Here is a 72089-nt window from a genome sequence, read left to right as displayed (position 1 = left end):
AGGTATTACTTGGATGACCCAGTACACTTGCTGGTAAAGTTGAACGGAGTTGTGTCCACACATAGCCAATAGCCATTAAATAAATCTCATGCAAATACAAAGAGGGTCACAAATTCGTCCACCAAGTTATTGGCGCCGTTGCCGGGGATTGTTCGAGTTTGGACAACTGACAGTTCATCTTGTTGCTCAGATTAGGTAATTTTCTTTTCAAAAACTTTTCAAAAAAAATCTTTTTCGAAATTTTTCTTTTCTTTTTCGTTTTTCCAACTTTGTTTTCGAAAAAAAAAATTAATAAAAATCCAAAAAAAATTTATAAAATCATAAAAATCAAAAATATTTTGTGTTTCTTATTTGAGTCTTGAGTCAATTTTTAAGTTTGGTGTCAATTGCATACTTTTAAAATTTTTTTCTTGCATTTTTTCGAAATTCATGCATTCATGGTGTTCTTCATGATCTTCAAGTTATTCTTGGTAAGTCTTCTTGTTTGAACTTGATGATTTATTGTTTTGTGTCTTTTGTTGTTTTTCATATGCATCTTTGCATTCATATTTTCCAAGCATTAAAAATTTCAAAGTTTGGTGTCTTGCATGTTTTCTTTGCATCAAAAATTTTTCAAAAATTATGTTCTTGATGTTCATCATGATCTTCATAGTGTTCTTGGTGTTCATCTTGACATTCATAGTGTTCTTGCATGCATTAAGTGTTTTGATCCAAAATTTTCATGTTTTGGGTCATAATTGTGTTTTTCTCTCATAATTAAAATATTCAAAAATAAAAAAATATGTTTTCCTTATTTTTCTCATAATTTTCGAAAATTTGAGTTGACTTAGTCAAAAATTTTCAAAATTAGTTGTTTCTTACAAGTCAAGTCAATTTTTCAAAATTAAAAAAAATCTTATCTTTTCAAAATCTTTTTCAAAAATCATATCTTTTCCAATTTTTCCTATTTTTCGAAAATTTCAAAAATCTTTTTCAAAATATTTTCAAAATCTTTTTCTTATCTTTATATCATATTTTTTGAAAATTCACTAACAATTAATGTGATTGATTCAAAAATTTGAAGTTTGTTACTTTCTTGTTAAGAAAGGTTCAATCTTTAAGTTCTAGAATCTTATCTTGTAGTTTCTTGTTAGTGAAGTAAAGTAATTTTAAATTTAAAAATTAAAATCTTTTTTATCTTTTCTATCTTATCTTTTTATCTTATATTTTTATCTTTTTCAAAAATTTGATTTCAAAAGATCTTATCTATCTTCTTATCATCTTATCTTTTCAAATTTGATTTTAAATATCTTTTTCAACTAACTATTTAACTTTTTGTTTGTTTCTTATATTTTTCAAAACCACCTAACTATTTTTCCCTCTCTAATTTTCGAAAATATCTCATCTCTTTTTCAAAAATTCTTTTTGTTTTAAATTTTAATTTTAATTATATCTTATCTTTAATTTTCGAAAATCACTAACCTCTTTTTCAAAATTATTTTCGAAATTCTCCCTCTCTTTTCTTATTCTATTTAATTATTTATCTACTAACACTTTTCTTCACCTCTCTTCATCTAAAAATCCGAACCCTCTCTTCTTCACTCTTCTCTCCTTTCTTTTTCTACTAACATAAAGGAATCTCTATACTGTGACATAGAGGATTCCTCTTTCTTTTCTTGTTTTCTTCTCTTTCATATGAGCAGGAACAAGGACAAAAGCACTCTTGTTGAAGCTGATCCTGAACCTGAAAGGACTTTGAAGAGGAAACTAAGAGAAGCTAAATTACAACAATCCAGAAGTAACCTTTCAGAAATTTTCGAACAAGAGAAGGAGATGGCAGCCGAACCCAATAATGATAATGCAAGGAGGATGCTTGGTGATTTTACCAAACCCACGTCCAAATTTGATGGAAGAAGCATCTCCATTCCTGTCATTGGAGCCAATAATTTTGAGCTTAAGCCTCAACTAGTTGCTTTAATGCAACAGAACTGCAAGTTTTATGGACTTCCATCTGAAGATCCTTACCAGTTTTTAACTGAGTTCTTGCAGATTTGTGAGACTGTTAAGACGAATGGAGTTGATCCTGAAGTCTACAGACTCATGCTTTTCCCTTTTGCTGTAAGAGACAGAGCTAGAATATGGTTGGATTCACAACCTAAGGATAGCCTGGACTCCTGGGATAAGCTGGTCACGGATTTCTTGGATAAATTCTTTCCTCCTCAAAAGCTGAGCAAGCTTAGAGTAGATGCTCAGACCTTCAAACAAAAAGATGGTGAATCCCTCTATGAAGCTTGGGAAAGATACAAGCAGTTGACCAAAAGGTGTCCATCTGACATGTTTTCAGAATGGACCATATTAGATATATTCTATTATGGTCTATCTGAGTTTTCGAAAATGTCATTGGACCATTCTGCAGGTGGATCCATTCACCTAAAGAAAACACCTGCAGAAGCTCAAGAACTCATTGACATGGTTGCAAATAACCAATTCATGTACACTTCTGAGAGGAATTCTGTGAATAATGGGACGCATCAGAGGAAGGGAGTTCTTGAAATTGATGCTCTGAATGTCATATTGGCTCAGAACAAAGTGTTGACTCAGCAAGTCAACATGATCTCTCAAAGTCTGAATGGATGGCAAAATGCATCCAACAGTACTAAAGAGGCAGCTTCTGAAGAAGCTTATGATCCTGAGAACCCTGCAATGGCAGAGGTTAATTACATGGGTGAACCTTATGGAAACACCTATAATTCATCATGGAGAAATCATCCAAATTTCTCATGGAAGGATCAACAAAAGCCTCAACAAGGCTTTAACAATGGTGGACGCAATAGGCTGAGCAATAGCAAGCCTTTTCCATCATCTTCTCAGTAATAGACAGAGAATTTTGAACAAAACACTTCTAATTTAGCCAATCTAGTCTCTGATCTGTCAAAAGCTACTTTCAGTTTCATGAGTGAAACAAGATCCTCCATCAGAAATTTGGAGGCACAAGTGGGCCAGCTGTGTAAGAAAGTCATTGAAACTCCTCCCAGTATTCTCCCAAGCAATACAGAAGAGAATCCAAAAGGAGAGTGCAAGGCCATTGATGTGATCAATATGGCCGAATGCACAAGGTAGGAGAAGGACGAAAATCCTAGTGAGGAAGACCTCCTGGGACGTCTCTCAAGCAAGAAGGAGTTTCCTATTAAGGATCCAAAGGAATCTGAGGCTCATATAGAGACCATAGAGATTCCATTAAATCTCCTTCTGCCATTCATGAGCTCTGAAGACTATTCTTCCTATGAAGAGGATGAAGATGTAACTGGAGAGCAAGTTGCTCAATATTTAGGAGCTATCATGAAGCTGAATGCCAAGTTGTTTGGTAATGAGACTTGGGAAAGTGAACCTCCCTTGCTCATTGGTGAACTAGACACCTGGATTCAGAAAATTTTACCTCAAAAGAGACAAGATCCTGGCAAGTTCTTAATACCTTGTACCATAGGCACCATGACCTTTGAAAAAGCTCTATGTGATCTGGGGTCAGGGATAAATCTTATGCCACTCTCTGTAATGGAGAAGCTGGGGATCATTGAGGTACAACCTGCCTTGTTCTCATTACAATTGGCAGACAAGTCATTGAGACAAGCTTATGGAATAGTAGAGGACGTGTTAGTAAAGGTTGAAGGCCTTTACATCCCTGCTGATTTCATAATCTTAGACACTAGGAAGGAAGAGGATGAATGCATCATCCTTGGAAGACCTTTCCTAGCTACAGCAGGAGCTGTGATAGATGTCAACAGAGGTGAATTAGTCCTTCAATTGAATGGGGACTACCTTGTGTTTAAGGCACATGGCCATCCCTCTGTGACAAAAGAGAGTAAGCATGAAGAGCTTCTCTCAGTTCAGAGTCAAGAAGAGCCCCCACAGTCAAACTCTAAGTTTGGTGTTGGGAGGCCACAACCAAACTCTAAGTTTGGTGTTAAGACCCCATATCCAAACTCTAAGTTTGGTGTTGGGACTATACAACATTGACCTGATCACCTTGTGGCTCCATGAGAGTCCACTGTCAAGCTATTGACATTAAAGAAGCGCTTGTTGGGAGGCAACCCAATTTTTATTTATCTAATTTTAATTTTATTTTATTGTTATTTTGTGTTTTATTAGGTACATGATCATGTGGAGTCACGAACAAAAATATAAAAATTAAAAACAGAATCAAAAACAGCAGAAGAAAAATTACACCCTGGAGGAAGGACAGACTGGCGTTCAACGCCAGTAAGGAGCATCTGGCTGGCGTTCAACGCCAGAACAGAGCATGAATCTGGCACTGAACGCCAGAAACAAGCAACATTCTGGCGTTTGAACGCCAGGAATGTGCCTTAAGAAAAGCTGGCGCTGAACGCCAGTAACAAGCATGGAACTGGCGTTCAACGCCAGAAACATGCTACATATGGGCGTTAAACGCCCAGAACATGCTTCACATGGGCGTTGAACGCCCAGAACATGCATCACCTCGGCGTTTAAATGCTAGAATGGTATGCAAAGGCATTTTACATGCCTATTTGGTGCAGGGATGGAATTCTTTGACACCTCAGGATCTGTGGACCCCACAGGATCACCTCAGGATCTGTGGACCCCACAGGATTCCCACCTAACATATTCCCACCTTACCTCCTAATCCTATAACACTCTTCCCCATGTCACACTTCCCAACAACTTCAATCTCTGAATCTCTCCTCCCAATAAACACTCTTTCCCAAAACCCTTCACCAATCACTTCAATCTCTCTTCCCCATCACCTCTTCACCGCTCACATCCATCCACTCTTCCCCATAAACCCCACCTACCTTCAAAATTCAAAAACACATTCCCACCCAAACCCACCCTAAAATGGCCGAACCTACCCTCTTCCATTTCCCTATATAAACCCCTCCATTCCACTTCATTTTCACACAACACAATCCCTCTTCTATACCTTGGCCGAAACCCACACTCCCCCTTCTCCTCAATATTTTCTTCTTCTTCTTCTTCTCTTCTTTCTTTTCTTGCTCGAGGGCGAGCAATATTTTAAGTTTGGTGTAGTAAAAGCATAAGCTTTTTTGTTTTTCCATTACCATCAATAGCACCTAAGGCCGGAGAATCCTCTAGAAAAGGAAAAGGGAAGACAAAAGCTTCCACCTCCGAGTCATGGGAGATGGAAAGATTCATCTCCAAAAGCCATCAAGACCACTTCTATGATGTTGTGGTAAAGAAGAAGGTGATCCCTGAGGTCCCTTTCAAGCTCAAGAAAAATGAGTATCCGGAGATCCGACATGAGATCCGAATGAGAGGTTGGGAAGTCCTAACCAACCCCATGCAACAAGTCGGAATCTTAATGGTTCAAGAGTTCTATGCCAATGCATGGATCACTAGGAACCATGATCAAAGTATGAACCCGAGTCCAAAGAATTATCTTACAATGGTTCGGGGGAAATACTTAGATTTTAGTCCAGAAAATGTGAGGTTGGCGTTCCACTTGCCCATGATGCAAGGAGATGTATGCCCTTACACTAGAAGGGTCAACTTTAATCAAAGGTTGGACCAAGTCCTAATGGACATATGTGTGGAAAGAGCTCAATGGAAAAGAGACTCCAAAGGCAAGCCAGTTCAACTAAGAAGACTGGACCTCAAGCCTGTGGCTAGAGGATGGTTGGAGTTCATTCAATGCTCCATCATTCCCACTAGCAACCGATCTGAAGTTACTGTGGATCGGGCCATCATGATTCATAGCATCATGATTGGAGAGGAAGTATAAGTTCATGAAGTCATCTCCAATGAATTCTACAAAATAGCCGAAAAGCCCTCCACCATGGCAAGACTAGCTTTTCCTCACCTTATTTGCCATCTATGTTACTCAGCTGGAGTTATCATAGAAGGAGACATCTCCATTGAAGAGGATAAGCCCATCACCAAGAAGAGGATGGAGCAAGCAAGAGAGACCCTCTACGGATCTCAAGAGATGCATGAGGAAGCTCATCATCAAGAAATCCCTGAGATGCCTCAAGGGATGCACTTTCCTCCCAACAACTATTGGGAACAACTCAACACTTCCTGAGAAGATTTGAGCCACAATGTGGAACAATTAAGGGTGGAACATCATGAGCACTCCATCATTCTCCATGAAATAAGAGAAGATCAAAGAGCAATGAATGAGGAGCAACAAAGGCAAGGAAGGGACATAGAAGAGCTTAAGGACATTGTTGATCCTTCAAGAAGAAGATGCCACTAAGGTGGATTCATTCCTTGTTCTTATTTCTTTCTGTTTTTCGGTTTCTATGTTATGTTTATCTATATTTTGTGTCTCTACTTCATGATCATTAGTATGTAGTAACTATGTCTTAAAGCTATGAATAAATTCCATGAATCCTTCACCTCTCTTAAATGAAAAATGTTTTAATTCAAAAGAACAAGAAGTACATGAATTTCGAATTTCTCCTTGAATTTAGTTTAATTATATTGATGTGGTGACAATACTTTTTGTTTTCTGAATGAATGCTTAACAGTGCATATTTTTTATCTTGTTGTTTATGAATGTTAAAACTGTTGGCTCTTGAAAGAATGATGAACAAAGAGAAATGTTATTGATGATCTGAAAAATCATAAAATTGATTCTTGAAGCAAGAAAAAGCAGTGAAATAGCAAAAGCTTCCAAAAAAAAGGCGAAAAAAATTTAGAAAGAAAAAGAAAAAAGCAAGCAGAAAAAGCCAATAGCCCTTAAAACCAAAAGGCAAGGGTAAAAAGGATCCAAGGCTTTAAGCATCAATGGATAGGAAGGCCCAAGAAAATAAAATCCAGGCCTAAGCGGCTAAATCAAGCTGTCCCTAACCATGTGCTTATCTCATGCAGGTCCAAGTGAAAAGCTTGAGACTGAGTGGTTAAATTCGTGATCCAAAGCAAAAGAGTATGCTTAAGAGCTCTGGACACCACTAACTGGGGACTCTAGCGAAGCTGAGTCACAATCTGAAAAGGTTCACCCAGTTATGTGTCTGTGGCATTTATATATCCGGTGGTAATACTGGAAAACAAAGTGCTTAGGGCCACGGCCAAGACTCATAAGTAGCTGTGTTCAAGAATCAACATGCTTAACTAGGAAAATCAATAACACTATCCGAAATTCTAAGCTCCTAGAGAAGCCAATCATTCTAAACTTCAAAGGAAAAAGTGAGATGCCAAAACTGTTCAGAAGCAAACAGCTACAAGTCCCCGCTCATCTAATTATAATTAATATTCATTGATATTCTAGAATTTATAGTACATTCTCTTCTTTTTATCCTAATTGATTTTCAGTTGCTTGGGGACAAGCAACAATTTAAGTTTGGTGTTGTGATGAGCGGATAATTTATACGCTTTTTGGCATTGTTTTTAGGTAGTTTTTAGTAAGTTCAAGCTACTTTTAGGGATATTTTCATTAGTTTCTATGTTAAATTCACATTTCTGGACTTTACTATGAGTTTGTGTGTTTTTCTGTAATTTCAGGTAATTTCTGGCTGAAATTGAGGGACTTGAGCAAAACTCTGAAAAAGGCTGACAAAAGGACTGCTGATGCTGTTGGATTCTGACCTCCCTGCACTCCAAATGGATTTTCTGGAACTACAGAACTTCAAATGGCGCGCTCTCAACGGCGTTGGAAAGTAGACATCCAGAGCTTTCCAGTAATATATAATAGTCCATACTTTATTCGGGAATTGATGACGTAAAGTGGCGCTCAACGCCAAGTACATGCTGCTATCTGGAGTTAAACGCCAGAAACACGTCATAACCCGGAGTTGAACGCCAGAAACACGCTATAACTCGGCGTTCAACTCCAAGAGAAGCCTCAGCTCGTGGATAGATCAAGCTCAGCCCAAATATACACCAAGTGGGCCCCGGAAGTGGATTTATGCATCAATTACTTACTCATGTAAACCCTAGTAGCTAGTCTAGTATAAATAGGATAAGTTACTATTGTATTAGACATCTTTGGTCTCAGTTTTGTTTTATTCTTCATCTTAAGAGGCTATTGTTCACATTTTAGGGGGCTGGCCATTCGGTCATGCCTGAACCTTTCACTTATGTATTTTCAACGGTAGAGTTTCTGCACACCATAGATTAAGGGTGTGGAGCTCTGCTGTACTTCAAGTTTCAATACAATTACCATTACTTTCTATTCAATTCTCTTTTATTCTTATTCCAAGATATACATTGCACTTCAAACTTGATGAATGTGATGATCCGTGACACTCATCATCATTCTCACCTATGAACGCACGTGACCGACAACCACTTCCATTCTACTTTAGGCCGGGCGCATATCTCTTAGATTCCCCAATAGAATCTTCGTGGTATAAGCTAGATAGATGGCGGCATTCATGGGAATCCGGAAAGTCTAACCTTGTCTGTGGTATTCTGAGTAGGATTCCGGGAATCCGGAAAGTCTAACCTTGTCTGTGGTATTCCGAGTAGGATTCCGGTATTGAATGACTGTGACGAGCTTCAAACTCCTGAAGGCTGGGCGTTAGTGACAGACGCAAAAGAATCAAGGGATTCTATTCCAACCTGATTGAGAACCGACAGATGATTAGCCGTGCTGTGACAGAGCATTTGGACCGTTTTCACTGAGAGGATGGGATGTAGCCATCGACAAGGGTGATGCCTCCAGACGATTAGCCATGCAGTGACAGCGCATAGGACCATTTTCCCGAGAGGATGAAAAGTAGCCATTGACGACGGTGATGCCCTACATACAGCTTGCCATGGAAAGGAGTAAGAAGGATTGGATGAATGTAATAAGAAAGTAGAAATACAAGAGGAGCACAGCATCTCCATACGCCTATCTGAAATTCCCACTATTGATTTACATAAGTATTTCTATCCCTTCTTTTTATTTTATTTATCTTTATCCAATCTAATCACATTTGACTTTATGAATCCACTTAACTGGGATTTACAAGGTGACCATAGCTTGCTTCATACCAACAATCTCTGTGGGATCGACCCTTACTCACGTAAGGTATTACTTGGTTGACCCAGTACACTTGCTGGTTAAGTTGAACGGAGTTGTGTCCACACATAGCCAATAGCCATTAAATAAATCTCATGCAAATACAAAGAGGGTCACAATTTCGTCCACCATCTATCATGGTCCATTCTGAAAACATGTCAGAAGGACACTTTTTGGTCATCTGCTTGTATCTTTCCCAAGCTTCATAGAGGGATTCACCATCTTTTTGCTTGAAGGTCTGAACATCCACTCTAAACTTGCTCAGTTTTTGAGGAGGAAAGAACTTAGCCAAGAAGGCCGTGACCAGCTTATCCCAGGAGTCCAGGTTATCCTTAGGTTGTGAATCCAACCATGTTCTAGCTCTGTCTCTTACAGCAAAAGGGAAAAGCATGAGCCTGTAGACTTCAGGATCTACTCCATTAGTCTTAACAGTCTCACAGATCTGCAAGAACTCAGTCAAAAATTGATAGAGATCTTCTGATGAAAGTCCATGAAATTAGCAGTTCTGTTGCATTAGAGCAACTAGTTGAGGTTTCAGCTCAAAATTGTTTGCTCCAATGGCAGGGATTGAGATGCTTCTTCCATCAAACTTGGAAGTAGGTGTAGTATAATCACCAAGCATCCTTCTTGCATTATTGTTGTTGGGTTCGGCTGCCATCTCCTTTTCTTGTTCGAAAATTTCAGTAAGGTTGTCTTTGGATTGTTGTAATTTAGCTTCTCTTAGTCTTCTCTTCAGAGTCCTTTCAGGTTCTAGATCAACTTCAACAAGAATGCCTTTTTCCTTGTTCCTGCTCATATGAAAGAGAAGAGAACAGAAAAAGAAGAGGAATCCTCTATGTCACAGTAAAGAGGTTCCTTATTGTTAGTAGAAGAAGAAAGGGAATAAGAGTGAAGAAGAATGAATAATCCAAACACAAGGGTGATGATAGAGGCAGTGATTTGAGATGAAGAGAGGTAAAGAGAAGTGTTAGTAAATGAATAAATAAATATAATAAGATGAGAGAGGGAGAAATTTTCGAAAATAAATTTTGAAAAAGAGTTAATGATTTTCAAAAATTAAAGGGGAGATAAAATTAAAGTTAAAATTCAAAACAATTAATTAATTAAGAAAATTTTGAAAAAGAGGGAAGTGATTTTCGAAAATTAGAGAGGGAAAAGTAGTTAGTTGGTTTTGAAAAAGATAAGAAACAAACAAAAAGTTAGTTAGTTAATTGAAAAAGATTTGAAAATCAATTTTGAAAAGATAAGAAGATAAGAAGTTGGAAAAGATATTTTAAAATCAAATTTTTGAAAAAGATAAAATTTTTGAAAAAGATATGATATAAAAGATATGATAAAAAGATATGATTAAAAAGATAATTTTTTTTAAAATTAAAATTGATTACTTGACTAACAAGAAACTAAAAGATATGATTCTAGAATTTAAAGATTGAACATTTCTTAACAAGAAAGTAACAAACTTCAAATTTTTGAATCAATCACATTACTTGTTAGCTAAGTTTTCGAAAATAAAGATAAAGAAAAGATTTTGAAAATAATTTTTTTGAAATTTTCGAAAATCATAAAAGAAAAATGAAAAAGATTTGATTTTTGAAAAAGTTTTAATAAGATAAGATTTTTAAAATTTGAAAATTTGACTTGACTTACAAGAAACAACTAATTTTAAAAATTTTTGACTAAGTCAACCCAAATTTTCAAAATTTTGAGAGAAAAAAGGAAAAGATATTTTTTATTTTTGAATGTTTAATTATGAGAAAGAAAAACATAAAAAAATGACTCACAACATGAAAATTATTAATCAAAACACATGATGCATGCAAGAACACTATGAATGTCAAGATGAACACCAAGAACACTTTGAAGATCATGATGAATATCAAGAACATGATTTTGAAAAAAAAATTATGCAAAGAAAACATGCAAGACACCAAACTTAGAAATCTTTAATGCTTAGACACTATGAATGCGAAAATGCATATGAAAAATAACAAAAGACACAAAACAAGAAAACATCAAGATCAAACAAGAAGACTTACCAAGAACAACTTGAAGATCATGAAGAACACTATGAATGCATGAATTTTCGAAAAATACATAAATTTTTAGAAAAATGCAATTGACACCAAACTTAAAAATTGACTCAAGACTCAAACAAGAAACAATAAATATTTTTGAATTTTATGATTTTATAATTTTTTTGGATTTTATTTTATATTTTTTGAAAAAAAAATATATAGGAAAAAGAAAATAAGAAATTCAAAATTTTTAAGAAGAATTCCAAGAATCTTTCAATGTTAGCCTAAATCTCCAATCCAGGGGTTGGGCATGGCTTAATAGCTAGCCAGCTTTAAGATATAAATTAGTCATACAACAGCTGATATTTCAATTAACTTGCCTATATGCTGATGATTGGAAGCCTCAGTCCAAAAGAATTAAACATGGCTTTACAGCCAGCCAGGCTTCAACATGCTTCATGAAACACTAGAATTCATTCTTAAAAATTTAGAATAATTTTTGAAAACATATGAGAATTTTCTTTTGAAAGATTTTTGAAAATTTTTGAAAATAAAACAAAAAGAAAATTACCTAATCTGAGCAACAAGATGAACCGTCAGTTGTCCAAACTCGAACAATCCCCGACAACGGCGCCAAAAACTTGGTGGACGAAATTGTGATTCATACTTAAATTGTTGTTCGAAATTGATTCCCAGGTAATGGCTCCAAAAAACTTGGTGCTCAATACCATGGTCTAAACATAATTTCACAACTTCGCTCAACTAACCAGCAAGTGCACTGGGTCGTCCAAGTAATAAACCTTACGTGAGTAAGGGTCGATCCCACGGAGATTGTTGGTATGAAGCAAGCTATGGTCATCTTATAAATCTCATTCAGGCGGATAACAAATGGTTATGGAGTTTTCGAATAATAATAATAATAAATAAACAGAAAATAAAGATAGAAATACTTATGTAAATCATCGATGGGAATTTCAGATAGGAGTATGAAGATGTTGTGTGGTGCACGAAATTGTGATTCATATATTATTGCATTTTGTAAAATTCATTGCTTTTTCTTTCCCTGGCAATGGCGCCAAAAACTTGGTGTCAATGCCATGGTTCACAACTTCGCACAACTAACCAGCAAGTGCACTAGGTCGTCCAAGTAATACCTTACGTGAGTAAGGGTCGATCCCACGGAGATTGTTGGTATGAAGCAAGCTATGGTCATCTTGTAAATCTCAGTCAGGCTTATCCATGTGGTTATGGGAGATTAGATAATTAAAAGATAAATAAAATAGGATAGAAATACTTATGTAAATTAATGGTGGGAATTTCAGATAAGTGCATGGAGATGAATTGTCCCTTTTGGATCTCTGCTTTCCTACTGCCTTCCTTCAATCCTTCTTACTCCTTTCCATGGCAAGCTGTATGTAGGGCATCACCGTTGTCAATGGCTACATCCCATCCTCTCAGTGAAAAAGGTCCAAATGCTCTGTCACAGCACGGTTAATCATCTGTCGGTTCTCAATCAGGTTGGAATAGAATCCCTTGATTCTTTTGCGTCTGTCACTAACGCCCAGCCTTCAGGAGTTTGAAGCTCGTCACAGTCATTCAATCCCAGAATCCTACTTGGAATACCACAGACAAGGTTTAGACTTTCCGGATTCTCATGAATGCCGCCATCAATTCTAGCTTATACCACGAAGATTCTGATTAAGAAATCCAAGAGATATGCGCCCGGTCTAAGGTAGAACGGAAGTGGTTGTCAGTCACGCACGTTCATAGGTGAGAATGATGATGAGTGTCACGGATCATCACATTCATCAAGTTGAAGTGCAACGAATATCTTAGAATAGGAATAAAGAGAATTGAATAGAAAATAGTAGTAATTGCATTAAAATTTGAGGTACAACAGAGCTCCACACCCTTAATCTATGGTGTGTAGAAACTCCACCGTTGAAAATACATAAGTGATGAAGGTTCAGGCATGGCCGAATGGCCAGCCCCCTGAATGATCAAAAGACCGAATGGCCAAAAGATGACTAATACAGTTGTAAAAAGTCCTATTTATAATAAACTAGCTATTAGGGTTTACAGAAGTAAGTAATTGATGCATAAATCCACTTCCAGTGCCCACTTGGTGTATGTTTGGGCTGAGCTTGATCTATCCACGAGCTGAGGCTTCTTTTGGAGTTGAACGCCAAGTTGTAACGTGTTTTGGGCGTTCAACTCTGGGTCGTGACGTGTTTCTAGCGTTTGACTCCAGACAGCAACATGGAACTGGCGTTGAGCGCCAGTTTACATCATCAATTCCCAAATAAAGTATGGACTATTATATATTGCTGGAAATCTCTGGATGTCTATTTCCAACGCCATTGAGAGCGAACCATTTGGAGTTCTGTAGCTCCAAAAAATCCATTTCGAGTGCAGGGAGGTCAGAATCCAACAGCATCAGCAGTCCTTTGTCAGCCTTGCTTTCAGAGTTTTGCTCAGGTCCCTCAATTTCAGCCAGAATTTACCTGAAATCATAAAAAAACACACAAACTCCTAGTAAAGTCCAGAAATGTGAATTTAACATAAAAACTAATGAAAACAGCCCTAAAAGTAACTAGATCATACTAAAAACTACCTAAAAACAATGCCAAAAAGCGTATAAATTATCCGCTCATCACTGTGCTCCTTCTGAATCTCTGCTTTCCTACTGCCTTCATCCAATCCTTCTTACTCCTTTCCATGGCAAGCTGTATGTAGGGCATCACCGTTGTCAATGGCTACATCCCATCCTCTCAGTGAAAAAGGTCCAAATGCTCTGTCACGGCACGACTAATCATCTGTCGGTTCTCAATCATGTCAGAATAGAATCCCTTGATTCTTTTGTGTTTGTCATCACGCCCAACAATCGCGAGTTTGAAGCTCGTCACAGTCATTCAATCCCGGAATCCTACTCGGAATACCACAGACAAGGTTTAGACTTTCCGAATTCTCATGAATGCCGCCATCTATTCTAGCTTATACCACGAAGACTCTGATCTCATGGAATGGAAGACTCGGTTGTCAGGCGAGGGCAACCATGCATCGTGCATCAAGAATCCAAGAGATACACACTCTAGCTTTCACTTGTAGAACGGAAGTGGTTGTCAGGCACGCGTTCATAGGGACGGATGATGATGAGTGTCACGGATCATCACATCCATCAGGTTGAAGTACGAGTAATATCTTAGAATAGAAATAAGATTGAATTTGAATAAAAGATAGTAGTAATTGCATTAAAACTTGAGGTACAGCAGAGCTCCACACCCTTAATCTATGGTGTGTAGAAACTTCACCGTTGAAAATGCATAAGTGATGAAGGTTCAGGCATGGCCGAATGGCCAGCCCCCTGAATGATCAAAAGACCGAATGGCCAAAAGATGACTAATACACTTGTAAAAAGTCCAATTTATAATAAACTAGCTACTAGGGTTTACAGAAGTAAGTAATTGATGCATAAATTCACTTCCAGGGCCCACTTGGTGTATGTTTGGACTGAACTTGATCTGTCCACGAGCTGAGGCTTCTTTTGGAGTTGAACGCCAAGTTGTAACGTGTTTTGGGCGTTCAACTCTGGGTTGTGACGTGTTTCTGGCGTTTGACTCCAGACAGCAACATGGAACTGGAGTTGAGCGCCAGTTTACGTCGTCAATTCCGAAATAAAGTATGGACTATTATATATTGCTGGAAAGCTCTGGATGTCTACTTTTTAACGCTTATAAGAGCGCGCCATTTAGAGTTCTGTAGCTCCAAAAATTCCATTTCGAGTGCAGGGAGGTCAGAATCCAACAGCATCAGCAGTCCTTTGTCAGCCTTTCTTTCAGAGTTTTGCTCAGGTCCCTCAATTTCAGCCAGAATTTACCTGAAATCATAGAAAAACACACAAACTCCTAGTAAAGTCTAGAAATGTGAATTTAACATAAAAACTAATGAAAACATCCCTAAAAGTAACTAGATCATACTAAAAACTACCTAAAAGCAATGCCAAAAAGCGTATAAATTATCCGCTCATCACTGTGCTCCTTCTGAATCTCTGCTTTCCTACTGCCTTCATCCAATCCTTCTTACTCCTTTCCATGGCAAGCTGTATGTAGGGCATCACCGTTGTCAATGGCTACATCCCATCCTCTCAGTGAAAAAGGTCCAAATGCTCTGTCACGGCACGACTAATCATCTGTCGGTTCTCGATCATGTTGGAATAGAATCCCTTGATTCTTTTGTGTTTGTCATCACTCCCAACAATCGCGAGTTTGAAGCTCGTCACAGTCATTCAATCCCGGAATCCTACTCGGAATACCACAGACAAGGTTTAGACTTTTCGAATTCTCATGAATGCCGCCATCAATTCTAGCTTATACCACGAAGACTCTGATCTCATGGAATGGAAGACTCGGTTGTCAGGCGAGGGCAACCATGCGTCGTGCATCAAGAATCCAAGAGATACACACTCTAGCTTTCACTTGTAGAACGGAAGTTGTTGTCAGGCACGCGTTCATAGGGACGGATGATGATGAGTGTCACGGATCATTACATCCATCAGGTTGAAGTACGGGTAGTATCTTAGAATAGAAATAAGATTGAATTTGAATAAAAGATAGTAGTAATTGCATTAAAACTTGAGGTACAGCAGAGCTCCACACCCTTAATCTATGGTGTGTAGAAACTCCACCGTTGAAAATACATAAGTGATGAAGGTTCAGGCATGGCCGAATGGCCAGCCCCCTGAATGATCAAAAGACCGAATGGCCAAAAGATGACTAATACACTTGTAAAAAGTCCTATTTATAATAAACTAGCTACTAGGGTTTACAGAAGTAAGTAATTGATGCATAAATCCACTTCCAGTGCCCACTTCGTGTATGTTTGGGCTGAGCTTGATCTATCCACGAGCTGAGGCTTCTTTTGGTGTTGAACGCCAAGTTGTAACGTGTTTTGGGCGTTCAACTCTGGGTCGTGACGTGTTTCTGGCGTTTGACTCCAGACAGCAACATGGAACTGGCGTTGAGCGCCAGTTTACGTCGTCAATTCCCAAATAAAGTATGGACTATTATATATTGCTGGAAAGCTCTGGATGTCTACTTTTCAACGCCATTGAGAGCGCGCCATTTGGAGTTCTGTAGCTCCAGAAAATCTATTTCGAGTGCAGGGAGGTCAGAATACAACAGCATCAGCAGTCCTTTGTCAGCCTTGCTTTCAGAGTTTTGCTCAGGTCCCTCAATTTCAGCCAGAATTTACCTGAAATCATAGAAAAACACACAAACTCCTAGTAAAGTCCAGAAATGTGTATTTAACATAAAAAATAATTAAAACATCCCTAAAAGTAACTAGATCATACTAAAAACTACCTAAAAATAATGCCAAAAAGCGTATAAATTATCGCTCATCACTGGGCTCCTTCTGAATCTCTGCTTTCCTACTGCCTTCATCCAATCCTTCTTACTCCTTTCCATGGCAAGCTGTAAGTAGGGCATCACCGTTGTCAATGGCTACATCCCATCCTCTCAGTGAAAAAGGTCCAAATGCTCTGTCACGGCATGGCTAATCATCTGTCGGTTCTCGATCATGTTGGAATAGAATCTCTTGATTCTTTTGCGTTTGTCATCACGCCCAACAATCGCGAGTTTGAAGCTCGTCACAGTCATTCAATCCCGGAATCCTACTCGGAATACCACAGACAAGGTTTAGACTTTCCGAATTCTCATGAATGCCGCCATCAATTCTAGCTTATACCACGAAGACTCTGATCTCATGGAATGGAAGACTCGGTTGTTAGGCGAGGGCAACCATGCGTCGTGCATCAAGAATCCAAGAGATACACATTCTAGCTTTCACTTGTAGAACGGAAGTGGTTGTCAGGCACGCGTTTATAGGGACGGATGATGATGAGTGTCACGGATCATCACATCCATCAGGTTGAAGTACGAGTAGTATCTTAGAATAGAAATAAGATTGAATTTGAATAAAAGATAGTAGTAATTGCATTAAAACTTGAGGTACAGCAGAGCTCCACACCCTTAATATATGGTGTGTAGAAACTCCACCGTTGAAAATACATAAGTGATGAAGGTTCAGGCATGGCCGAATGGCCAGCCCCCAAAACGTGATCAGTAGTCTCCTAAGATGAATAATGGAATAAAATCGAGACCAAAGATGTAACGTGGTCAAAAGATCAAATGGTCAAAAGACATTGAATACAATAGTAAAATGTCCTATTTATACTATACTAGCTACTAGGGTTTACAAAAGTAAGTAATTGATGCAGAAATCCACTTCCGAGGCCCACTTGGTGTGTGCTTGGGCTGAGCTTGAGCGCCAGACAGCAACATGGAACTGGCGTTGAGCGCCAGTTTACGTCGTCAATTCCCAAATAAAGTATGAACTATTATATATTGCTGGAAAGATCTGAATGTCTAATTTTCAACGCCGTTGAGAACGCGCCATTTGGAGTTCTGTAGCTCCAGAAAATCCATTTCGAGTGCAGGGAGGTCAGAATCCAACAGCATCAGCAGTCCTTTGTCAGCCTTGCTTTCAGAGTTTTGCTCAGGTCCCTCAATTTCAGACAGAATTTACCTGAAATCATAGAAAAACACACAAACTCCTTGTAAAGTCTAGAAATGTGAATTTAACATAAAAACTAATGAAAACATCCCTAAAAGTAACTAGATCATACTAAAAACTACCTAAAAATAATGCCAAAAAGCGTATAAATTATCCGCTCATCACTGTGCTCCTTCTGAATCTCTGCTTTCCTACTACCTTCATCCAATCCTTCTTACTCCTTTCCATGGCAAGCTGTATGTAGGGCATCACCGTTGTCAATGGCTACATCCCATCCTCTCAGTGAAAAAGGTCCAAATGCTCTGTCACGGCACGACTAATCATCTGTCGGTTCTCGATAATGTCGGAATAGAATCCCTTGATTCTTTTGTGTTTGTCATCACGCTCAACAATCGCGAGTTTGAAGCTCGTCACAGTCATTCAATCCCGGAATCCTACTCGGAATACCACAGACAAGGTTTAGACTTTTCGAATTCTCATGAATGCCGCCATCTATTTTAGCTTATACCACGAAGACTCTGATCTCATGGAATGGAAGACTCGGTTGTCAGGCGAGGGCAACCATGCGTCGTGCATCAAGAATCCAAAAGATACACACTCTAGCTTTCACTTGTAGAACGGAAGTGGTTGTCAGGCACGCGTTCATAGGGACGGATGATGATGAGTGTCACGGATCATTACATCCATCAGGTTGAAGTACGGGTAGTATCTTAGAATAGAAATAAGATTGAATTTGAATAAAAGATAGTAGTAATTGCATTAAAACTTGAGGTACAGCAGAGCTCCACACCCTTAATCTATGGTGTGTAGAAACTCCACCGTTGAAAATACATAAGTGATGAAGGTTCAGGCATGGCCGAATGGCCAGCCCCCAAAACGTGATCAATAGTCTCCTAAGATGAATAATGGAATAAAATCGAGACCAAAGATGTAACGTGGTCAAAAGATCGAATGGTCAAAAGACACTGAATACAATAGTAAAATGTCCTATTTATACTATACTAGCTACTAGGGTTTACAGAAGTAAGTAATTGATGCAGAAATCCACTTCCGGGGCCCACTTGGTGTGTGCTTGGCTGAGCTTGAGCTTTACACATGCAGAGGCTTCTTTTGGAGTTGAACGCCAAGTTGTAACGTGTTTTGGGCGTTCAACTCTAGGTCGTGACGTGTTTCTGGCGTTTGACTCCAGACAGCAACATGGAACTGGAGTTGAGCGCCAGTTTACGTCGTCAATTCCCAAATAAAGTATGGACTATTATATATTGCTGGAAAGCTCTGAATGTCTACTTTCTAATGCCGTTGAGAGCGCATCATTTGGTGTTCTTTAGCTCCAGAAAATCCATTTTGAGTGCAGGGAGGTCAGAATCCAACAACATCAGCAATCCTTTGTCAGCCTTCTTATCAGAGTTTCGCTCAGGTCCCTCAATTTCAGCCAAAAAATACCTGAAATCACAGAAAAAGACACAAACTCATAGTAAAGTCCAGAAATATGAATTTAGCATAAAAACTAATGAAAACATCCCTAAAAGTAGCTAGATCCTACTAAAAATTACCTAAAAACAATGCCAAAAAGCGTATAAATTATCCGCTCATCAGAGGCCAAATAGTTAGTAGTAGTGCTAGAATATTTAGAATGTATCATCTATTATTTTAGTGTTTATTATGTTTATCCATCTTATAGATAGTTGATTTACAACAAAAACAGGATTAATTGCATCCTGGGGACATGATCGACCAAATACTTTTACATATGGACAATGGCAGGGTAGAACCACTTATTGTAATGATGGGGTACTTAAAGACACTATTATCAAACTCAGACTAGACCAGTCGATTCGACTAAAAAATTAATTGAACCAAACTCCAAACTGATTCGGTCTACTCCCAAAAACTTTTTTGCTATTGAACAAATCAAACCCGGTTAGACCCAATGAAAATCAGTCAAACCTAAATAGAATCAGACTAGAGAATCGAGTCCAGAAACCTAATCAAGTGCACAATACATGGACACTTCAATGGACACATGGAAGGAAAGCGAATCCACTGCTCCTTCCTTCACGTACTTGTTTCCATGTGCTCACCCTGTATCGATATAAATATTTGTGCATAAGGTTTTCAACACGATGTAGGATTAAAGGAACTAAGACTTTTGAACAATAAAATTAACTACAAATGAGTGATAGAAGAATTTGAATTTGGGTCTTTAAGTTTTATAATACTAGCCAAAAGGCCAAGTTGTCCCATATATATATATATATATATATATATATATATATATATATATATATAATTATTTATATTAATTTAATTTTAATTTTAATTTTGTACTTATTCTTTTTTAAATTAATCATAGTTTTTAACTTATAATTATAAATAACACTTAAAATAAATAATTTTATTAAATATTTATAAATTAAAAGGTGCCGATGATTATGAAAACATATTTTTTTGTATGATTATATAAGATTTTTTTAATAAATACTTGAAATATATTAGAGATATAAATTCATTAATAAATTATTGAAATCTAGAACAAATAATAAATTTAAGACAAATACAAAATTAAAAAACAATAATTATGGAAAAAGTATAATACAATTTTATATAAATATTTAGTTATAACTGAATCAACCGATTCAACTAGTAACCCAACAGTTAAATCAGTAACCCAATAATTCAGTACTCTGATCCAATCAATTACCGGTTTAATTATGATAATTATGCTTTAAGGCAACCAGGTGGAATGGTATGTTTATTTTATTTTATTTGTAATATTTATTCCCTAAGTTGATGTATGAACTTTGCAACTGCTTGTAATTGACATGATTAAAATAGTATATCGTTTGTAGGCAAAACATCACTCCAAAGCCATATTGATGTTTCCAAGATGCACATAAATGTAGAGCTAAAATAAGTGTTTAGTTTTAAGAAACAATTTGTCTACATTGTCATTATCATTATATATTGGTAATATTTAGAAATGACACTACTGTGGAGGAATAGTAGACATCTTACAAGATGAATTTTGTAGATTACTTAGTGGTGCACCGTCAAGTTCAATTTAAATTAGCCAAATGTCATCTCATGACGAATGGTCCGCTATGATGAAATCAAACAGGGCAATGTTGTGAAAAATATTGAGCAAGCACTGAATGCTATAGAGGTAAATATGTTTAGGTTTGAATACAATTTTACAATATAATTTATTGGATCTTAGCTGTATTTATGAACTGAGATTTTGATATTAGAATTATTGGCAGGAATGAAACCCATTAGGATTGCTGGGAGCATTGTCCTAAAAGTACAAATAATTACTAAAAGTGCAATGGAGTTTTTAATATTAGAGTCATGAAGTCTACATGGCTTGCTAAGGTCATCAAAAAGAAGGTGGAGAAGATCTCGAAAATAAAATTAAGTAGCATAAAAAGTAGGACTCAAAAAAAGTGGAATGTGCAGATTTCAAAGGCAAAAAAATATTTCGGGTGAAGCGAATTGCATTGGAAAGCATAAATAGTTCTTTCAAAGAATATTATAGAAGATTGTATAATTATTGCCATGATTTGCTGAGAACAAATCCCAGTTCTTCCATGAAGTTATAAGTTCAATTGCCTTTTGAAACACAACTTGAAACTTCTAATGAAGTTGTGAAACGAAATTCAAAATTTTAAAGGATTTATATCTGCCTTCAAGCTTTATAAGGAGAATTTCATGCAATATAAGCCAATGATTAGTTTAGACAGTTGTTTTTTGAAAATGCTCTATAGTGGCTAGCTATTGTATGCTATTGAGTGGGATCCAAATGATCAAATATTTCCAATTGCATACACAGTGGTGGAGGCAAAAAATAAGAATTCTTGGACGTGGTTTTGATCATATTAAAAGGATGACATAGGATATGAGAAGATATTGCGATGCACATTTATGACTAACCAACAAAATGTAATGCTTCTTAATTCTAATATATTGTTAGTTAGCTCATTATAAGTTTTTTTCTGATTTTTATTGGTTAATTAGCTCTATTTTTTTATGTCTAACTATTTTTTATGGTTAATTTCCTTATTATAAGTTGCTGCTGATTCTAATGGTACTTATGACTATGGATCATTGCTGGTGTTTGGTTATATTTATACATTGTTGTTGATTTACATTTAATAGTTATGTTGTTGTCCTATTGTTGAATCTCTATAAGTCATGAATTTTTGAGTTGCTATTAGAATGTTATAGTGTAAGGCTTGGTGCCAAAATTTGATGAGTTGCTCCTAGGACAATAGATGTTGCATAGGACACTTGTATGCTAAGTTAGAAAATTATTTTTAGTCTAAACCTTAAGAAGATGTGGTATGCATAGGAGTAACCTATCTTGCATCACGAGAGAAGAAATTGAGTGAAATAAAAAGATTAATGAAAGTGCTTATAAGCACTTGATTAAGATCCAGCCAAAATATTAGTCTAAATCCATGTTTGAATTTTATCACAAGTTTGATACAGTTATGAATAATGTGTGTGAAAGTTTCAACAATGCTATCATTGATTTAGGGATAAGCTGATAATTACAGTATTAGATGATATAGAGTATATCTCATGAAAAAAAATGAGCTAATAATAGAGAGAATATTCTAAAGTATAATGATAATATTCTTCGAATGAGTAAGCTAAAGTTGAGAAAAAATGATGCATCCAGATAGTGGTTCTCCATAGCAGCCGATAGGTAAATTTGAGAAGACGAAAGGTAAAGACAAATTTATAGTAGACTTGATCAAACAAGAATGTTCTTGAAGAAGTTTTCAGTTAATAAGCTTATCATGCGTATATGTCAATAGTGTCATTAATCGTGCAAAAAAGGATATCAACAAATATATTACAAACTATTTCAAGAGAGAAACTTATGTGGATTACTTGAACCAATAATTAATCCTTGCAATAGAGCAATGATGTCAGAGAAGATTGCACATCTAGATGTGTTGTTACACCATATAAAATCTCAATTGGGAGACCAAAGATGAAAAGAACACGATCAGAAGCTGAACATCCTCCTGGACCCAATTTGTCTAGTGTTGGGTTATAGCAAAAATGTTCCAATTGCTCCAAATTTAGTCATAACAAGAGAGGATGTCTGACAGACTTCCAAGTGTAGGTGGCTGCCTAAATTTTTTTTTTCTTAAAAAATGATGTTGGATATCATATGGAGTAACTCTCTTATTTATTGTAATTTTCACATTTGATTATAAGCGACCACTGCTATTACACCACAACCAAGTCATAATCAAATTGCTAAGAACAAGCAAGTAATATGCCTGAGAAAAGGAGGTTTGGATCAACAAAGATACATATTGTGAAGTCCACAAAAATAGCTATTATAAAGCCCACAAAGATAGCTGTACTAAAAACAAAAATCACAACTCTAAAATCTCCTAAAACAAATAAGGCAAAACCCATTATTTCATATGGACAATCATTCACACAACCAAGTCAACCTCCAAATTCTAGCATAATCTCTTAGATGAGAAGATTTTATATTTTTTTTTCTTGTTCAAAAAGTTAGTTTTGTATTGTTCAAAACCAACTATTATTGTATAGGCAAAAACTCCAATCCAATGCCTTTTTGTTTTGCATGCTACTTTATGTTGTGATGTGGTCTATTATGTTTATTAAGTTAAAATCAACTTCTGACAATTATTTTGTTGACTTTGTTATACTTATTATAAAAAAGACAAGTTATGCTTATTAATTTGTTTTGTTGCTACAATTTAAAATATTATTCAAAGATTTTATTGTATTAATTGCAAATAGTGTTGTATTTAAACCAACAAATTTATACTATTTATTTGGTTATATTGTTTTGCTATTTGTTTAACCAAAATTCAAACATTTTTTACAAATTGAATATATAGTTGACTTAATTATTAATAATGAAATAGTTATGATAATATTCAATTTTTTTTATAATTGTGATATACCTAATGATGAAATCATATATACAATTAGATTAAAAATATTTTTATGTTAAAGCATAATCACTACTAGAAAACTATTTATTACAGACGGATAATTTCGACAAATTTTATCCCACGAAAATATAGACAGATTTTGCGAAGGAATTTTTCTCGGAAATAAAAAATGAATTACCATGAATTACAAACAGAAAAGAGAATCTGTCGATAATTCTATCGGAAATTTTTTTCGTGAAAAATGGTTACCGACGAAAAATCTGTCTGTATTTAAATGAAAAAATGCTATATTTTATTACATTATTATAGAAAGAAAATATGTTTGTAAATTAAAATTTTTCATCGAAAACATTAAAATAAGGTTTTGTTATACACGTTCTCTCCCTCATTTCAGAACATTCCAAATCGGCGCCTCCTCACCCATCCCCTCCAAATCCTTCATCGGCGGCGCCTCTCACCCGAAGCTCTATCACACCCCTTCCCTAATCTCTTCGTCGCACTGGAACAGAAATGGCAAGTAACCTAATCTCTCCGTGGATATTTCATTGATGTTCTAGGTCTCACATTGTTACTGTTTCTGTTTTTATGTCACATGAATCTAATATTGTTCTTCTTATCGTTCTCCGATATGCATGTCAGATGAAAGCATTAAAAGAATGGAATGATTATTCTTTGAGTACGTTCTTCTTATCTTTCTTTGATGAGGATGTATGGAAAATTCTTGGAGAAATGAGTAGAAGCAAATCTAAATTCTTTAGAATTTTTATTTTAATTTGGTTACGTAACATCTTGTCTAGATTGCAGAACTTAGAATTGATTATAGAAGTGAAATTCTTTGGCTTTACATTAAATGAAATAGTGCACTTGGTGCATTTGCTTATATTAAAGGAGAGTCAATTTCATCTAAAAAATGCTGCTCTATTAATGCTTAGTGTGTGAATGCTTATTTATTCAATCAAGGGAGGCATAATATGATATGATATGTATTATTTTGTTGCAGAGGTTTATTTGTGAAGTTTATACTGAATTAAAATGTATTTAGTATGCGAACCCTTATTGTTAGAGATTTTGCTGCCATAATTTGTCTTCTCACTATTATTATTTCTTGCATCATCTTTAGCCTTTTCCTGAAACTAGTGACTTGTTATTAGTATATATTATATAAGATTTCTATTAAGCAATGTAATAGTTGTAATTAACAAAGTGAATGTTAAGATGCTTACTTCATGTGACTCAGAAAGTGGTGCTAGTGAGTGAAGTCTTTGATCTAAGGCCTTGCTATCAAATTGTATAGAGAATTCTTTTGCTAAATCACTCAATAACTGAATTTTCATTTCCTTTGAAGGAGGATCTTGCCTCAACTTTTTAACAAACTGATCAAATTAAATGTTCAAGTGAGTGGTAAAAACTAATTAAGACATTCTTAGTGGTTGTGAACAATAATTAATCAAAACTGGGATTTGAATGAATTATTTGCCAGGAGAAATTTTTTAAAGTAGCTGGTTTGCCAATAGTAAAAAACAGCATGGGAGGTTACAACAGCTGCATGTTTGTTTATGGCCAAGTGAGTCTTTAGTTTGTTCTATTCCAGTTAGTTGCAAGGTTATATGTCTTAGTATCTTATTTAATTCAAGATAAATATAGAGATGGAATAAAAATATTAAAATACTCTTAGTTATTAAAAAAATATTTTTAAAATTTCAGTTTCTATGTTCAAAAAATTTATTTTCTTTTGTTCCTATTTTTTAAAGATATCAAAGGAACCGAAATTTTGTATTACAAAACTTAAATTTTAGGTATCCTTAATCAATAAAGATAATACTAAATCTCAATTTTCTAATTTTAATTTTAATATCTGAAAATAAACACTACCTAAAAGATCATAGAATTGAAATAGAAGACAACTCAGGACATCGACATAGGTGGTAAAAGAATTCTACGTATATTTTCAATTCAATTTTATTGAAAAGTTCTATATTATAGTATATACATACTTTCATCATAATGATTTTCAGTCAATCAAAATTAAATTTGATTAATGATCATTATTACCTTAAAATCAAACCATCTCAAAGATATTTTTTCATTTCTAGACAACTAATTTTGTACATTTAATTATATTCTGTGTCAACTTCTCCTTCATTACTATTTTTGAATTTTAATGTGGCCTCCAGTTGAATACCTGAACTATTAGGCTACCTTTGGATTATTAATGATAAATAAGATATTAGAGTGGAATAGATTTTAAGGAAGTAGAATGGAGCCCAAACATAAATATAAAATAGAATATAGGGGAAACTAGAAGACATAGTGTCAACTGCGGGATGACACCAAGAATTTTTGAGAACTTATTTTCAAGGATCCAAAAGGTAATATTTATTGAAGGTTTAGATGTCATAGGCTAAACTTATGCTTCATCTGTAGGTTGGACGAATATCATGTGATGAATATTGTTTCTATGTTATGGCTATAGGGTTCTATTTGAAAGATAAATATTCTTGCTGAGATAGTCATCTTTTAAAAAATCTTCTTTTACATGTATATTTTTTTATCACCTTTTATTGAATTCTGTTATTTTTTTATCAAACAATTATGCAATAATCATTAAATCATCCACTTATTGTTGATCTTGTCAGTTCTATATTTGAACTTTTGATATTTTATTTGGATTGATTAAGGACATCCATATTTTTGAATGACTAATAAACAATATATTGATATAATTCTTATGTTGCAGTATGACCATTCATACATTTATGGTAGCAAGGATCTAATTTTAGTCTGTATTTCTCTAATGAACCAGGAAAAAAAGGTTTGGAGAGATGAAAAATTAAAATTTACGTGCAAAAATTCTTTCTTGGAGATTTACAATGAACAGATTCTTGATCTTTTGGACTCATCATCTAACAATCTACAAGTATTGCTAACCATTCATAAAGAAATAGCATCTCCTTAATTTTTAAATCGTCTCTTTTATTTTCAAAATACCTTTTCTCTTTTTGTTCTGTTCCCAAAGTATCTTTTTTGTAGCAAAGTCGATTTTCATATCATTGGAGGTTCCTCTGAGCCTAAGAAGATAATAAATACAAAAAAAATTGCATGGATATGACCTACTATTTCAGTGTTTCTCTGAATATTTTTGAAAGAGTTTTAATACATCTATTGAATCTTATTCATCTAAAACTACGTGGCAGATAAGAGAAGACATTAAAAAAGGAGTTTATATGGAAAACATCAAGGAAGTTGAACTCACTAATCCTCGAGATGCCATCAGCAACTTATTCATGTTTGTGTTAATCTGGAACATTATTAACATTAGCAGTATTGATTTTTACTTGGTATTTTCAGAAACATTTAGTGTTTCGTAGTAAGTACCTACTATGCTATTCCAAAATCTTCACAATTCTTTCTAGATTTGTTCAATGATTTTTGCACATGGAATCCTATTCGTTAATAGCCATGAATGAAAATAACGATAATCTGATATTATTTAGGGCACTGCAAATAGAAAGGTGGCTGCTACAAATATGAATTATGTTAGCAGTCATTCTCACAGTGTATTTACTTGCAACATTGAGTGTTAGGTGACTAATATTGATGCTTTACATTTTTTCTTATTAGATATTTATGTAAAACAGAAAAAAAGAAACTTATTTATTTATGTTCTTTAACAATATTCTAAAAGCTTAATTAACATGTCCGTAGTGGGAATCTCAAGGAGTGACTCTCTTTCGATTTACTAGACTTAACCTTGTTGATTTGGCTGGATCAAAGAGGTAAACGGATCGCAAGATTCTATATACCTGTTTGTGTATATGTTCTAGATTAGCAAAGTCAAAGTTCATTTACTTTGTTTAATACCCATATGGCTAACATTATGTTTCTATTTTGATGACAAAAGGTAGAAAAGTTCTGGTGCTAAAGGGGAGCGCCTCAAGGAAGCTACTAATATCAATAAGTCTCTTTCAACCTTGGGGTTGGTTATCCTTAATGACAAGCTTAAATTACATTCTATTACATACATGTGTTTCTATCGTTGTGTTAGTGTTACCCTCAAAAAATTAATTGGGTGACAACCTGCAGGCTTGTGATTATGAACTTAGTAACTATATCGAATGGGAAGTCGCTACATGTTCTGTACCGTGATTCACAGCTTACTTTTTTACTTCAAGTCAGTGGTGGATCTTTCTAGCTTTACATTACTTTGGTGGTGGATCATAGTTCCAAATTAGATTCACGTGTGTGTATATTAGAGGCAAAGCATATATATTACAAAAATAAAAAGCAAATAGTTCTTGTACAACTAGCTTTGATTTGAAGTCCAGAAAGTAACTCTGTGATTGAACAATAATAGATTCTCTATGGTAAAGCTTCTATATTCCCGAATATATAGTGTGGTAAGCATATAACTTTTAAGCCTTGCTAACTCTATGTGTTCAAGTAGTTAATTGCATTGTTTCAAGACACAACTAACTTTGATTTTCTTTTTCCAGCAATGGCTTGATGAGAAAAAAAAGTTCCAGGACACAAAATTGGGAGATCAATGTACATATGGATAGGTAAAACTTGTCAAATTTAGAGAAATGTGAATTGTGAATATATTAGTGACTAAATTTGTTGATTTCATTACAAATTAAAGATACAATATATATGCAGAAGGTGTTACGTGGTCCGTGAGTGAGAAATACATAATAGCATGTGACTCAATGACAATATTCATAGAGCCTCAATACTTTGACTTCTTCACAAGAAACATAGTACCTTTGCAGCATTACTGGCCTATCAACACCACCAACATGTGTGAGGACATCAAATTGAAAAATGTGTATGATTACATATTGCATCTACTAAAATAATATGGTAAACTCCAAAAATTCAAACCCAGAATACCTGAAGGAGCGAAAGAGATGTGCTCTGAGAGGAAGGGATGTCGCTTGCACAACGGTCCAAGAAAGAGATACATGGATGAATCCATTGTTAAGTCACCAAGTTCCACACTTCCATGTATGAAATATTGCTTGTGTTAGATGGAATGTTGTATGAATCCATTGAAAACATTGATATGGTTAAACATTGAAAACATCAGTACACTTTGTTTATGTTTTGAATTATATTGACTTGCTTGTTTATAGTACTTTTCTTTTAGTTTGATAATACGATGAATTTGTTTATTTTTGAAATATTATAAATATTCGAATAAAAATTAGACAAAAATTTGTATTTATTAAATTTATATTTATTTTGTATGAAAAAATATAAAAAAATTCTATTTTATGTTACCGACGGATTTACAGACGAATTTTCTGTCTGTATTCAGAGTTGGTATGGTTTTCCAAGGCTCCAATTACTGACAGAAAAAATCTGTTGCTAATTACCGACGAAAAATCTGTAACAGCCCAGACCACCCGCTAGCACGATATTGTTCGCTTTGCCACACAAGGCCTCACAGTTTCGCCTTTGACGATAGAGATGATAGCCAAAGCCCCCTACACTCACTCGTCAAAACGCGTCATGCTAGGAAAAGGTATCCACACCCTTATAAGGCATGCTTCGTTCCCCTCCCCAACCGATGTGGGACCTTACAATCCACCCCCTAAGGGAGCTCAACGCCCTCGCTGGCACATCGATCTGGGCTCTGGCTCTGATACCATCTGTAACAGCCTAGACCACCCGCTAACACGATATTATCCGCTTTGGCACACAAGGCCTCACGGTTTTGCCTTTGATGATAGGGATGATAGCCAAAGCCTCCCACATTCACTCATCAAAATGTGTCATGCTAGGGAGATGTATCCACACCCTTATAAGGCATGCTTCGTTCCCCTCCCCAACCGATGTAGGACCTTACAAAATCCGTCGAAAAATTTGACGTTATAGGAAAATGGAAGGGAGAATTTACCGAAGAAAAATCTGTCGGTAACTGGTAAAAATTTGTTAGTAAATTACCGATGGAAAAAAAATATGTCGATAAATAATTTCTGACGAAGCTTTTACAGAGGGATGAAATCCGTCAGTTACCAAAAATTCGTCTGTAATAAAGACCAAATCTGTCTGTAAATCTTTCTGTATTAAGCAATTTTCTATAGATATATTACATATTATTTTTAGAAAATAATATAGTAAATATTAAAATAGGCATGAAATAACGTTGAATTAAACATTTTATCCACTAAAAAGAAGGTTGAAAAAACAAAGAGACAACATATAATATAGGTAGGTGAATTTACATATGAGCAATATCCAATAATACTCATATTTAGTAGCTCTTAAATATTAAAAAATTAATGTAATATCTATTTGCAATTTAATTGTTATTAGATCTAACTAAAATCTTTGGCTCATGCTATTTTTTGCAATAGTCATTCTTGATAATAATAAAAAAAAGTTAAGACAAGAAAAAGTAGGAGAAGATGTAATAGAATAGGAAAGAAAAATTTAGAACATTTTCAATATTTGATTTTAGTTCAATTTTATTTTGGATTCTATAAAATGTTACATAGTCTTTGTGGGATCTTATATAATAAAAAATGATTTGAAATTCAATATAAAGTTTATCACTCTAATGTTTGGTCTCAACTCAATTTAAATTTTATATTATTTTTAGTTACTTCATTTACACAACTAGAAAATGGATTAATACAGACAGATTTACAGACGGATTTAGTCTTTATTACAGACGGATTTTTGGTTACCGACGAAATTACCGACGAATTTTGTCCCTCTGTAAAAGCCCCGTCGGAAATTATTTACCGACGGATTTTTTTTCCGTCGGAAAATTACAGACAGATTTTTAGCAATTACCGACAGATTTTCCCTCTATAAATTTTCTATCCATTTCCCAAAGGCGACGAACTTTCCGACGGATTTTCCGTCTGTAATTACAGACAGATTTTTCGACGGATTTTCCGTCTGTAATTACAGACGGATTTTCAGACGGATTTTCTGTCTGTAATTACAGACGAATTTTCCGACAAATTTTTTCGTCTGTAATTACAGACAGATTTTCCGACAGATTTTCCGTCTGTAATTTGAACTTTGGAAAATCATCTCACGTTCTGATTACAGACAGAAAATCTGTCTGTAAATCTGTCAGTAAAATAAAATAAATTTTTTTTTAGATTTTTCCATTGCAAAATGAATACTTTAGATTTGTTTTCTAAATTTACTCCATCAAACACTGTAAATTGAAAAAAGAAGGCCAAAAATCACATAAATAAACATAATATTCGTTACATGATACCTATAAAATTGGATGTTATTTTTCAACATCATTGGCCAATATCTCATTGTCTTAATAAAAAGATACCCAAAAAAATAAGATAACCATTCCAATGTTACATGAATGTCACAAATTACACTTAGCACTTAAAGATAGGATAATCTAAAATATTAATAGATAACTAAGTTACATTGGCAGCATCAAGCTCCATATTGAAAGTTAATTTTGATATCTTCTGACTGAAATAAAATTAAAACCCAAATTAGAATTGGAGTGAATTGGAATGCTTGAAATAAAAATAACCATTGCTAGGCATATGCTTACTACAACTTTCAGTAAGATGCTGAATCTGTGTATAGAAGAACCTGGTGTGAATAGAAATGAATGAAATAATATCTCCTCACATAACAACACATATACAAAATTGAAAACTTACTATTCCACAATACATCTTAGAAATCATTTGAAATATCACCTACACAATCTAATATTTTTCAAAACTACACATGAAAAAGCATAGAGTACAATATCTACATTCAAATTGATACATTTGGAGGACACAGAACATGTTCAAACTAAAACAAGAATTTAATTTCTATACAGTAGCAGCATGAAGATGTTTTAAACCGATATAAGATAACGTGTTGCCAAATCAATGAAAGTAAATACTTTTCACACTCATTTCTTGAATACTCGTCCAAAAACAAGAATTTGATTGGATTACACTGCTAATATATCAGAATTGAACTAGTTTATAGCATAGTAACGACACAAAATGCAGAAAGCTCATGAAAATCATAGTAAAAGAAAAGAAACCTCACCAAAGCTCTTCGAGCTATAACTTCAGCATGGGAATCATGAACAACATCACCACAGGAACGTAAACGAGAGCGTCCAATACACTTTGTTCCTGTCCCCAATGCAACAACTTCCAAATCTGCAAATACTTAAACAATGAACAATAAGTGAACTCTTTCAGCTGAAATTTGAATTCTAGGTATAAATGTTCCAAAGAGAATATGAAGTGATAACTTGCCTGCTCATGCAAAGCTTCTTTCAACTGAGATACAAGTGTCGCTCTACTTGCTTCAATTAATTTAAGACTTTCAATACACTGTTTCAAAATATTTTGTTGCTGCTCTAGTTCCTTAGACAAAGTTTCTCGGTTGGGATCCTTTGCTGAAAAGAGAAAACAACATAAGAACCCTGGATTTTAAAACTCAGTTGTTATGTCTGTTCTGTAGATAGCTTACCAACAGTACCATGCAGTGTCAACATCTTTTTCCATCTTTCTCACACGAGGAACAGCAGACTTGCATTTACTCATTTCTGCGTCTTCATCAGGTGGTTCATTGAGCACCATATCAAATGCTGAGACTATTTTTTCTGCTGTACCTCCAACGGACAATTTTTGAATTCCATAAAATTACGTCAGTTGCAACTTAGTTTGAAGGAAGCAACAATGTAGAAAGCATAAAATGCTATAGTATAAATTTGGGGAAGGGGAGCCACAAAGGTACTCAGCCTCTGCTTCAGGATCCTCTTCTTCCTCTGGATTTGTACGGATTCGTAACCTTCTCCTGAAGAAATGCATGAGAATCAAAACAATGAATACTAAAAAAAAAGAATGAAAACCTAAAGTCATAATCGTGAATCTGACTGCAGGAAAACAAAAAGAAGAGAAACCTACAGGCTTCTTCGAAGCTGGAACTGGCGCTTCTCCACCTCGTTTAGGAGCCTAAGAAACAGAACATGACAAAGTACTTCTCGACCGTGTCTCCGAGGGATAGTTGAACGAGCTACTCATGAATGCTGCCGGGTTGGATGAGCCAATAACCAACATAACAGATTAGGTCCTAATGGATGAATCACGCATACATTACTTGCTCACATTGAATGATGACAACAAAAACCAAAAACCGCATAACAGCAATTATTATTACCCAATATACTACAAATTAATTAACTAGTACACTGTTAGTACTTACCATATACACATGACTAATAATTCATACTTATTATTAAAAAAACAGAAAGAGGAAAATGGAACAAGAAGACTTTCATCTGATTCTGTTTGAAAAGACTGATACATATATAGCCTAATCACACATACACCTTATTGACAACTTTTGATGTTTGAAAAGAAGAGACTTTCTAAGCTAATCCTACGGCACAGCCAAGGGGTAGGCAAACAATAATTGGCGGCACTAATATTAATTAAAAAATGTGCCTCCAATAGTAATAATTAGATATATTTTAAGCAAATCGAAAAAAAAAGTAGATATAGTTTAAATTTGATAGTGAGTAGTGACAAATATGTTTTGCATAAGATAATTATCTCTCGCTGGGGTTGGTGGAAGAGGTATTGTAACTAACACCCAGGTATTGTAAAAAAATTAATTAAGAAACTTAAATTTCAGCTACATTATTATCAATCTGTAAATTAAAAACAGATTTGGTAAATTAAAAAGTTTCCACACGCTTTGCCAAACTGGGATTTTGATTCATGTAAAATATTTAATTTGGTAATAGATTTATCTTCTACAATAAATCAATAATACGCGTAGTAGTTGACCTTAAAATGAAAATTTATTAATGTGTCTTAAGCCGCTTAATATATTAATAATATTTCTGATTGCACTCTCAACTTTTTTATTCACTCAATTATATTATTAGACCAATAAAGCATTGATAATAAGATTAATAGCGTGTCATATACTTTATAAGCTTAATATAATACATAACTTGAGTACAATTTAAACATTTATTAGACAATAATCTTTTCACCAAATGAGATTTAAACTTCCCTACCTAACATTTTAACAAAACAAATAGCTTAAACTCTTCAAACAGATTAGTAATACATTGCAAAAGTTTCACATCAATTATATGAAATCTGGTTTAGAAGAGTATTTGATAAAGTTTTTATATATACTAGTTGACATTAATTTGATCTTTAAAAAAATGGCATCAAGTTGGTAATTTATTTCACAGTAAGTTACTTCATCCGACAATTATCCCTGCATTCTGTAAAAGTAGTAGCATCATTTGAAACCTTCAATCAGACTAAAGTTGATGAAATTATTTAAAAAGAATAAACGTCTTTAATTAATGTGAGTAGTGGAAAGATCACTTGAAAGTTGAAATTAATATATGAGAATATGTAATAGTATTAATATGACAATGATTGTAAATTTCAGCTACATTGTAATTAAAAACACAAACTCACACTCTTATTAGGACTTTAGAATAATTTGATTTAGACAGCTTGATTTAGCCCACCCTTCTCAACTTGAACAAAGATTGTGTTGTTGTGTAGCCCAATATTGAGGGTCAGAATAGACTTTGAAAAAGTGTTGTTAAGACAAATAAAAATATCAAAGAATGAAGAAAGTGGTAAACTAAGCAAGCAAATCCACCATTTGTCACCCTGCTTTTCAAAAATTTAAAAATTAATAGATTTAATTTGAATATAAATACTTTTATATACTTAACTAATTATATATTTGACTCTCTTAAAACTTTGTTTCAAGACCCAGGACTGCTCATAAGCCTATGCCATTACAACACCACATCCGTAAATGCATTGGATTGGTAGTGAGTGTTGGGGTGCTTCTCTTTCACTGCTTAGCTTAATAACATAACACATTGTTTTTGGATCACATTGTTTATAAACATGTCCTCCTTAGCAATTAAATAATAATAAGAAGGGACTGGGGTTAGTTACGTTGTTATTCTATGCACCACATACACATTGGGTTTTGATGAACAAGTAAATTAATATGAAATCTGCACCACATATTGATGCCTTTTTTTGTTTATAATCCAAATGAGTAAGGAACAGAAAGAGAAGAACTAAAGTTGTACCTTCTAACTGCTTGAAGTCATTCTTCAAAGTCAAGATCGAAAGTATCGTTGCGAGACTTGCCGTCGAGCTGTGGTGCGGGTGCCTCTGCAGAGAAAAAAAATGAACAAGTATATTTTGAACAAGTATATGTGCAATCTTCCTAAGCATGGCATATATGACACAGAATTAGTATATTTAGGTATCAGTTTTCTACTTACATACCAGAGATTGCACAGAATTAGTTTATCAAAATCATTGACTGTGATTTGAGAAATAAAAGAACAAAAACATAGACTCACATTTACATCAAATCAGAACCACATTGGTCCCCTGCATTGCAATATATCTGGCTGCTAAGGAGATTATGCTTTTGAAACTTAAAAATCACAACATACAATATATTGCACCAGTATACATTGAAAATTAAAGGGCATGAGGTTATCAGTTCACAAGCACATTACAAAGTCATCTCTCAATCTTCCTTCGTTTCTCATCAGGCTCAGGAGTAAATGCAAAAAAATAAGATTAAATCTTCATGTGTAACAATTCAAAGCATAGCAGGAATTAAGCAAACTATGTTACAACACTTTATTCAGTTTTTTTAATCTATTTTTCCACTAATCATAAATGTTACAACACTAAATGAACCTTAACATTGAGCAAAATCCCTCAAAAAAAATGTTGAACATAACAATAACAACACAATAAGAAAACTCATCAGAAGAAACACCAAGAACAAAAACAAAAAATAAAAACTAAGAAATAGGAAAAAAATCTCAAATCTTACCTCAGAAATAAAGGGAAAATGGCGTATGGAGGAGGTGTGGAAGGAAGGGCACAATGTGATTGTCGACGACAGCAAGGAACTCAATGATGGAGGAACATGCCACACCTCGGTTCGTGGCTCTTCAGATCTACTTCCAATGGAGGAGTGAAGGAACAGTCATGACTCGTGAATGAAAGCGAGGAGGAAGGGCAGTGGCAGAAACACAACGGCGACACCGAGAGAGAAGGAGAGCGCTCGAACAGAGGAGAAGGCTGTGGGGTTGCGAGGCTGTGGGGTTGCAGAGAGCTGCGATGGCTGATGCGGGGGCTGCGTGGCTGCAGCGGCGGCGGCAGAGACTGCGGTGGCTGCAGCGGCGAAGAGTTTAAGGGATGAGGGCGAATGGTTATGCAGAGTGTGAATGGAGTGTGAATGGTGTTCCAAGAGTTTAAGGGATTAGGGTTCTCAATGTTTCCGACGGAAAATTTAAATTATAGACGGATTTTCCGTCTGTAATAATTTAGTAAAAACGCAGCGTTTTGTCTATTTAATTATAGAGGGATTTTCCGTCTGTAACCATTTTTCACTGAAAAAAATTAATTTTTCCGACGGATTTATCGACGGATTTTTTTTTTCCGTCTGTAATTTATGCTAATCCATTTTTTTTGTTTTTCGACAAAAAATCCCTCTGAAATTCCCTCTGTATTTCAGTGGGATAAAATCCGTCGGAAATATCCGTCTGTAATAACTAGTTTTCTAGTAGTGTTAGTGGGTTATACAAGTGGCAATATTACTATACTAATGCAACAATGCCGGTCATGTAAAGAAAAATTATCCTATAAAAAATGACGATGATAATTTGGGTGATAATATTGGTGGTGGCACGTAGGCTAATTTTGGTACAGAAGAGGTCAATAAGATTCAAAATTTCATTATGCTTTACTTGAATTAAAATAAACTTGTAAATTTTATGTTGTAGTTATTCTTGATAGCAAGTTTGACTATATGCGAGCTTCTCAAAGACCCTACGACTTCTCAAGGGATATCAACAGTACCAAATACAAAAGTAGATGCATCTATACATCTAGGGTTTGAAATAGGTGATTCATGATTGAATAATAGTCATGAGACTCTCATCTCACCATATGAAAGTCATCAATGGTTATTACAGGTATGAATAATAACAATGAAAATAATTGTTCAAACTTAGTGATTAGTAATTTTTTAAATATTGCATATCACATTCTGATTTGCTGTAAATAATATGTTGTCTATCACTATTACCAACTTAACCAGTTAGAGGTAAATAAAAAGTAGGACAGAGAGATTGGCTATGAGTGTAATTTAAAGTAAAAAAATATTACAAATATGATGGTGTAAAATCTCACTTACACCAAATGATAATAGGAGATAATAGTTCAACAAATATATATATCACCACCATATCAAAATACAAGCTTACAAAATCACAGAATAAAGAAAAACAATATATTAAAATGGGTTCCAGTCATTGAGAAGCCAGTTTATTTGTAATTTATAAGGTAAAACAAAACCTGGCACAAAGGCTGGAATACCAAGATAGCCATGACTTATTGGCCACATAAATCTAATAGTAACCACATGCTAATTCAGTTATAGTAGGTGGGATAGTTATGTAGTTCTGCAGGTTGCTGGCCACAAAACATTATGCATTTAATTTAGAAAAAAATTTATAATTAAATTTTTATTAGTTGTTATCTAAAAAAAACATAAAACCTTAACTTCAGAGACTGGTAGTCCACGCTTTCTTCCTTTGCACTTCGATGTCCTCTTCTTCGTTACCGGTTCGTCACCCAAACACATTGAAGGGTTAGCGTCAAGTAAGTGTTTCAAAGTGTCTGACAGTGGTGTAATAGCTGGAGCAGTATTCGAAAACTTTACACCGTGACTCTTACTTTTTTTATGAGGAACCACCGTTTTCACAAACTCTGGCAAAACTGTTGTTATTCCATGCACAATAGTTTCGCGTATCATCATCAACAGTGCCTCAGCAACACCCTTTCCAAGCTTCAATATTTCATAAAATAAGACATGTATTACTAAGTAATAAGGTAATAACACAGCAAATCTAAATATCACAGAATATAACTAAACACGTGTTTAAAAAGTATACTAGGAAAGTAAGGCATATTCAACTATAATAGCCAAAAAATAAGTTACCTTCTCATCCAAAGCAGAGAAGTACATGTTTGATTCTCCCTTAGAAGTTATAGAGGCATCCGGTGTGTGCTAGTCAAACCAAATAAATTTCACTATTAATATTAGACTAAAGAAAGACAAAAAAATAAAAATAGATTACAAGAGACTCATGATCATATTTTTCATTTAACAAAAACAAGCATGATTACCTTACTCATCCTCTTTGCTCCTCTAGTTTGCGATCCCTGAAAAAAGAGTGCTTAGGTTTAAAACTTCACGTAAAACACTATTATTTATAGAGATAACTAACAAAAATAGTGGAAAAAAATTTTTTTTTATAAAAATATCATAATAAATAATAATGATATTCTAATTTCAAATATGATATTCAAATTTAAATTCAATCCAGTATTTTTTTTATAAAGATGTCCTATAAAATAATAAAGATAATCCAATTTAGATCTCATATTCAAATTAAAGATCTAATATTTAAATTCTAATTTACCCATTTGTTGCGAGAGTGGTCTGCTTCCATGAATCTCCACCGTTGCTAGGAAGCTGTCTTCATAACCATCTTGGTCCCCATATACGAACTATTCTTCATCCCATTCGCATGCAAAATCACAAACCACCACTTAAGAATGACACAACTACAGAAAGTTGGCGTACGCCTTGTTGTTTCTACAATCTCAATGGCAGTGACTGCAATTGTTGAGGTGAAAAGAAGGGACAGAGAGAGAAAAAATCCTTCTAACCCCATAAGCCTATTTTGGCTTTCATTTCAGTACGCTATATTTGGTGTTGCGGACATGTTCACACTTGTGAGATTATTGGAATTCTTCTACAGAGAAGTATTTTCAGAGATGAAGTCGTTGTCAACATCGTTCACGTGGCTATCCATGTCTCTTGGATGCTTTCTGAGCATGGTGTTTGTGAATATCATAAATAGTGTTACCAAAAAAGTGAGTCCTAGTAAAGAAGGCTGATTTAAAAGATAGTTAAAAATGATAACGCGACCAGAAAGAGAATAGAAGACTGTCACGATGTGGGGAGGCGTTGGGAATATTAGACCTGAAAAAGAGAGAACGACAGCTGTGATGGTCAAGTAGATTGGGGATTGAAAGATCTGGAAAGTGGGTGGAGGGAGAATGAAAAGAGAAGAATGAGGAATGCAGAAATGAAAAAGAGTATTAGGGACTAAAATTTCTGATAATTGAACATAGTAACTAATATATTTTTTATTTATATATTTATTTTAAAATTAAATTAAGATAACTCTATTATAATTTATAATTTATAATTAAATACTAATGAATAAATATAATGATAGTAGAATGAAAATAGTAGAAAATTTAAAACTTATAATTTTAAATAAATTAAATAGTCTTATCTTATTTATCAACTATACTATCAATTAATATATTAATACTAAATAATTTTTATTATATTAAATTGTGTGATATTTAGATATCTAAACAAATTAATTATTGGATATGATATTCTTTTGATTTTCTTTCTAATTTTATAACTTTAATATGGGTATAAGATAGATAAACTCATATATTATTCGGAAAAAGATAATATTCTAATTTATTATTAATTATACTAATATAAATTATATTATAATTTGTATAAATAGTTTACTCTTAATTTATTAGGTGTGCGAATATGTGCATTTGTATATCAGATCTGTGGATACATGTTTGTGACTGATCCTTTTAGATAATCAAATATAGTCATTAATATATTTTTAATTATACATTTGTTTTAAAATCAAATAAAGATAACCATATTATAATTTAGAGTTAAATACTAATGAATAAATATAATGATAGTAGAATAAAGATGATAGTATTGACATATATAATTATAATAACATTTATAACTCATAATTATAAATAAAGTATTTTTTAATTCAAAATAATTTACACCCAAATTCTATATTTTTATTTATTATTTTTAGAGAATTATGAAAAAAACTCAATTCAATTGTGATATACTAATTTTTTTTGTTATTGTAAAATCCTATAATCAAATTAACTTAAAAATATGTATAAATTCTTCCAAAAAAAGTAACAAAATTAACTTAAAAATATATATAAATAATTATAATAACGAAGAAATAATAATATTTATAATAATAATAATAATAATAATAATAATAATAATAATAATAATAATAATAATAATAATAATAATAATAATAATAATAATATATCATGTTCATATAAAGTGAGCTATAGTTTACATATGCATTTTCAAATTCCAAAAAATTAATTTTTATACTAAAGGTCTTTTTTTAATAATTAAATATCTCTAATAGTTTTTTTGAGTATTTTTTTTAAATTAAATCTTACAAAATTTTTGAATCCAATGATAGAAATGGATAGAAGTTCTAATTTCAGTTATATAGTAGAAAAATAAAAATCTTGAATAGTTATACTTTGAACATATATTAATGTCATTAAGGTATAATATAAAGGATGCTAACAAATAAAAATCATAATTATAGAAACCAAACACAAACTTATTACCTTTTTTTAAAAGAATATAATATTATAACTATTAATAAAATCTCATATTTTTTATTTTTATTTTTTATATATTTCAATCTTTTTTGTAAAAAAATAAATATATTTTTAAGTTATTTTTTATTTATTTCTATCTTTTAAGCCTATTTTTTCTTTAATTTTTTATCATATTCAAGAGACAAATATAGTTTTAGAGTATCGATAAAATGGTCTCTCTAGATTGGTATCTATTTTAAACTAACGAAAAATTACACATCCTACAACCACACCAATCCTTTTAGAGTGTGGATCTTATCCGATCTGGTAACAGTGCAGATCAAATAATATTTGCTGTTATTTTCGTAAGCACTTATGCTAGAGACAGCAAATTCTATATTTGATTTGCTTACAAAGAGAGAAAAAATAATGTAGTTGAGTATGCAGAGTTTATATCTTCTTGAAAGAACATTTATGTAATTGCTCTTAACAAGATAGATACTACATATGCTAGAACTTTTTGTTTTCTTCTTTTCTTACTTTGACTATGATTTATGTCATAAAAAAGATCTTAATTTTCTTTTAGTACCCTATTAAATTCAGATTAATATATATGTTTAAATGAAAGTTCAAAATTCACCACCATCATCACGAGTTTAACTTATCAAACTGTTAAGGAATTAATTTCAAGTTTGCTAACGCTCTTCCTTGACTCAGTTACAAATCTATAAGCGAATCAAATTCATAATTTCATTATAATAATTGAACAATAGTTTATGATAATTTTATTTTAATAATTGATTAAATTCACATTAATTGTTAGTATTTTATTTTAAACTTTCTCCTAAATAAATTTTACTTTTTATTGGTTGTTGTTACAAAATAATTATAATGAATATATTCTAATTAAGTGAATTAAGTTCTTAAACATCATTTTTAAATTGAATTTTGAAAATAGAGTAATATTTTAAATTTTATTTTTGCATCAAAATCTCATGATTAGTATATTTTAGATAGTTATACTAATATTTTATTTCCTAATATTTTAGATATGATATGATTTTATTTTGATATTCTTTATTATTGTATTAATCAATAATTTCTTTTTTAATCTTAAAAAAATATTATACTTACATTAAAATAAAAATTATCACTTATAGTTGGATATTGGTCATTTTTATAAAAAAAAGTTTTTTTATATATATCTTACATTGTATATATTTAAATATTAAAATTGATAATATCATTAGAAAAAATAAATGGAAATTTGACATTAAAACAAAAAATTTTCATTCTTAAAGATGATCATTCAAAAAAATAATAATAATAACCCAATTAGTAATCCATAATTTAAGAAAAATAACACATAATTGATATATACACTAACAAAATCAAATCAATAATACATTAGATAAGAAAATAATTCTTACATTAAAGATGAGTGAATTTTCTTGTTCAATAAAAAAGTTTGATTGATTTAAATTATTAAACTAAAATATTTCTCGTATAAAATTTTAAATTTAAAAATATTATAACTAACCCAACTAATCCAATTAAATTTAGCAAAGTCATGTACATCTTCTATGCATTCATAGAATTTACTTATCTTATGTAATATTAAGTTACTCTAAATACTCAGATTACTCGGTTAGAGAGGAACAAAAATATCAAATATCCCATAATTTACTTTAACATCTTTAAAAATATATACTAATCAATGCTTGCCTTTGCTTCTTGTCTTTTCTAGCAGTGATCTCTTTTTAACATTTATTTTTATGTACTAAGTGATTATCTAGAGCAAGACAACAATAAATTTAAAGTTTAATCACTAATAAGTTTAACTCACATTTTCAGTAACAAAAATATTTAGTTAAGTAATTATTTGAGCAAGACAGCAATAAATTCAAGCTTCATGAATGATGATCAGTACAAAATTTATCTTAATGATAATTTTAAGCAACAAAAAAATTTGCTAAACAAATTATTTACGATTCGATAGTTATAAATAGTAATAAATTCACGTCAATGATATTTTTAGCAAAAAACTAGTTCAGTGATATTTTCAGTAACAAATTAAAATTAAAGTACAGTGATGAGGGCAACAAAACTGAAAAAAAAAAACAAAAAAATTTATTGAAAATCACCAAATCGAGGACCAGCTTCTGGTTAGGCGAAGGAATCTGATAGCGGGGAGGAAGCTGACGGCGGGATTCAAAATAAGAAGACGATAACGTCGACCAACCTCAGAACCGGCTACTTCTGCTATCAGTAACGACGAGCACGAGAAGGCGCACGATTAAGTGCGAGACAGTGAGGAGACATGGAGAGACGCCGACGATTAGTCTCGGAACTGGCTGTTGTCGCCAGTAACAACGAGCTCAGGAAAGACGTGCGAGCGCGATTAAGTGTGAGATGGTGACGCTGGCGACATGGAGAGTGACGAGAACCTTAAGTGCGAGACCGGAGACAAGAGAGAGAAAGCTTGAGATTGCAAGAACTAGTGAGTAGAGAGATGAGAGTGCTCGAACTTTAGTGGAAAAAGGGGACGAAGGAAACGCTAAGGGATAGGGTTTTTTTGGGGTCAGATTTAGAGATTGGTGAGACATTGAGATTGGGCTTGGGCTTGGGCTAGGGCAAGGATCTAGGGTTAGATTTTTTTTAGGGACCTAATTGTATTTTTAAATTTTTATGAATTTAAATGTTTGTGAAATAAAAAGTTAGGGATATATTTATCTTTTTCTTAAAAAGTTTAAGCATGATTCAGATCAGATTATGTAAACCGATCGGATCAAATCGGATCTGATAATTATAATATGGACAATTAAATTTATTGTTATTGTTATAATAAACCGATTTTGTTATGGTTTATTAAAAATAAATTATTGATTGGTTTTATAATTTGTCCAACAATAACATGACGCATGTAATGTCTAAAAAAAAGACATTTCTAATGCCTTTATCAGAGTAGTCGCCTTACAAAAAGTTAGAAGTGGTAATTTCTGCGTTCAGAGAATCACGTCGGGATTGAATTTATTTTTTTCTTATCAATTCTATTATTTATTTCCTTTCTCGTAGTCTCTTTAGTACTCAAATCTTTTAAATATATAATTATATTTTTTATAAAATTTTTATTTTTTGTTTTGCATAAAAAAAATTTTATTTTTTGTTTGGGTTAAAATTTATAAGTGTAATTATTGTATATTAGTTTATTATTATAATTTTGTTATAATATAAATTATTGATCTCATTAAAAAAAACCACGTAAATAAAAAATTAATTATAACTAATAATAAAATTATAAATAATTTAAATTTTTAAAATAATATTAAATAAAAAAGTATTGAGAGTAATAAAAATATTATGAGTAATATAATTTAATAAACTATATTTTGATATATTATTTTTGTTTTTGATATAAAATATATTTTATCTATTTTTATATGTTATTTTTAATTTAATATTTAATATTAATTTTTATTATAAAATAGATTTATAAAATTTATTTAAATATTTAAATTAAAATAATATAAAATAATTATTTAAATTCATGTTATTTTTAGTAAATTTTTACTTAAAAATAATTTTAAATAATATAATTCAAATAATATTTATTTTATTATAATATATTTTAATATAAAGTTGTCAAACATAAATCAAGTTAACACCAACTTATTAACTAAAATTGATTTTATATTTTACATAAACTCTCGTTTACAAATTTTAATCTAAACACACAACACAGTTAAACTTACTAAGAACTAATATAATAATATCACACTAATGGTACACGTTTTTCTTAAACAAATAAAAAGTTATATTATTAAAAAATATTCAAAAGTAATCTCACATTTGCAAGATATATTGAAACAAAATTTAAAAAAATAAAAATAAAAATAAAAATTATCATCAATGAATTATAACTCAAATTACTAAAAATTATTTTTAATATGAAAGTGGAAATGATGTTTTGTTTATATATTGATTGATATTTAAAATATACTACAGTATTGTGAAAATATTCAACACGTTGTTCTCTTACGTATTTTAACACGTCTGTAATTACATCAAATAATTTCATTTCTAATAAAAACATCAATATTTTTAATATAAAAAAATTATTCTCATAACATAATCTTCTCACACTTATCTAAAAAATTGTGAGTTCAAATTTTCTTAATAAAAAAAATAAAAAAATAAAAATCATCCTTCTAACCGTAAAAATAAAAAAAAAATTCTTTTCGCCCACTGCGAAAAGCTTAACATCCCCATCTCCACATAATAGAATTCAGCCCAATCTTGAGGCATAACTCTAAAAAATGTTCCATATTAAAATATTTTAGCCGCGAGAAAGTGGTGAAACTTTAAGGTGGAATCTGGGGTCGTTATATTTAGTTACCGTATGAGATGGCAAATCTAAATTCAGATCCGGTCTATAATCTTATCCTTTCGTTGCCATTTGTGTTGAATAGCAGAATAGGGAGCCCGCCAACGCCAAGTCCACATGGACGGTCAAACACACTGAGTTTCTACTCTCCAACAGTAACACGGGACACAGTAATTAAGTAGCAGAAGCAGCAGAAACAGAAGAGGAAGAATAAGAACAAATAATGGCGGATCCAAATTTGGAATGCAACAGCACATTGATTATTTTTAACGACAGCACCAGATGGGCTAATTAATTATAGCACCCTAAAATAAAACCTCCTAAAAATCAACCCAAGTTGAGGATGAAGAGAAAACCTCATAAACCCGTGATATTGAGCTTCTTGTTCCCAATAACGAGATCCACCATTCTCATCCTCTCCATGGCTTCCCTCCTCTCCCTCTCGCTCTGCATCTTCCTCTCCCTCTTTCTTTCATCCTCCAACGCCCAACTTACCCCTTCCCTCCCTGTCCTTCAAGCATGCAAGGCCACGCGCTTCCCTCTCATATGCCACACCACGCTCAGTTCCGTGACCCAAACAAACCCTGACCCAACCCCAGTCGAGCTCGTCCAATCCGCCATTAATTCTTCCTACACCAAACTCCACGATGCCATCACCATGATCTCCTCCCTCTACGAGGACTCCATCGCCAGCAACCGCACCCGTGCCACCGCGGCCAAGACCTGCATTCAGATCCTCCGCTACTCCCGCCGCCGCACTTTCCTCGCCGCCGACGCCGTCCCCCGGAATGCCACAAAAGACGCCCGCGCATGGCTCAGCGCCTCCTTGGCCTACCAGTACGGTTGCTGGTCCAGCCTCAAGTATGCCAACGACACCCTCTCCGTCGCGGAGGCGATGGTTTTTGTAGATTCCCTTACCTACATCACCAGCAACGCCCTCAGCATGGTCGCATCCTACGACCTCTTCGGCAACGACACCGCTTCATGGAGGCCGCCGTTAACGGAGCGTAACGGCTTCTGGGAGCCACCGGTCGCTTCGGGTGGGTTCGGATCGGCATATAAATTAGGAGTGCCGTCGAAATTGACGCCAGACGCTACCGTTTGCAAGAACGGGGATGGTTGTTACAGGACGGTGCAGGAGGCGGTTCACGCGGCGCCGGATAACCTTAAGGTCGGAGAACGGATGTTCGTGATTTACATAAAGGAAGGGGTATATGAAGAGAAGGTCAGGGTTCCGCCGAAGAAGAAGAATGTGGTGTTCTTGGGCGATGGAATGGGCAAAACCATCATCACCGGTTCCCGCAGCGTTGGGCTTATGCCTGGAATGTCAACCTATCACTCAGCCACCGTCGGTGAGTTCTTTTTCTTTTCTTTTCTTTTTTTTTGTGTTTAATTTGTATCAAAATATCTTATATCTCATACAAAGATTCATTTATGTATTTGTATCGTTACTAATTTATCTTATAAGTCACTTACACAATCTTTGCATGATGATTAAAACTCTGAAATTTGAGCATGAATTATTGTCAATGGCTTGGCAAATTGTTGTTTTGGCAGGGGTTCTTGGGGATGGATTCATGGCCAAGGATCTCACCATCCAGAACACGGCTGGTGCTGACGCGCACCAGGCGGTGGCCTTCCGATCGGACAGTGATCTTTCCGTCATTGAGAATTGTGAGTTCATTGGCAACCAAGACACACTCTATGCTCAAACCCTGCGCCAGTTTTACAAAAATTGCCGGATCATTGGCAATGTGGATTTCATCTTCGGAAACTCGGCGTCAATCTTCCAAGACTGCGAAATCCTGGTCAAGCCGAGGATAGTCGATCCGGAGAAGGGAGAGACCAATGCCATCACGGCACAGGGCAGGACGGACCCTGGTCAGTCGACCGGCTTTGTTTTCTGGAATTGCTCGTTTAATGGCACTGAGGAATATATGGCATTGTATCACAGCAAGCCTCAAGCACACAAGAACTATCTAGGTAGGCCATGGAAGGAGTATGCTAGGACAGTATTCATTAATTCAACCTTGGAAGCCCTGATTGCACCGGAGGGTTGGATGCCTTGGAGCGGGGACTTTGCGCTGTTGACGCTATACTATGGAGAATTCGAGAACTCAGGACCTGGTTCGAATTTGGCTAAAAGAGTTCCATGGAGCAGCAGGATCCCCAGTGAGCATGTGGATACTTACTCAGCTCAGAATTTCATTCAAGGAACTCATTGGATTCCGTCATCTCTGTGATTAGCTCATCTTAGGAGAGGGATGATAGAGCAAGGGAGAGGAGGAGGCATTGATCGTAATGGGGAAAAAATTTTGCATTTTTTTTGTTCAATCATGTTAGGTATGCACCAAAATCCACTATCAGTGTAGAATATACATTTAAATACAAACTATATACTAAAAATAAATTAAACCACTCATGTATTTATATACAAATACATAGTGACTGATTTGGTGGTTGGTAATTGGTGTTTACATGGCATTTTTGTTTTTTGTTTACATCCCCTTTGTAATTACCAATACAATATGATTTCAGAAGCCATTTGGAGAGGTTCCAAGAATAATGAGATCTATCTATATTCTTTTTACATGATGGTTCTTTTTTTGCAAGAAATCATATGATCGAGCCAACTAAATTGATTAGTAGATTCCACAAAGCTTTCCGTCCAATAATGTAACAAATAAAAGATAATAAGGAAGGATAACCAACAAGTCATTTGGATTTTGAACATGTATATTTGTATCAAAAATAGCAATTCACATGCTATAAATTAATTGATTCACGTGCCCCTCTGCTGGCTTACTTAAATAAATAGGGTCCGAAATGGTGGGTGGGGTTGATTACCTATCTCTGTATTCATATTCACTTGCTTAAGAAACTTATAACCATACGGTATTGGTTAAAAGTTGAAACAATAAAGTGTGTTTAACAGCACAAGAATTGTATTTTGATTTATTCAGCTCAATTCCTCTAAAACTGGAGGAAACAAAATTTGCTTGATCCCTTTTTGTCTCCTAACACTACTAAGAGAAGGAGTCAAATCAAGTAAGTTACAAAGCAGAAAGAGATGATGTAGTAATGGCAGGTGGTGTTGGATGGTAAGACTCATCATCAGTCCAATTTGTCTCTCCCCAGTGCCTCAACATGCTCTTCCAATGGCACAAGTTATCGATACATTTCATCAACCGAGGATCTTTAATTTTGAGTCTCCAGTGACCATCTGTGTAGTTTGCTGTCTCGGCTTGTCTCCGATCCCATTCTAACTGCGCCTTTTGCTTTGATGGCAGCAAACAGAATTGTTGCAGAACCTCAGGCATTGCATCATGCACCTTCCACCACTTGGCGTGCGCAACGTCGCTCGCAAACTCATGGAATATGTCAAAGTTCCAGTTGCAATCATAGTCGCGGAAGCATAACCAAGGCTTCAAGCCTAGGTAGTGAAGAACATAGAGGATTGGAGGCTCGGCACCAAACAACAAGGTTTTCATTTTTTTCTTCTCTTCTTCGTCGCCGATCCAGAAATGCTTCAAGAAGTTCATGTGTCTTGGAATCCTATGCCACCATGTGAATATCTCATTCAGGTATCCCTGGTCTCCTCCATTGTAAGATTCAATCTCGTTTATGTGATCCATTAGGAGCTGGAATGTGCAATTTGATGGCTCAACCAGCATGACTCCAGAGTTGAAAAGCGTGGCATTGTTTCCAGTAGCAGTGATTTCCGGCATGCCAAAGAGGAAATCTATGTTTCTTAGTATGAGCAAATCTGCATCTATGAATATTATCTTGTCATAATCTGTTAGTTGCCATAAGCGGAACTTGCTGTAGTTCCATTCATTGTAAGCATCCTTTTCGGCTTTGGGGTTTCTGATCCTCTTTATTGTCCTGACTTTCCACCCTGCTGCTTCCAAACCACTTCTGTGATATCCACTTATTGTCTCATCAACAAGTATAACAAGGTCTCGACTTGATCCGGCCATGCGGATGCTTTGTGCCGCCGCGATTGCTCCACACACATAAACATGTGCTGAATGCAGAATTGTTGCGTACGCTTCTCTCTCAGCATTTCCATTGTAAACCAACTCTGTTTCCAACACAATCACGTTAAAAACATCAAACTCCAAATCACTTAGTATTTGGTATAGAATACAACTGACCTTTGCCCCTCATAGGAATTGTGAGTTCACAGGATCCTACAGGAAGTTGAACCTTTTGTCTCAAAACACTCAAGTTTGGTCTGTATAACCATGCATTTCCTTCGCGTCCAACAAGTTCTTTGCAGGTAAACAGATTCGGCATTGGGAAGCAATCGGTAACAAAGAGAACATGCACAGTGTAGTTTCCTTTAAAAGAGGCTGCAAGGCGAGCCGCGGCGAGCTGAAGATGCAAACGAGCAACATCTCTAGACCAATTCTTGCCAACACCTTTCCGGCAAGGAAGCTTGACGGCGATGAGATTAAGTCGTATGCCGGGAGACCTCAGACTTGGCAGAGAGGGGCAAACGGGAACTTCCTCCTCTTCTTCCTCATCGATCCATTCGGGGTATAGGCTCTCCCATGTCACATTTCTTGCAGCATACTCCAAGTTCAATTCAACATGTGTGGCATCAGGATTAAGATTCTCAAAACCACTTATCTCTGTCTTGTTGAAATTCACAAGCCCAATGCCCTGAACTTTATCTTTCCCTGTTAATTTCTTGGTGATTTTCACAATATCACTCAAACGAGTATCTACATTCGCGATATATCTAGGATCCGACCCACCCCATAACCACCTGTACACAAAAAATTAGTCATCCATTTACTGGAAGATTAAACGAAATTAGATGTTGCATTTGAATTTGAAGACTTACACAGAGCCAGAGGTTGTTAAATGGGTGGTATTGTAGACCTCTGGAGAGTAGAGGAGTGTTACAAAAGTTCCACAAATGGTTACCAATAACAGAAGTTTTAAGAATGAGAACTTGCATCTTGAGCTCCTATCTTGTACAGTTAAATGGAATGGTTTCTCTACCTCTTTTGCTTTGTTATTTTTTGGCAATCTTCGTTTGTATAAATCTTCACTGTACCACATAATAATTGCTATATTATTCACACCGAGTTAATTACTATATTCTTTCGCAGCTTCTAAGATTTCAAAATGTGTATTCTATTCGATATTGCATTGTTACCAAAAAAATCACGAATTCATTTTGGATCGATTCATCAAAGTACTAACTGCCCATGATCAATTTTACATCAATAAAAGCAATATATTTTTTGGTGGAATATGGTCTCGTTTCATACACAATGAAGAGCATATATGGAGAGAAAAACAATTAATTACTGCACTTCTATTTTTCGTGGACAGATTGTAAAGAATTTGATTATTGATTGATGAGAAAGTTTGACACGGAAATGAAATCATAGAGTTAGTTTTAATCAATAATGATATATGTCTCTCTTGTACTATAAATTGGACAAGACTAAAATCCAATGTAAGTTGCAACCACCGTAGAAAGGTATTGGGCCACTTGGCTATATATATATATATATAGAGAGAGAGAGAGAGAGAGAATTAGAATTCTGGTTCCTTATTGGATTATATTGTAAATAATGTGATAAAATGTCATCATCATTTATTTTCTTGAAGATATGAAGAGTGAGAGATGAATGACACAAAAAAAGCTAACTCTACGCGTAGGTCCCTCTGCCGTTTGAAAAGGATTTTACAACACTATGGAATACTACTAAAAATCTTATATAGTATTTGCATGCATGGAAAAAATAATGTTAACAGCTAGATCTGAGAATTGAACAAGAACCTGATTCATCCTTAGCAAATAATTTGTGAATATTATTATATGATCCTTAGGAAAAAGAAAATGCGATGAAGAATGTTGGTTAAACTCACATGGTTGTAGGCAAACGGTGTCGAGGTTCAACAGCATGAGGAGAATTTCCCATTGTTCCTCTCATTCATTCAGTTTCAGCTACAGTTGCATGCAACCAACATCTGATCTATTTCAATTGATAACAAGAAAACGGATCAATCAAATTGCTGAAAATCAAATAAGATAAGTTCCCATAGAACCATCTTTTGGTGTACATGATTTGTTATTACATCAATGTGAGTGAAAAATTAGTGTAAGAATACGAGAAACGCAATGACTACTACAACATAGTACACTGTCTAAATTTAATAAACTTGAAACACATAAATGATGTTGTTGTTGTGTGATGAAGCATACAAAGAGGGAACTAATTAACACACAAACCTTTAAGTTTGGAGGTTAGAGAGAGAGAGAGAGAGAATCTTGATCTTGATCTTGAGGAGATGGAGTTGTGGGGGGAGTTTGAAGCCAATATAGAGAGTGATGAGATATAAGTGAAAGTAACTTGTTTCAGAATAATCATTTCTTTGTCTTTCAGTTTCATTCTAGTTCTATTTGGTGCTCACCAACTCTCTCTACCTCATCTCTCTTCCTTTTCCTTCACTATTCCTATATATTTTCTCCTTCTTTCATATATATTATAATATTTCAGTTTTCTTATTGGAGGATGAGTAAATACCATTTCGCTTTACACTTCTACTCTTTTATGACGGAAACAACTCATAAGTGTAGTTCAAAAGGGCAAAGGCACCATCATATACATATACAAGACATGCCCCCATTATTCTTATAACAGTGAAGGTTAATTAGTATATTCAAAAATGTTAACTTTCATTTTTTTATGGGATATTTACTCTCTATTCTAAAAGAATAAAGTTTAATATCTTCCATGTGTATATATAATATCTATTAAGTGAATGGAAATTAGTATATACGGTAAATATTTAGAATTAATATGTTCATAAAAATGTGAAGTCAAAATTTTCTATGCTACTATCAAATATTTATTTAGTATAAATATATTAACTCAACCCTTAGATAACTTAAAAAATATATATTTATAAAAAATAATAATAAAGAACAAATTATTTCTATAATCAAATTCAACTAATTTTTTGCCTTCTTTTTTTTAATTAATTTTTATTGTGCTAATAAATTATTAGACTTAGTTAAATTTAATTACTAAAATAATTTGACCATGTAGCATTACGGTATATTTATTATCTGCACTAATGCTCATAAATATATCTTATTTAAATGTCTAAATTTTATTAGAAACAATATAAATTAGTTTGATATATGTATAGTACTTGATTGATAGACACCAAAAAAAAAAAAAAAATACATGATTGATTAATTAATGGCAATGGAGTCAATACTTAGAAAAAGTGTACATCATGGCGTTGTGGCTTCTAATATCTTTTAAGTGATTTCAAGTACAAATTGCAAATCAAACTTGGAGCAATAAAACTCACAATAATTTTTCACCAAAAGCAAATAGCAATAATCTAACATTAAAGGTTCCTATTATGCCAAGAGGAAGATAAAATAGGAAGTAGGTTTTAATTATTACATGCATTCACCGCTATCTTGAACCATCAACTTGTGCTTTTGGCCATCATTTAATTTGGTCCACCATTAAATCAAATTTTGTTATGTTATTTAAAAGCACATCAGATATATTAGAACCTAAAAAAAAAAAGATTGTCGTTTTAGCGAGCGTTGTTGCTTCTTGCTGGAGATTAGGTTAATGAAAACAATTGTTTATTGGATTTAGAGTAAAGGTGACCACTTGTCCCATCCTATATATATCACTTGCCAAACAGGAAAACTTAATTATTCGTGTTTTTACCAGAATCTACAAATCATTCCCTTTGAATTGTGAAAACTTTTTACTTTTATTTGATCCTATATATCCTAGCCTATAGGACTTTACATAGGTACCTTACCCTGAATCATTATTTTATTAGATAGTCAATGTGTGCATTACTAGACAAGTGTTAAAAATATTAGTAGAAATTTTTAAATTTTTTGTCTTAATAAAAATATAGTAAAAATTTTAGAAATTTAAATTTATATATCTTTTATAAAAAATTAATTGGTAATCTATTTTAAGAATATATATGTTACCTAAACTATTAGAAAAATGTCTGACTCTGTTGATTAATTTCATGAATCATGGATTGTAGGTAAACATTCCTATCATTATTATAATCTTTTGCCTTCATATTTAATGGCTAGCAATGAAGTTCATCTCCATTTGAAGAAATTTGTGTGGCAACGTCAAACACCTAATTAGCTACCACAGACAACAACACATGGCACTATCTTTTTTTTTTTTTAATTATGTTCCATGTGTTTCCATTGTTGTTATTATAAGTTATAATAGCATGATTATAATCAATAATCACACTTCAAATTAATTGATGACATTGGTTTAAGTGTCCTTTCACGGACTATTTCACCAAACCCTGTATGGTCTTAACACTTTTAAAATTAGTCAAGAATGCAACGATTAAAAATATACATACTAAGTGTACATTAAAAATTAATCATAAAATTAGTCATTAATAAAAATATAATACATATTAAAATATAAAATATATTTTAAAAATAAATTAAATAATATATATTTATATATAAATACACAATACTGTAATTGATTTTTAGTGTGCATGCAGTATTTTAAATTGGAAAAGTTAGCTAATTATCCAAAAGATTAAAAGCATTACTGTAATATATAACTAACCACCCTTGTTCCCTTGTCTACTTACCATTCTCTTCTCTAGTCTTTGCACTTAAGTTAAGACATGCGGCGGAGGAATTAGCATTGGGGTTAGGATGAAATTCCACTATCTAGTAAACAGTTTAATATGACTAATGCAAAGTTTAAACATTATTATTAGTGGCACCGCCCACAATCATTTTTAGTAAAATCAAACCCTATATATAAGTGAACTAGGCTGAACAGGTGGCAGTGTTATAACTGAATAGATTTGTATGGTAATGATTGGAGGAGAGGCTATAACAAATTGCCAATGGAAGCCTTGCACCCATCGTTACGTATGCCTGCCAACCCAATGCATTTACATTTACGATTCGTTACATATAATATAGTAATAATTGACTGATACACAATGGCCAACAAGAATTCTAACAAAGGGATAGGATTATCAATAACAATCACTATTTTAAATAACATAAATAATTATTAATTAAATAAAAATATATTATATTTTAAAATTAATTATTTAAATTTTAATATTAAAATAATTATTTATATACTTAATAAAATAAATATTTAATATATTTATTATTTATATTATTTAATATTTTTATTGTTTACTTATATTTTTTTTAACAATAAATAAAGCATAAATAAGTTCGGCTTTTTCCCGTCAAATTTATTATGTTTTTAATAAGATTTATTTTTTGTTATAATTATTGTACTATATTTATTTTTATATTTTTTATGATATAAAAGATAAAATTTTTGTTTTTTCTTTTTTTATTAATCTTTTACTAAAAATAATATATATATATATATATATATATATAAAAGTAAAAAATATAACATTTTTCTTCATATTTATTTTGTGTACATTACCAAGAATGATATTCAAAAACCTAAAATTAGATGTTGGTTGTTTACGTATAGAAGAACAAATAATTAAAAGTAAATATTTTTTTCGATTTTTGATTATTTGTTTGAAAAACATAAAGCAGTTCTGTATAATTCAAAAATTTCTAATAAGATTTTAATCATTTAAATAATTGATCTAAGTAATTCTTGTAAACGATGATCTAATTTATCAGGAATTGCTTAAACTAATTATTTTAACTATTAAAGACCGAATAAAAGTTTTAGATTATAAATGTCTGTTTTGTTTTTTGAATAAATAGTAAGGGCCAAAAAAAATATTTACTCAATAATTAACAATAAGTAGATGAACTTGAATGTAATAATATAACAACAATAATATTAAGGAAACAACTCTTTATAAGCTAAGAATCAGCTAAATGCCTTTAGATAAATCTAAAATTTTTACGTAAATGGTACTTATGCTAGGCATTAGGATGTTTCTTCTACTAAGTATTAGAATGTTTTTTTTTTATACTAAATAGATGTTCTTTTATATATTTTTTAAATGATTTACTGCAGCCGTGGAGAGGAAGTAGGTTCCGTAGAAATTTCACCGTGATTCTAGATAAGAACATCTCAACGTATCTCTTCACACTTGAATTTGGCATTAAAACTAATTAATAACAAATATTTTAATATATGAATAAATAAAATTAATTAAAATCATTATAAATAATTAAGTTGTTTAATTTTTGGTTGATCACCTCTTAGTTCCATATACTTTTCCATATAACAAAATGTTTTAACTTTTGAAAAGATCGATAAAACAAGAAATATAAGATGTCTTGTGTCAACTAACTCTCATTTCACCAATTCATTATAGAATTATATTGTACTTATAAAATCATGAAATATATATAAGACAGACTACTTTTGATTAAAGTACGACTCTATGAATGGATAGAATGGATGGGGTATTATATATTCATCATGCATGTAATAATTTATCTGATAAGATACAACCCAATTTATTAGTTATGTGGTTCATACTTGTTTCAACGATAAATACAATAAGAGTATATTTTCCATGAATATAATATACCAAAATTTTTAACGGGACAAACTAAGAAAATGGAAGGATCAGATACACATATGGATGGAGACGTGAGACAGTGCGTATACTGCATTGGAAGCAAAGCAAGTGATCAATGGTAAAGGTTCTCAATCCATGAAGAAATTGCAAGTTTCACGAATATAGCGAAGAAACAAAGATTTCTCCTTTCTAAGTTTTATCCATTTGCTTTCCAATATTGGCTAGCTTCCATAAGTACCATACTTGTTTTCAATTGTTTGCTAAGTTTAAAGCTTTTTTTTTTTTGGACATATGTAAAAAAGTGATCATCAGTGAGTAACGCACGCACCCGCCCAGGACCACTTTTGAAAACCAAGTCCACCTGTTCCACTAGAAATAGTGTTTGAATAATGCGAGTTTCTTTTTATTTTTCTATCTACTAAGAAGCATTATTGGCAGAAATTAATTTAAAAATGGAGTAAAGGAGAGTGTTATTCAATAATATTAGTACATGAGTTATTATTCATTTATGTGGATCTGAAATATGCAAAAACCTATAAAATGTAGGTTACGTTTTGTATAAAAAAAAATAACTGTAAAACATAAGCTGCGTTTAGTATGAGAAGAGCAGTAATCAAAACGTGTCATATATGCCTGCATGTACAATGACCAGTCATTTGATCACCTTAGACTACTCAAAATACAGATTGTGCTTGGCAAATTGCAGGCATAAAACAGAGATTGTGATTGGTTGGAAAGACACTGCATGTTCAACACGTATTCGAGAAAATGGTCGAACGAGTCTTTAAAAAACAAAACGCAAGTAAAATTTTGCACAACGAGAGAGTTTGTGATTTTTTGAGAATTTTAGCTGTAAGAGTTTATTTTAAGTGAGTGAGGGTTTGTGTTACAAGGGAGGGAGGGTTTTTGAGGTTTAGGGTTGCAAAAAAAGAGGGAAAAAAATAGTAGAAATTAAAAAAAGGAGCAATTTAAGTGAGTGAGTAGTAAAATTATTAGAAAAAAATTGTTCGTAATTTTACATTACCTCAAGAACACATTATTGAATATCTGGATCATCTTTAATGAGTAAGTATTTTTTTAATTTTCTGATGAATAAATATATATATTTGTATTTTATTTATTTGTATTTTAACTAAAAATTTTATTATTATTATTATTATTATTATTATTATTATTATTATTGGATTTGAGTAATTATTATTATGATTAAGTGTCTAAAAACTTATTATTATTATTATTATTATTATTATTATTATTATTATTATTATTATTATTATTATTATTATTATTATTATTATTATTAACGTTGTTTTTGTTATTATTATTATTGTTGTTGTTGTTAGTTTTTTGCGGTATAGCTATATAAATAATTAATGTTATGATTAGTATATTATTAAATTTTTTAATAAGGTTTATGTAACAATAATAATTTTTTATAATACTATTTATTATGAGCTATGAACATTATTGTTATTGTTATTATTATATCATTATTATATTCTTATTATTATTTTTGAATATATTATTATCTGTTAATATTAAAAAATTATTATTATTGTGATAGTTATTGTTGTTGTTGGTTATTAAGAAATTAATATTTTTATTAATCTTATTGTTAACACTAATTATAGTTATGAAGTAATGTTAATAATTATTATTTTTTTTTTTCAGGTGATTAAGAATTTGTTCCCTAGAAATTTTGATTCGTCAGAGACTTTTAACGAGATAAAATGAGAGGCTGTTTTCACTGCTGAGTGTCTTGGAGGAACGATGGAGGCCGAAAATCCATACGTTTCACCTTTCAATCGGCGAAGTGACTATGACACTGGAAGACGTGACACATATACTTGGTCTCCTGGTTAACGGGGAGCCCGTTACACGTAGAATGGAAAGCAATCACCAGTTTTTGGTGGAGAACTACTTTGCTTGTTTAAGTCAGCCCGGTCCGGACGATCACGTCTTGGGTAAGGTAAATCTCGCATGGATTTGGCGGTGCCGAGACACCGAACCGTGTGACACGCAGGAGTCTATTGAGCGGTACGTTCAGGCTCACATTTTCTACGTGTTCAGTACGGTTGTGATTCTAGATATGTCTACCACTTCTTTGAACTCAAAGTTTTTGCCTCTACTTCGAGATTTTCACCGGATTCCACTATACATTTGGGGAACATCCAGTCTGACACATCTATACAGATCGTTGTGTCGTGTATCACGATACTGTAAAGAGATGGATGAGCCACTCATTCTACTTTTTGTTTGGGCGTGGGAGCATATGCGTTCCTGGCGCCTATTCCCCGCAATAAGCTCATTGATGTTGGTGTTTCACTTGTGCGACGGTATTGTTTATCGTTATTATTATTATTGTTGTTGTCGTCGTTGTTGTTGTTCTTATTGCAATCATTCTAATCTTATTTAGGTGGAGTCATTGGTGCCGGTTTACAAGATATACACGAAGGTCTATGGCGCAGTTTAGGCGACAATTTGATGACATGAGATTCAACGATGTAAGTTTTAACAATTTATGTTAAGATGCTTATTTAGAATAATAATTTTACTAATGGGCTTTGGTGCACGAAATTGTGATCATCAACAATGGCGCTAAAAACTTGGTAGCACTCTCAAACGTGAATCACACTTTGTCACAACTTCGCACAACTAACCAGCAAGTGCACTGGGTCGTCCAAGTAATAAACCTTACGTGAGTAAGGGTCGATCCCACGGAGATTGTTGGTATGAAGCAAGCTATGGTTATCTTGTAAATCTCAGTTAGGTGAATCCAAATGGTTGTAATGGTTTTCGAATATAAAGATAAATAAAGCATAAAATAAAGATAGAGATACTTATGTAAATCATTGATGGAAATTTCAGATAAGTGTATGGAGATGCTTTGTCCCTGTTGAATCTCTGCTTTCCTACTGCTTTCATCCAATCCTTCATACTCCTTTCCATGGCAAGCTGTATGTAGGGCATCACCGTTGTCAATGGTTACTTCCCATCCTCTTAATGAAAATGGTCCAAGTGCTCTTGTCACAGCACGACTAATCATCTGTCGGTTCTCGATCATGTCGAAATAGAATCCATTGATTCTTTTGCGTCTGTCACTACGCCCAACAATCGCGAGTTTGAAGCTCGTCACAATCATTCAATCCCCGAATCCTACTCGGAATACCACAGACAAGGTTTAGACTTTCCGGATTCTCAAGAATGGCCGCCAAAGGGTTCTAGCTTATACCACGAAGATCCTGGTTAAGGAATCCAAGAGATACACTCTCGTTCTAAGGTAGAACGGAAGTGGTTGTCAGTCACGCGTTCATAGGTGAGAATGATGATGAGTGTCACGGATCATCACATTCATCATGTTGAAGTGCAGCGAATATCTTAGAATAAGAATAAGCATGAATTGAATAGAAAATAGTAGTAATTGCATTAATACTCGAGGAACAGCAGAGCTCCACACCCTTAATCTATGGTGTGTAGAAACTCCACCGTTGAAAATACATAAGTGATGGTCTAGGCATGGCCGAATAGCCAGCCCCCATGAAGGTCTAAAATCGCATACACTGATTAAAGATCAATCAAAAGACAAGACATACAATAGTAAAAAGTTCTATTTATACTAAAACTAGCTACTAGGGTTACAGAGATAAGTAACTGATACAGAAATCCACTTCCGGGCCCACTTTGGTGTGTGCTTGGGCTGAGCTTGAGCTTTACACGTGCAGAGGCTTCTCTTGGCATTTAACTCTGGTTTGTGACGTGTTTCTGGCGTTTTACTCCAGAATGCAGCATGGAACTGGCGTTGAACACCAGTTTGCGTCGTCTAAGCTCTAACAAAGTATAGACCATTATATATTGATGAAAAGCCCTGGATGTCTACTTTCCAAAGCAGTTGAGATCGCACCATTTGGAGTTCTGTAGCTCCAGAAAATCTATTTCGAGTGCAGGGAGGTCAGAAACCAACAACATCAGCAGTCCTTTGTCAGCCTGAATCAGATTTTTGCTCAGGTCCCTCAATTTCAGCCAGAAAATACTTGAAATCACAGAAAAACATACAAACTCATAGTAAAGTCTAGAAATGTGAATTTTGCATAAAAACTAATAAAAATATCCCTAAAAGTAGCTAGATCCTACTAAAAACTACCTAAAAACAATGCCAAAAAGCGTATAAATTATCCGCTCATCACAATACTAAACTTAAATTGTTGCTTGTCCCCAAGCAACTGAAAATCAAATAGGATAAAAAGAAGAGAATATACTATAAATCCAAAATTATCAATGAATATTAGTTCTAATTAGATGAGCGGGACTTATAGCTTTTTGCTTCTGAATAGTTTTGGCATCTCACTTTTTCCTTTGAAGTTCAGAATGATTGGCTTCTATAGGAACTCAGAGTTCAGATAGTGTTAATTGATTCTCTTAGTTAAGTATGTTGATTCTTGAACACAGCTACTTTTTTGAGTCTTGGCCGTGGCCCTAAGCACTTTGTTTTCCAGTATTACCACCGGATACATAAATGCCACAGACACATGACTGGGTGAACCTTTTCAGATTGTGACTCAGCTTTGCTAAAGTCCCCAGTTAAAGGTGTCCAGAGCTCTTAAGCACACTCTTTTTGCTTTGGATCACGACTTTAACCACTCAGTCTCAAGCTTTTCACTTGGACCTGCATGCCACAAGCACATGGTTTAGGGACAGCTTGATTTAGCCACTTAGGCCTGGATTTTATTTCCTTGGGCCCTCCTATCCATTGATGCTTAAAGCCTTGGATCCTTTTTACCCTTGCCTTTTGGTTTTAAGGGCTATTAGCTTTTTCTGCTTGCTTTTTCTTTCTCTTTCTCTATATTTTTTTGCCATTTTTTTTTGCAAGCTTCTTCTTTTTCACTGCTTTTTCTTGCTTCAAGAATCAATTTTATGATTTTTCAGATCATCAATAACATTTCTCTTGTTCATCATTCTTTCAAGAGCCAACAATTTTAACATTCATAAACAACAAGATCAAAAAATATGCACTGTTCAAGTATTCACTCAGAGAACGAAAAGTATTGTCACCACATCAATATAATTAAACTAAATTCAAGGATGAATTTGAAACTCATGTACTTCTTGTTCTTTTGTATTAAAACATTTTTTCATTTAAAAAAGGTGAATGATTTATGGAATTATTCATAGCCTTAAGACATAGTTGCTAAATACTAATGATCATGTAGTAAAGACACAAACATAGACAAACATATAGCAAAAAAAAATGAAAAACAGAGAAATAAGAACAAGGAATGAGTCCACCTTAGTGCTGGTGGCGTCTTCTTCTTGAAGGACCAATGGCGTCATTGAGCTCCTCTATGTCTCTTCCTTGCCTTTGTTGCTCCTCCCTCATAGCTCTTTGATCTTCTCTAATCTCATGGAGAATGATGGAATACTCTTGGTGCTCCACCCTTAATTGGTCCATGTTATAACTCAAGTCTTCTAGAGAAGTGTTGAGTTGTTCCCAATAGTTGTTTGGAGAAAAGTGCATCCCTTGAGGCATCTCAGGGATTTCTTAATGATGAGCTTTCTCATGCGTCTCTTGAGATCCATGGATGGCCTCTCTTGTTTGCTCCATCCTTTTCTTAGTGATGGGCTTGTCCTCTTCAATGAGGATGTCTCCTTCTATGACAACTCCAGCTGAGTAGCATAGATGGCAAATAAGATGAGAAAAAGCAAGCCTTGCTAAGGTGGAGGGCTTTTCGACTACTTTGTAGAGTTCTAGAGAGATAACTTCATGAACTTCTACTTCCTCTCCAATCATGATGCTATGGATCATGATGGCCCGATCCACATCGGTTGCTAGTGGGGATGATGGAGCGTTGGATGAATTCCAACCATCCTCTAGCCACAAGCTTAAGGTCCAGTCTTCTCAATTGAACCAGCTTGCCTTTAGAGTCTCTTTTCCATTGAACTTCTTCAATACATATGTCCATAAGGACTTGGTCCAACCTTTGATCAAAGTTGACCCTTCTAGTGTAGGGGTGTGCATTTTCTTGCATTATAGGCAAGTTGAACGCCAACCTATATTTTCCAGAATGAAATCTAAGCATTTCCCTCGAACCATTGTAAGATAATTCTTTGGATTCGGGTTTATACTTTGATCATGGTTCCTAGTGATCCATGCATTAGCATAGAACTCTTGAACCATTAATATTCTGACTTATTGAATGGGGTTGGTCAGAACTTCCCAACCTCTTCTTTGGATCTCATGTCGGATCTCCGGATACTCATTTTTCTTGAGCATGAAAGGGACCTCAGGGATCAGCTTCTTCTTGGCCACAACTTCATAGAAGTGGTCTTGATGGACCTTTGAGATGAATCTCTCCATCTCCTATGACTCGGAGGTGGAAGCTTTTGTCTTCCCTTTCCCTTTTTTAGAGGTTTCTCCGGCCTTAGGTTCCATAAATGGTTATGGAAAAACAAAAAGCTATGCTTTTACCACACCAAACTTAGAATGTTGCTCACCCTCGAGCAAAAGAAGAAAGAATAGAAGAAGAAGAAGAAAATATGAAGGAGGGGGGAGAGATGTGTATTCGGCCAAGGGGGAGAAGAGAGGGTTGTGTTGTGTGAGAATGAAGAAGGATGGAGGGATTTATATAATAGAGGGAGAGGGGTTTGGTTCGGCCATATAGGGTGGGTTTGGGTGGGAAAGAGATTTTGAATTTGAAGGTAGGTGGGGTTTTTGGGGAAGAGTGGATGGATGTGAGTGGTGAAGAGGTGGTGGGGAAGAGAGATTGAGGTGATTGGTGAAGGGTTTTTGGGGAAGAGTGTTATTGGATTGTGTGAAGAAGAGAGAAGGTGAGTTGAGGTAGGTGGGGATCCTGTGGGGTCCACAGATCATGAGGTGATCTTGTGGGGTCCACAGATCCTGAGGTGTCAAGGATTTATCATTCCTGCACCAATTAGGCATGTAAAATACCCTCTGCATGCAATCCTGGCATTTAACGCCAGATTGATGCTTGTTTCTGGCATTAAATGCCAGCTCTATGCTTGTTTTGGGCGTTCAACGCCAGTCTGCAGCTTGTTTCTGGCGTTGAACGCCAGTTCCATGCTTGTTTCTGGCGTTTAACACCAGCTCTCCTCAGGATGTAATCCTGGTGTTTAAACGCCAGACTGCCGCTTATTTTTGGTGTTCAACGCCAGATTCATGCTCAGTTCTGGCATTGAACGCCAGCCAGATGCTCCTTACTGGCGTTTAAACGCCAGTAAGGTCTTCCTCCAGGGTGTGCTGTTTCTTCTGCTATTTTTTATTCTGTTTTTAATTTTAGTATTTGTTTTGTGACTCCACATGATCATGAACCTAATAAAACATAAAAGAACAATAAAAATATAGATAAATAAAAATTGGGTTGCCTCCCAATAAGCGCTTCTTTAATGTCAATAGCTTGACAGTGAGCTCTCTTGGAGCTTCACATATGTTCAGAGCATTGTTGGGACCTCCCAACACCAAACTTAGAGTTTGAATGTGGGGGTTCAACACCAAACTTAGAGTTTGGTTGTGGCCTCCCAACACCAAACTTAGAGTTTGATTGTGGGGGCTTTGTTTGACTCTGTATTAAGAGAAGCTTATCGTGCCTCTTTTTCATGTTTACAGAGGGATACCCTTGGGCCTTAAACACAAGGTAGTCCTCATTCAATTGAAGGACTAATTCTCCTCTGTTAACATCAATCACAGCTCCTGCTGTGGCTAGGAAAGGTCTTCCAAGGATGATGCATTTATCATCTTCCTTCCTAGTGTCTAAGATTATGAAATCAGCAGGGATGTAAAGGCCTTTAACCTTCACTAGCACGTCCTCTACCATTCCATAAGCTTGTCTTATTGACTTGTCTGCCATCTCTAATGAGAAAGTGACAGTTTGTACCTCAAAGATTCCCAGTTTCTCTATTATAGAGAGAGGCATAAGATTTATACCTGACCCCAGGTCACACAGAGCCTTCTCAAAGGTTATGGTGCCCATGGTACAGGGTATTAAGAATTTACCAGGATCTTGTTTCTTTTGAGGTAAAGTTTGCTGAACCCATCTATCTAGTTCACTAATGAGCAAGGGAGGTGCATCTTCCCAAGTCTCATTACCAAACAACTTGGCATTCAGATTCATGATAGCTCCTAGATATTGAGTAACTTGCTCTCCAGTTACATATTCCTCCTCTTCAGAGGAGGAATATTTTTCAGAGCTCATGAATGGCAGAAGGAGGTTTAATGGAATCTCTATGGTCTCTATATGAGCCTCAGATTCCTTTAGGTCCTCAATAGGGAACTCCTTCTTGTCTAGGAGACGTCCCATGAGGTCTTCCTCATTGGGATTCATGTCCTCCCCTTCCTCTCTAGGTTCGGCCAATTTGATTATGTCAATGGCCTTGCACTCTCTTTTTGGATTCTCTTCAGTATTGCTTGGGAGAGTACTAGGAGGAGTTTCAGTGATTTTCTTACTCAGCTGGCCCACTTGTGCCTCCAAATTTCTGATGGATGACCTTATTTCACTCATGAAACTTAAAGTGGCCTTAGACAGATCAGAGACTATGTTTGCTAAGCTAGAGGAGCTCTGCTCAGAATTCTCTGTCTGTTGCTGAGAAGATGATGGGAAAGGCTTGCTATTGCTAAGCCTGTTTCTTTCACCATTATTAAAGCCTTATTGGGGCTTTTGTTGATCCTTCCATGAGAAGTTTGGATGATTTCTCCATGAAGAATCATAGGTGTTCCCATAGGGTTCACCCATGTAATTTACCTCTGCCATTGCAGGGTTCTCAGGATCATAAGCTTCTTCTTCAGAAGATGCCTCTTTAGTACTGTTGGACACATTTTGTCATTTATTCAAACTTTGAGAAATCATGTTGACTTGCTGAGTCAACATTTTGTTCTGAGCCAATATGGCATTCAGAGCATCAATTTCAAGAACTCCCTTCCTCTGAGGCATCCCATTACTCACAGAATTCCTCTCAGAAGTGTACATGAATTGGTTATTTCCAACCATGTCAATGAGTTCTTGAGCTTCTGCAGGCGTTTTCTTTAGGTGAATGGATCCACTTGCAAAATGGTCCAGTAATATCTTAGAGAACTCAGATAGACCATAATAGAATATATCCAAAATGGTCCACTCTGAAAGCATGTCAAAAGGACACCTTTTGGTCATCTGCTTGTATCTTTCCCAAGCTTCATAGAGAGATTTACCATCTTTTTGTTTGAAGGTCTAAATATCCACTCTAAGCTTGCTCAGCTTTTGAGGAGAAAAGAACTTAGCCAAGAAGGCCGTGACCAGCTTATCCCAAGAGTCCATGCTATCTTTAGGTTGTGAGTCCAACCATGTTCTAGCTCTGTCTCTTACAGCAAAAGGGAAAAGCATGAGCCTGTAGACTTCAGGATCTACTCCATTAGCCTTAACAGTCTCACAGATCTGCAAGAACTCAGTTAAAAACTGATAGGAATCTTCTGATGAAAGTCCATGAAACTTGTAGTTTTGTTGTATTAGAGCAATTAGTTGAGGCTTCAGCTCAAAATTGTTTGCTCCAATGGCAGGGATTGAGATGCTTCTTCCATCAAACTTGGAAGTAGGTGTAGTATAATCACCAAGCATTCTCCTTGAATTATTATTTTCGGCTACCATCTCCTCTTCCTTTTCGAAAATTTCTGTAAGGTTGTCTCTGGATTGTTGTAATTTAGCTTCTCTTAGTTTCTTCTTCAGAGTCCTTTCAGGTTCAGGATCTGCTTCAACAAGAATATTCTTGTCCTTGCTCCTGCTCATATGAAAAAGAAGGGAACAGAAAATAATAATAGGAATCTTCTTTACCACAGTAGAGAGATTTCTTTATGTTAGTAGAAGAATAAAAGAATAGAAGAAGGAAAAGAGGAAAATTCGAACTCAGAGAGGAAGAGAGGGTTCGAATTTTAAGATGAAGAGAAGAGTGTTAGTAATTAAATAAATAAATAAAAGAAGATGAGAGAGGTAGAAATTCAAAATTGTTTTTGAAAAACAGTTAGTGATTTTCGAAAATTAAAAGAAGAAATTAAATCAAAATTAAAATTTGAAACAATTAGTTAATTAAAAGAATTTTGAAAAAGAGGGAGGAAATTTTCGAAAATTAGAGAGATAAAATTAGTTAGGTGGTTTTGAAAAAGATAAGAAATAAACAAAAGGTTAATTAGTTAGTTGAAAAAGATTTGAAAATCAATTTTGAAAAGATAATAAGTTAGAAAAGATTTTGAAATTGATTTTGAAAAAGATATGATTTTAAAAAAAATATTTTGAAAAGATATGATTGAAAAATATATTTTGGAAAAAGATTTGATTTTTAAAATTAGAATTGATTACTTGACTAACAAGAAACTAAAAGATATGATTCTAGAATTTAAAGATTGAACCTTTCTTAACAAGAAAGTAACAAACTTCAAATTTTTGAATCAATCACATTAATTGTTAGCAAAGTTTTTGAAGATCATGAAATAAAGATAAGAAAAAGAATTTGAAAAATAATTTTAAATTTTTGAAAATCATAAAAGAAAAATGAAAAAGATTTTATTTTTGAAAATGTTTTGAAAAGATAGAAATTTTAAAATTGAAAATTTGACTTGACTTATAAGAAATAGCTAAGTTTTAAAAATTTTTGACTAAGTCAACTCAAATTTTTGAAAATTATGAGTAAAATAAGGAAAAGATATTTTTTTGAATTTTGAATTTTTAATGAGGAGAGAGAAAAACACAAAAATGACTCACAACATGAAAAATTAAGATCAAAACAAAGAAAACATGCAAGAACACTATGAATATCAAGATGAACACCAAGAACACTTTGAAGATCAAGATGAACATCAAGACTTATTTTTGAAAAATTTTCAAGAAAAGAAAAACATGCAAGACACCAAACTTAGAAATTTTTCATGTTTAGACACTATGAATGCAAAAATGCATATGAAAAACAACAAAACACACAAAACAAGAAAATATGAAGATCAAACAAGAAGACTTACCAAGAACAACTTGAAGATCATGAAGAACACATGCATGAATTTTTCGAAAAAAGAATGCATAAATTTTAAAAACATGCAATTGACACCAACTTAAAATTTGACTCTAGACTCAAATAAGAAACACAATATTTTTGGTTTTTATGATTTTATTATTTTTTTTGGATTTTTTGAAAATTTATTTTTAGAAAAACGAAAATAAAGAAAAAATTTTTTTGAAAAATTTTTGAAAACTTTTTGAAAAGAAAATTACCTAATCTGAGCAACAAGATGAACCGTCAGTTGTCCAAACTCGAACAATCTCCGGCAACGACGCCAAAAACTTGGTGCACGAAATTGTGATCATCAACAATGGCGCCAAAAACTTGGTAGTGCTCTCAAATGTGAATCACACTTTGTCACAACTTCGCACAATTAACCAGCAAGTGCATTGTGTCGTCCAAGTAATACCTTACGTGAGTAAGGGTCGATCCCACGGAGATTGTTGGTATGAAGCAAGCTATGGTCATCTTGTAAATCTCAGTTAGGCGGATTCAAATAGTTATAATGGTTTTCGAAAATAATAATAAATAAAGCATAAAATAAAGATAGAGATACTTATGTAAATCATTGATGGGAATTTCAGATAAGTGTATGGAGATGCTTTGTCCCTGTTGAATCTCTGCTTTCCTACTACTTTCATCCAATCCTTCATACTCCTTTCCATGGCAAGCTGTATGTAGGGCATCACCGTTGTCAATGGTTACTTCCCATCCTCTTAATGAAAATGGTCCAAGTGCTCTTGTCACAGCACGACTAATCATCTGTCGGTTCTCGATCATGTCGAAATAGAATCCATTGATTCTTTTGTGTCTGTCACTACGCCCAACAATCGCGAGTTTGAAGCTCGTCACAATCATTCAATCCCCGAATCCTACTCGGAATACCACAGACAAGGTTTAGACTTTCCGGATTCTCAAGAATGGTCGCCAAAGGGTTCTAGCTTATACCACGAAGATCCTGGTTAAGGAATCCAAGAGATACACTCTCGTTCTAAGGTAGAACGGAAGTGGTTGTCAGTCACGCGTTCATAGGTGAGAATAATGATAAGTGTCACGGATCATCACATTCATCATGTTGAAGTGCAGCGAATATCTTAGAATAAGAATAAGCATGAATTGAATAGAAAATAGTAGTAATTGCATTAATACTCGAGGAACAGCAGAGCTCCACACCCTTAATCTATGGTGTGTAGAAACTCCACCGTTGAAAATACATAAGTGATGGTCTAGGCATGGCCGAATAGCCAGCTCCCATGAAGGTCTAAAATTACATACACTGATTAAAGATCAATCAAAAGACAAGACATACAATAGTAAAAAGTTCTATTTATACTAAAACTAGCTACTAGGGTTACAGAGATAAGTAACTGATACAGAAATCTACTTCCGGGCCCACTTTGGTGTGTGCTTGGGCTGAGCTTGAGCTTTACACGTGCAGAGGCTTCTCTTGGAGTTAAACGCCAAGTTGTAACGTGTTTTTGGCGTTTAACTCTGGTTTGTGACGTGTTTCTGGCGTTTTACTCTAGAATGCAGCATGGAACTGGCGTTGAATGCCAGTTTGCATCGTCTAAGCTCGAACAAAGTATAGACCATTATATATTGATGGAAAGCCCTGGATGTCTACTTTCCAAAGCAGTTGAGAGCGCGCCCATTTGGAGTTCTGTAGCTCCAAAAAATTTATTTCGAGTGCAGGGAGGTCAGAAACCAACAGCATCAGCAGTCCTTTGTCAGCCTGAATCAGATTTTTGCTCAGGTCCCTCAATTTCAGCCAGAAAATACCTGAAATCACAGAAAAACATACAAACTCATAGTAAAGTCTAGAAATGTGAATTTTTCATAAAAACAAATAAAAACATCCCTAAAAGTAGATAGATCCTACTAAAAACTACCTAAAAACAATGCCAAAAAGCGTATAAATTATCCGCTCATCAGGCATCGTGGTTACTGATGTGCACTTTATATGGCGGCCATATATGGCAGTGGTGGTTCCAGACGACCTCGCCGTAAATTTGTTTATGTGCTTGACGTTAGGATTTTTGCTAGTAAAGAATTTTCTAAAAATAGTTGCGTTGTAGATATAGTTTCTAAACCAACAAAAATCCCTTCGTGCAAATGTTTTGGTTGTCACAAGTAACAAACCCCTTTAAAATTGATAACCGAGTATTTAAACCTCAGGTCGTCTTCTCAAGGAATTGTAGGGAGGTATGTTATTATTATTGGCTATGAAAAGGTAAAATTGGGGGTTTTGGAAATAAGGAATGAATATGGCAAGTAGTTCAAATGACAATTAAAATAAATAAATACTGTAAAGCAAACCCTTTGGCAAGGTACAAAAATTGGAAGTCCAGACTTAGTTATTCTTATCAATAATAATGAAAGTTGAATCTTAATTCCACTTAGTTAACCTTTGCTAAAGCAAAGGAAAGTCAAGGGACTAATTAGTTTGACCTTCGAATCCTATTTATTTCCTAAGAAAAGGTTGGGATTATTGAAGTTCAGTTCAATTAGCAAAGATAACAGTTATCAATTATGTTAAGCTAAGATAACTCCTGAGTTACTGATTTCTTAACCAAGACCAAAAAGGTGTAGAAAGCTAAATTAAAATCATCAATATCTGGAATACCTCAAATAACAATACATTCAAAGCAGTAAAATCTAACATGGAAAAGTTCATAAGCCAATTGGGCAACATAAATCAAATACAAATGAAAGCATTTAAGTATCTCAAAGTTGAAGAGAAGTCAAAATAAAGAAATATTGAACCTGATGTGAATATGAGACAAATTCCTAATTCCTAAAAATCCTAATCCTAAATCCTAAGAGAGAGGAGAGAACCTCTCTCTCTAAAAACTACATCTAAACTATGAAAAGTGAATTATGAGAGCCTCCTGAGTCTCTGCAAGTTCTCTGACTTTAATCTGTGTTTCTGGGCCGAAAACTGGGTTGAAATATGGCCCAGAATCTCTGCCAGCGACTTTGTAATTCTGCAGATCACGCACGTCACGCGATCGCGTCATCCATGCGGACGCGTCATTCGCGTTTTTCCCTGTCACGCGTTCGCGTCGTCCACGCTTCCGCGTCACTTGTGCTTTTCCAATCCGCACAGTCGCGTGAGCCATGCGGCCGCGTCACTGCGAATTCCTTTCTTCCGCGCGGTCGCATCCCTGACGCGTACGCGTCACTTCTCGCTGGTCATCTCCTCAATTTCTTGTGTTCCTTCCATTTTTGCAAGCTTCCTTCCCAATCTCTCACTCATTCATGCCCTATAAAGCCTGAAACACTTAACACACAGATCAAGGCATCGAATAGTAATAAGAGAGGATTAAGATTAGCTAAATTAAGACCAAAGAAGCATGTTTTCAATCATGTAATAATTTTAGGAAGGAAATATAAATGCATGCTAATTATATGAATAAGTGGGTCAAGACCATGATAAAACCACACAATTAAGCACATTGTAAACCATAAAATAGTGGTTTATCAACCTCCCCACACTTAAACATTAACATGTCCTCATGCTAAACTCAAGGAGACCAAATAAATGAGTAGGGAAAGGCAAGACTCATGCAATGCAACCTATGAAATATGAATGCAACTACATGCTAAAATGGTTCTACCTACTTGGTGAAAAAGTAAATAAATCTTTCAAGAATAAATATGAACTGGATTTCACTAATTCAAATCACAAAATACAATATAAATAGCTTGCAAGAAGAAGATAGCTCATAAAAGCAGGGAACATAGAATTAAGCACTGAACCCTTACTAGTAGTGTATATCATTCTAACTCTCAAGTGTCTAGGGTCAATTCTCTCAATTCTCTACTAATCTTGCTTTCTATAGCTTGCTCTTCATCTAACAATCAACACAAATTTAATGCACCAATACACAAATCAAGAGGTCTTTTAAGGGTTGTAATGGGGTTAGGGTCAAGATAGGATTGTATTTGGCCAGGTGGACTAAAATCTGAATCCTTAATTAACATAAACTTTCCACCTAACTTAAGACAATTCATTTAATTAAAATACAAAATCTAACTTCCCATTAACTGTGTTTATTACATGTTCATGCATCCTAAATTTGAGTTTAGTATATATGCATTGATACCAACACTTACTTTGGGGCATTTTGTCCCCTTTTATTACTTGCTTTTTTTTAATGCATATGATTAAGGTTTTGAATGCATAAACATGTTCTTAACATTTTTCATATTTTCACACAGTCTAACATACTCAATTCCCAAACCAAACGTTTCCAAACCCACTTTTCCCCATACTTAATTCATGAGCATTCTCACTAGTCTAAGCTAATCAAGGATTCAAATTAGGGACATTATTATTTTCTGCTTAGAGTTAGTGATGAGCTAAAGTAAAGAACAAGGGGTAAAATAGGCTCAACATGGGTTTGCAAAGGATAATAAAAGGTAAGGCCATAAGGGTATGTAAGCTCAGTGAAACAAGGCCTCAATCATATAAGTGCATGCATACATCAAATAATGGAAATATAGAATTAAGCAAGACAAATATCACAATTTTAGAGAGAGAAACACACACCAAGAATAAAATATTGATTGATAAAATGTAACCAATCAAATAGGCTCAAAATCTCACTGGTTGTGTGTGTTCGAGCTCTAAACTATGTTCCAAAATAATATTTCTTCAAACAAGTTTTTTTTTTTTAAAAAGTTTTATTCAAATTAGTGAAATACTATAAAAATTTCTTGAAAAAGAAAATATTACTTTAACCAAGTGGTAAAATATGCACAAAAAGAAACAAACATGCAATCAAACATGCAAATGCAACAATGAAAAACAAAAATTGGTGTTGAGAAGGGACTAACTAACCTGTGGAGATCGGTATCGACCTCCCCACACTTAAAGGTTGCACCGTCCTCGGTGCATGCTGAGATGTACAAGTGGGCGGGTGTTGTGGTTCCTCAGCTGTTGCTCGTTGTAGAAGCTTTCTCCTTACCCGTTTTGGTGGCCAGCCTGAAAAAGGGAGAAGAGAAAGGGATATTAAGTCAAAGGTGTAGAGCAAAGAGGAGGGCGGTACGAGTGAATATCATGCCAAGTGAGGAAAATAGTGAATGAAAGACATGGTCGCGATTCCATGTGATCAGTTCATCAATGGAAATATAGCAAGGCATGGAGAGTATTGGATGCAAGATGTTTATTAGCATGCCGGCAAGGGCATGAGTAGCATAGATCAAGCATCAAAAGCTTTAATGTATTGTTAGTCGTAAGAAACTAACAATAACGTTTGTATTGACAATTATATTTAATTAATAAAATATAAAAAGGGTTTTGTGAAAAGCAAGCATTTATAGTAGAAGATTAAAAGAAATCTTAAAAATAGTGCACAATGCCATGCGGGCGTTTTCACAAGCACATAGCATGCATGGTAAATAAGCTGTTTGAAAGTATTAAATTGAACATGCAAGCAACCCTTTAAAAAGTAATATATAATTGTCAAATAATCTACAAAAATATAGAAAAAAACAATGACCCAAATAAAATTCCAACACCAATGAAAATAATACAATGAATGAAAGTATGCAATTAAGTAAAAGAAAATGAAAGATAAGAAGAATGAGAAGGGGAAAGAAGTGAGTAAGAAAGGAGGGGGGAAAAATTAGGATTGGGGAAGAAAAGATAAGATATTTGGCAAATTAGGATAAGCTGTGCGGCGCAAGTGATGCGGACGCGTGGGGCACGCGGTCGCGTGACTTGCACTTATACAGATTGACGCGGTCGCGTGACCCGTTTTATGCCACTGGCGCGAGGGTAGCCTCGCGCTCGCACAACTCAATGTTCAAAATCATTAATTGCCAAAAATTGGGTGACGCGATCGCGTGGGGCACACGGTCGTGTGAGTGGCCATTATGAGGATATGATGCGGTCGCGTCGGTCACGCGGCCGCGTGGGAAGAATTGTGCGTTTAGCACCAATCCAACACCACTCTAGCACAACTTTCGGTCATGCACCTTTTCTACGTCGAATTCCAAGGAACGCGGCCGCGTGAGTGACGCGGTCGCGTGGGAGGCCAATGTTCCCACTCGACGCGGACGTGTCAGCGACGCGGTCGCGTGGAACGATTTATGCCA

General features: G+C 34.3%; 2 protein-coding genes, 1 long non-coding RNA gene and 2 other non-coding genes across 10 annotated transcripts; 4 read left to right on the top strand and 1 right to left on the bottom strand.

Moving 5' to 3' along the window:
- The first annotated feature begins 9135 nt into the window (after positions 1-9135).
- On the top strand, positions 9136-9239 carry LOC130958749 (small nucleolar RNA R71). Its single transcript, XR_009077855.1, has one exon. It is a non-coding gene; the product is annotated as a small nucleolar RNA R71 (small nucleolar RNA).
- Positions 9240-24055: 14816 nt separating this feature from the next.
- LOC130956022 (uncharacterized) lies at positions 24056-28624 on the top strand. Of its 6 annotated transcripts, XR_009076969.1 has the most exons (7): positions 24172-24192; positions 24997-25080; positions 26711-27292; positions 27418-27492; positions 27600-27913; positions 28010-28075; positions 28173-28624. It is a non-coding gene; the product is annotated as an uncharacterized LOC130956022 (long non-coding RNA). The 6 variants fall into 6 exon arrangements; XR_009076968.1 differs by lacking the exons at positions 24172-24192; positions 24997-25080 and adding an exon at positions 24056-24073; XR_009076970.1 differs by lacking the exon at positions 24997-25080 and having other exon boundaries at positions 24158-24192.
- Positions 28625-44503: 15879 nt separating this feature from the next.
- On the top strand, positions 44504-47051 carry LOC130954833 (probable pectinesterase/pectinesterase inhibitor 51). Its single transcript, XM_057881606.1, has 2 exons — positions 44504-45766; positions 45972-47051. The coding sequence occupies exons 1-2, from the start codon at positions 44758-44760 to the stop codon at positions 46655-46657; spliced, it is 1695 nt and encodes a 564-aa protein (XP_057737589.1). The 5' UTR covers positions 44504-44757; the 3' UTR covers positions 46658-47051.
- A 286-nt stretch (positions 47052-47337) lies between these two features.
- Positions 47338-50772, bottom strand: LOC130954706 (UDP-glucuronate:xylan alpha-glucuronosyltransferase 1-like). Its single transcript, XM_057881465.1, has 5 exons — positions 50671-50772; positions 50307-50413; positions 49267-49476; positions 48572-49188; positions 47338-48498 (listed from the first exon to the last, which is right to left on the bottom strand). Exons 2-5 carry the CDS (start codon positions 50369-50371, stop codon positions 47468-47470), a joined length of 1923 nt encoding a protein of 640 aa, XP_057737448.1. The 5' UTR covers positions 50372-50413; positions 50671-50772; the 3' UTR covers positions 47338-47467.
- A 13315-nt stretch (positions 50773-64087) lies between these two features.
- LOC130958241 (small nucleolar RNA R71) lies at positions 64088-64195 on the top strand. Its single transcript, XR_009077373.1, has one exon. It is a non-coding gene; the product is annotated as a small nucleolar RNA R71 (small nucleolar RNA).
- Positions 64196-72089: the final 7894 nt, after the last annotated feature.

Source organism: Arachis stenosperma, chromosome 10 (assembly GCF_014773155.1).
Source record: "Arachis stenosperma cultivar V10309 chromosome 10, arast.V10309.gnm1.PFL2, whole genome shotgun sequence".
Taxonomy (NCBI): domain Eukaryota; kingdom Viridiplantae; phylum Streptophyta; class Magnoliopsida; order Fabales; family Fabaceae; genus Arachis; species Arachis stenosperma.
The sequence above is the reverse complement of the archived record's forward strand: the minus strand, read 5'-3'. Positions and strand labels throughout refer to the sequence as shown.

Excerpts from the sequence above, each read along its gene's own strand:
- LOC130954833 (XM_057881606.1), top strand. The coding sequence starts at position 44,758 with ATGAAGAGAAAACCTCATAAACCCGTGATATTGAGCTTCTTGTTCCCA. Across the intron at positions 45,767-45,971 it reads CTATCACTCAGCCACCGTCG|GGGTTCTTGGGGATGGATTC; the intron begins GTGAGTTCTTTT and ends TTGTTTTGGCAG.
- LOC130954706 (XM_057881465.1), bottom strand. The coding sequence starts at position 50,371 with ATGAGAGGAACAATGGGAAATTCTCCTCATGCTGTTGAACCTCGACAC. Across the intron at positions 49,477-50,306 it reads CACCGTTTGCCTACAACCAT|TGAAGATTTATACAAACGAA; the intron begins GTGAGTTTAACC and ends TATGTGGTACAG. Across the intron at positions 49,189-49,266 it reads TTAACAACCTCTGGCTCTGT|GTGGTTATGGGGTGGGTCGG; the intron begins GTAAGTCTTCAA and ends TTTTGTGTACAG.